Here is a 60,948-nt window from a genome sequence, read left to right as displayed (position 1 = left end):
CTCTGTGGAGGCCCCAACATGCTCCAATATACTTAAGAGACTGCTTCCCCATATATGTTCCATCATAATCTTTTAGAAACTACCAAAAATCCCTTTTCATCATTTCATCAATTTGGGCATCAAGGACATTCTCAGTGGTTGCTTCTCACAATTATGGAATCTCCACCCCCTCAAGTCCTACCAAGATCTTAGCCTGAGCCTCTCTTGAAAGGTTTAGGATCTTTCTCTTTGAAAGGATGGGGCTAAACATTTGAGAGTGTGAAGATCCAAGATATGGTTTATGGAGTCTGATTTTGAGTTGAACAGTTTTTGTGTTATCTGTGTAGAGCTCTAGAAATGGGTATGAATGAGGGAATGAATAAATCAAATTATTAAACCAAATCTTAATTTTATGAGGATGATAATAATCACAATCACAGCACCATCTACGTATATATAGAGCAAAGAAAGCCAGGCTCCTGTGCCAGTAAATATCTAGCCTGAAGGGATGATCTTAGGACACATGATGCAGCTACCTCGCTGAAGCTAAGCAGTTGTATGTCTGGTCAGTACCTGGATAGGAGACTTCTTTGGAATCATGTGTTCCACTGAAGAAAAAGAAATCAACAACATAAATAACTATAGCAAACGTTTCAGTTTCAGGCACTGCTTCTTTGCATCTGAGAACTTGTTGACTACCACATCAGGATAATTTGATCATGTTGGCTCTTATGTGTCTTTCCTTGGCACTAAGGCAACCATATGCAAAAGAGGACAGGGCTCCTGCACCTTTAATAGTTGTGTAAAAGAGGGGCTCTTGGCAGGTGTACTTTCCATGAAAAGCTACACCTGCTGAAATGCTCTTTTGTACACAACCATTAACAATGTAGGAGCCCTGTTCTCTTTCACATCTGGCTATTCTACTTGGGACCAATGTGGGAACCATTATGACCTCAAATAATATCTGAGGGTTTAATAATTTAATTGTAACTTTTTTGCTCCAGCCTATGTCCCCAATGTTTTGTGCAAAGCTATTGCATTAATCACTGTAGCTTGATCCCCCTTGTGTGCAATAAATAAATGATACAATGTTTCAAATGTTGTTTTTTTGTTTTTGTTTTTTGGGTAAAGCTATCTTTAAGACACAAGTGTGCAGGCTACCTGCACAATTAGTTTTCTACAGATTCTGCAACTTTGATCTAGTTCTTTGATTTAGCCCTGCAATTAAGAAGATTTGGTTCAAAGCAAAAGCCCATTGGTTGATGTTTTACACTGATGTGATAATGTTTACACAGATGTGCTTTGAAAGCTCGATTATGGAGGATTTTTTGGGTCCAGCCACATGACAGGCTGCTGTTATTTGAAAGGTAAACTTATATAACATCTATCTGCAACAGGTTTTCCAACAAGTCTGCCAGCTCTCTACCTTCTTGGAAGTGATTTATCTGATCATTGTATTTAGCATTATTTTCGTTTTGAGGTTTTAAATCCTTCCACAATAAATCACTTGCTTTCAACAATCTTCTCTCTCTCTCTTTTTATCACTCAGGTGCACACAGGGCAGTACTTAGGACTACAGTGATGAAAAGGTGTTGCGTTACCTGCTTTAAGCCACCTGCCAATTAATTAGCCCCAGACCTCTCTCCAGCAAATATAGCAAAGCAGCCACATCCATTTGATCTCCCAGATTTACATGGTGACTGAAAAGACACATGGAAAGAGACTTTTCAGGAAAAAAAAACACTAAAGAAAAAAGGCAACCTATTCTTTCCTACTGCTTTACACCTTTTTTTTGTTTTGGTTAAACAAAATTATAAATCCACTAAGAAATTTCCTGCTCCCACAGCCTTTTCAAGATTTGTGTCTTAAAGGTCCTTGATATGGAAATAACATTATAGAATCACGGAGTTGGAAGGGGCCTATAAGGCCATCAAGTCCAACCCCCTGCTCAATTCAGGAATCCAAATTAAAGCATACCCAACAGGTGGCTTCTTGGATGCCTCCAGTGTTGCAGTGCCTACCATCACCCTAGGGCATTGGTTCCATTGTCGCACTGCTCTATCAGTTAGGAAGTTTTTCTTGATGTTTAGCTGAAATTTGGCTTCCTGCAACTTGAGCTCATTACTCCATGTCCTGCACTCTGGGATAATTGAGAAAAGATCCTGTCCCTCCTCTGTGTGACAACCTTTCAAGTACTTGAAGAGTGCTATCATATCTCCTCTTCTCAAGTCTAAACATGCCCAGTTATTTCAGCCTCTCCTCATAGGGCTTTGTTTCCAGTCCCTTGATCAACCATGTTGCCCTCTGAATTTGTTCCAGTTTGTCTGCATCCTTCTTAAAATGTAGTGTCCAGAACTGGACACAGTAATCAAGATGAGGACTAACCAGTACCGAATAGAGGGGAACCAATACTTCATGCGTTGGAAACTATACTTCTGATAATGCAGTTTAAGATAGTGTTTGCCATTTTTGCAGCCACATCATACTGTTTGCTCATATGTTTGCTTGTGATCAACAAGCTTGCTTGCTTGTGATCCTGCTGGGAGGAAGGGTGGGATATAAATCAAATAATAAATAAATATAATATAAAATAAAATAAAATAAACAACAATCCCAAGATTCTTTTTGGATGTAGTACTGCTGAACCAAGTATCCTCCATTTTATAACTGTGCATTTGGTTTCTTTTTCCTAGGTGTAGAACTTTGCACTTATCCCTGTTAAATTTCATTCTGTTGTGTTCAGCTCAATGCTCCAGCCTATCAAGATGCCTTTGAATTTTGTTTCTGTCTTCGAGGGTATTAGCTGTCCCTCTAGATGAGAATATACAGTTTATTAAGGTTGGTGATAAGACACTTTGCAATATTGGGATTATATTAATGTCCTCAATCACATGTGAGCCAATATATTTCAATGCACAGTGCTGGACTAATCCGTAGCAGGACTGGCTTCAGGTTCTGTGGATTTGTGCAATAGTTTAGGCAAGTTACTTTCTCCAACTGTAAAATGGGAAAACAGCATGCTCTGTCTCCTAGCATGGTAAGGAAAAAAGTATTGTAAATCATTGTGCATATGAAAGTGTGATTAACAATACATACTTTTTATGGCCCCCAAATTGTGGAATGATCTTTTTGACGAGGTGCGCCTGGTGCCAACACTGTTATCTTTTCAGCGCCAGGTCAAGAATGTGTTTTTAAATTTGTATATTTGTTTTTAATGTTTTTAATTGTTGTAAACCGCCCAGAGAGCTTCGGCTATGGGGCAGTATATAAATGTAATAAATAAATAAATATAAATGAATAAATAAATATTAATATCCTGCCATTCCTCCAAATGACCTCAGGGTTGATACTGTTAAGTTCTATGCTGAATGAACTCATTGAAAGTAATGGCCTTAATTAGTCATTTTCCTTAATTTCATTGCATCTACTCTGAGTATGACTAATGTCAGATACAACCCTCAAGAGTGGCCTCCATGGTTCCCGCACTTTTATCGTCACTAGAATGCTGTGGGTAGGGATGGGGAGAAATGTGATTGTTTGCATTTAAAGCTGAATCTATCAAATTTCCAAAATAATATGAGCACCAAAACACAGCCATCCTTTGAAATTCACACTTATTTGAATTTTACAATGCAGTTCTCCAACCAACCAGTGTTTACAAAAATGCATATATTAGGAGAAAATGTGTGTAAGAATGAATGCATTAGTGAAAATAATATACAAAAATGCATAATAGGAGATTGCTTGCAAAAATTGTGTACGTTAGTCAAAACCGCATAAAATATGTTTTATAGGAGAAATTTGCACTAAAATGCTGAAGAATTTTCATGAGGATTTTTTTAAAATTGCAAATTGCTGCAGAAATGTGCAGAAGTGAATTTAAGATCGAGAAACTGAGAGAACTAAAATTGATAGGTCCTTCTATCCCAGCCTGTGAGGTAAGTTAGGCTGAGAGATCACGTTGGCCAAGGATATGCAGAAAGCTTTGCAGATCAGCAGTAGAGTGGCCGGATGCAAAGAGAAAACGGGGCTCCTTTAATGGATATGTAGAAGGGGGAATTTCAGCAGGTGCGGCTGAAGTTCCTTGTTGAAAGGGCAGAAACCTTGCCCTTTTGCATCTGGCCTCTCTAATGAACAGAGATTTGCACCTGCCTGCCCAGTCCAACACTCTAACCACTACACCACACTTGACAAACACATAATTTAGAATATTTTTATTTTTATTATATTTATTTTAAAAATAATATTATTTCGAATGTATTGTTCATTTAGATTAATCTCATCTGAAATTATATTTTAAAAAGCGGTTTTGAAATAACCTGAAGCTGGTGCTGAGTTCCATCTGCCATGGGAACTGAGCACTACTGGAAGAGGGAATAGTTCATGCTCTTGGGCCTCTGGAACTAGATCATCCATTGTTGAACTCTATTAAAAGTTAGTTTTTGATACTAGATTTTGCATATCTATATGTAAAAAGCTTGAGTCTCACTAACTAATTGACTCACTAAAGGAGGGGCAAGTGAAAAAGGGATTCTTCACATTTAAAAATTGGGAAGAGGGAATTTCAGGAGGTAGTTGTCATGCAAGCTAGATCTGTTGAAAAAATGCTGTCTTCTACACAAATATTAAAGGTGCAGGAGCCTTCTCTTTCGCCCCTGATATTCTACTCACTAATCTACTGGTGGTGGTATAACATTGTTATAATACTTCCACAACAAACAGGGAATTGAAATACAGGAATGTATGAAGTCCAACACATTCTGCTTATCTGAAACTGGGTTTATTTATTTATTTGTGGCATTTATATACGGCTTTTCAAGCAGCCCTCACAAACCATTTTACATTTATTTCTTTATAGAAATATTTATATACAGTTATTCATTTAAAAGAACAAGAAGCTTGCAACATATATAACAGAATAAAACCATATAAAAATTTAAAATCAGAAATCAATTTACTAACCGCTGTAAAATGAAATCGCCTCAATGGTCTGCAAAAGCCTGACAACATAGAGAAGTTTTCAGCAGGCATTTAAAAATCAGAACAGAAGGCACCTGTCTCCTATTTACTCCTATCTCTCAAAACTTAGATCATGAAATCTGCCTCTGAACCATAACCATAAGCTTCGGTCCTATACACACTTACCTGGGAGTAAGTCTAACTGAACTCAGTGGGGTTTCCTTTTGAGTAGACATGCAAAGGATCAACCCAAAGTACTGATGGGACAAGATGTTGGGCTGTGAGAAGTTCCCTGTTTCCCATTTTATCTAACCTTATATTGAGGAAAGGAGGGGTTTATCGTGGCAGTCAGGAATGTATGTCTAAACTTTGAACAACAAGCCACACATGTCTGGGACTTTCCCTTTCACAAGCCTGAACAACCCTTACAGAGGTAACTGGGAAGTTTCCAGTGCCAGCCAGGAATACATCTACGCTTGCATGCAGAAGCACCCTAGTACACGAAACTTTGCCGGAAAGACTAGAAAACTGCAAATGTATCCTTTTCCAGCTGTCATAGTAGAGTTCAACCATAAAGTATTTTGATCACTTTGGTCTCTTTAACATCCCATATACAGATGGATTATGCAAGGATCCTGAAAGATTAGCTGGAGAACCTCATGGCAGACGTAAACGTGAAACTATTGAGTACTTCCCTAATACTTTCATGTTGGGAGGAAGGGCAGGATACAAATTAATTAATTAAATAAATAATAATAATAATAATAATAATAATAAATAAAACATGGACTTTTCAATAGCTCTGTATAAATCCAAGTGCGTCTTTAAAATATTTATTTATCTCTGTGTTTTCATCAGAAACATCATAGGTCTGACTGCCATGTGTTGGGAATAATGTATGAATATTTGCATCTTGACATTTTGCTAAGGACCCAATGGGATTGCCGAGGCCATCAGAGAGAGGCAGAGACAGTTAGACACTCTTCAGTCATGCCTGGGTACAGTTCTAGCTGACAGCCTCTGACGTGTATATATAGCTAAATTATCATGTATAATACACATCTACATATGAAATTAATTATATTTTTAAGCTGCCTTGGGAGGGCTTTGCCCGGAAGGGCAGCATATGAGAATAAATAAATAAGGAATACTAAGCAAGATAAGATCGTTGCATGACCCAATATGACAATTCTTATAGTATTTGCGATCATGCCTGTCTGTCTGTCATCTCTTGAAGAAGATAGGGAAAGCAGCCGTCACGTAAAGGAAGGGATTATTGGGAGCATTTTCCTGTCTGCTTGGCCAGGATATCTACCATGCAACAGGAACATGTTTCTCCTAAGCCAGTGGTGAGGAACCTTTTGCCCTCTGAGTGTTGTTCAACAATGCCTCTCATCATCCCTGACCATTGGTCATGCTGGCTGGAATGTATGAGATTTGGACTCCAAATTTGTCTGACGGGCCACGGGCCACGGGCCATGGGCCATGGGCCACAGGTCTCTCTCTCCCTCTCCCCCTCCCTCCCTCCCCTCTCCCTTCCTCCAGCTACTGGACTGCCCTGACCTAGCAACACCCCTGGACAGGGTTTCTCTCAGGGTTGGATCCAATGCTAGTCCTAATGAACATGAATTAACTTAGGTTCACTAATTTCAGTGGGTCTCCTCTGAGTAAGACTCAATTGGAGATAACCCTCACTCTCTCAACTACATGTTGTGCCCAGCTGATGTGGATGCAGAACTTCTGAGCAATGCAACAAAGAACTCTTCTGCAGTGGAACCTACCTTGTTTGGAAGGCAAAAAACATGGTGACACAATTTCCCAATTTTTTAAACAGGCACAAGTAACCTTCCTCCCCCCCCCACACATGTTGTTGGACTCCAGCTGCCATTAACTTCACCCACCAGGGTCAATGGTCAGGCCACAGAATAGCCTTCCCTGTTCGTAGTGACCAATGTGTCACTTCTAGAAAACAGAGGAAAAGCTAGAATGTGGGTTATGTTTAAAGCCATTCCCACCTGTGGAGAACAGATACGGCAAATGGACTTACTGCCATCATCCCCAACGTTTGGCCATGCTGGCTGGGGCAGATGGGACCTGGACCTGAACGACATCTGGATGGCCACAGGTTAGGCACCCGTGGCATGGAACTCTATGGGGGGAAATGCTGGGAGGAGTACTAAAAATGTGCTTTGGGTTCAACACTTGTATTCAGGGTGACCCCCCAAACTGCAGGAGGGTTCAAATGAGATTGCAAATCCACCTTCCCACATGACCATCAATCATTGAAAAATACATGATATGAGCAGACTGAAAATGATGCTTCCAACTTTCACATATCCTTGTGCACTAAACAGGAGAGAGCTCTACTTGTCCACCTGAGACGGAGTCAGTCCCATTGAACTCAGTGGGGCTTACTTTTGAGTAGACGTGCCTAGGTTTGCACTGTTAGGCTGCAACCATCCTAAACATATCTTCTGGGGAGTAAGCCCTATTGAGCTCAATGAGACTTCTAAGTAAACATGTTTCAGACTGCAAATCACTTTAAGTGGCACATGTGCAATCAGCCCTAGCCTCCTGAGACCTGATGGAAAAAGCAGAAAACACTGCTGGGTTCTGCCTTCCCCTTTCCTACAGGGTACCCACTGTGGGGAGAGGTACAAGTAGCTCTAGGATTGGGTGAACCATAGAAAGGGGTGAGTGGGAGAAGACTAGTTTTTTCAGATCACATGCAGTCAGGCTTCTGGAGTGCTTCTGTCCTGCACTGTAATGCTATGCACAGAGTTGCTGAACACTGTCCTCTCACCAATCTATAAAGGCAGCCCTGCCAAGAATGGGTGGTGGCAATCTGGTTGGTGTAATAGGGTTCCATAATGTGAGACCCAACACGTTTCTCTAAAGCAAGAGGTGTTTAACCTTTGGCCCTCCAGATGTTGGACTCTAACTCCCATCAGCCCCAGCCAACATGGCCAATGGACAGAAGTGATGGGTGATATAGTCCAGCAACATCTGGCATGCCCCCATTAGCCACTTCTGCTCTAAAGCCATGTGCACATGTGTGTGCCAGTAAATGTCAGAAACTTGGTGACTGCTGAATTGATTGGTAAGATGCTGCAAGACCCAGCTGGAACAGTCAGAAACTTTTGTGTCATGATCCTGCTTGTTGACATTTACACCTGTGGCATGGCAACTCTCTTCTACCTGTATGTCAGCTTTCTCTAACTTAGTGACCTCAAAATGCTTTGAACTACAACTCCCATCTGTCTCATTCGCATGGCCAATGGTCAGGGATTATGGGAGTTGTAGTCCAAAAATATGGGGACACCAGGTTGAGGAAGGCTGCTTTAAATGATGGAAATGTGGGTGACATTTGGGCATTTACGGAAGGCATTCAGTTGGCTTCAGCATTAAATGTTGTAAATGTCAGCAGTTTCTGACATTTCCTTCTGGCCTCCTTCAGCTCTTAAGACTCACCAGTAAATGTCGACATTCACCGACAGTCTACCAGTTACCAAACCCACATCTGTTCTGTTTTATTCCTATAGGCAATATATATTATTGTTAAATGCTATATTAAGGCACATCGAAACAATAGCCTTGTGCCACATAGTCCGTGATAAATGAAATAGCAAAGACTTTAAAGAAGGGGGAAAACCCAGCTGACGATGCCAAGTCATTTGGAAAAATCCCACACACCCCTTTTTGGGAAACCTACTGTGATAAAAGGAACGGGTAATAAATGTAACACTTTTATGAGTGCTCTGAAAATCTCGGGGTGGAACTGTTAGATCTTTTGCTTTCTCTCTCTCTCCCCCTCCACTCTTTCATGTGTGTCTGGGCAGGTATAACTCTCAGGTAACGCCCTTTCTGTCCTTCTCTCTTACCTTTCCTTGCACCTGTCCACGTAATGCACTGCAAGCTCCCCAGGTCCAACCCTCCTCCTCCTCCTCCTCCTCCTGCCAAACGGTGGGCTTTTCGCGCCTTTTCGATTTATCACTGGCGAGAAGGTTGAACATCAAAAGGCGGCAGGGAAGCCACGGCATCCTTCTTTGCTTCTACAACAGCCGTGTGTGCTTGTGTGGCGCGGAGGGAGGGAGGGACTGGTGGTGATCGCGGTGGATGGGAGGGGTGTTTCCAAGGCTGCTAACTTAGAAGGGGCGTGTGTGTGTGAAAGCGAGCGAGCATGGCTGGGGCACCTTAGGAACTCCCCTCCGTCATTTCAGATCGAGGCGGAGGGAAAAGGTGTGAGGTGGGGACGGAGAAGCTGGGTTTAGGATTTCAAACGCCTCATCTCGACGGCGATCATCGGCTTCAGGATTAGCATATGTCAGGGGGGAAAACCAGCCCGACGTGTATATATAGAGGAGCGAGAGAGATTCCCCCACGCACGGGGTGGTTGCGCTCTTGAGAGCGCCTCGCTCGGATCCCGGCACTTTCCCCCGAAGGCACCACGAGCCAGCAGCAGCAGCAGCACCGACTGTGGATGTTTATGCAAAGCCCAGCACAGTCCCGCCACCCTCATGCCCAGGGAGAAAGGAGATACTCCCAAGACAGGCAGCTGCTATCTTGATGCGGAGTCCGGCCTCCGGGAGAGTCTCCGGCACCAGCTTTGAGCACTGAGATCGGACTCTGGAGAGTCTCTCTCGCTCTCCCCCCGGCCCCATATATCTTTCCACCACCATCCTCATCCTCAGTTCCTTCGTCGCTCTCCCCTTCCTCCTCCCTCCCGTCAGCCCGGTCGGACTCCTTCATGGCTCCTTTAGCCGAAGTTGGGGGCTTCCTAGGCGGCCTGGAGGGCTTGGGCCAGCAGGTGGGCTCCCATTTCCTCCTGCCTCCGTCTGGGGAGAGGCCGCCTCTGCTTGGCGATCGTCTGGCCCAGGCCGAGAGGGGGGCCCGAGGGGGCGCCGCGGCCGGGGCCACGGATTTAGCCCACTTGCAGGGCATCCTACGCCGGAGACAGCTCTACTGCAGGACCGGCTTCCACCTTCAGATCCTCCCCGACGGCAGTGTGCAAGGCACTAGGCAAGACCACAGCCTCTTCGGTAAGGCGTTTCCTTCCTTTCCTCCTTCTCTCCCCTCACCCCCCCCCGCCAAACAGGCTCGCTCTCTGCTGCTGCTGCTTCGTTTCCCACCTCCTTCCCTTGCGACGGAAGCATCCTATAGCAACAGATGGTATAGCAACGGATCTCAGCCTGGGAAACTAATAAATAAGTATAAAGAGCACCACTTTAAATTCGGGCACGGACCGCTGCAGAGAGAGCAGGACCAGCACGGAGCAAAGTGTTTGTGGACAGCAGTCTCTGCCCTGTGCCCAGCGGGCAAGCGATGCTTGATGCTGGACAGGCTAGCGGAAGAAAATGGCATGTTTGCAAGGCTTCATTTAAAGCAGTGCTCACCGCGGGAGGGAGGGGCATATTATGAAGTGAGGAGAGTTTGCCTTTGAACATGAGCAGAGTGCCTTTCCTGAACCACTCGGAGCCCCATTCTATCCTATGGGTTGTATTCAGCTAAGTTCCTACCCAGGTTAGGCCCCTTGAAATGACTGAACCTATTGGTCCAGTCTATTAACTTCAGTGGGTCTACTCTGGGTAGGGCTAGCATTGAATGCCACCCTATGTATTACAGGAAGATGAGGATGACCTCTGTGCAAAAAGAAGAAGAAAAGCATTACACTTGAAAACTGTGATGGACCACAGTTTTGATGTCACCTGTTATTCAGATGGGGTTATTCTCACAGCCGTTGTGTGATGTTTCTGACATGGAATGCTATCTTGTAGGAAATATGTGATCATGTGGTGCGGGTGAGAAGAGAGGGCTTCCAGGTCAGGGGGTGCTGCCCTGCTGAGCCCCAGTACCTCTCATTTTAGAAAGGAAGCACGGCATGTATTTGCTTAAAACAGTTGCACTGCTAAGCACAGTTATATGTAGGCTGCATGTGCAGAAATATATATACATATTACAGCTGCATACCTGGACACGCTGCTCTGGCTGAAGGAGGAAGAGGGTGTGTCAATTTTAGCCTTTCATGCTTATCTTTCCCAGTGCTTTGATTTTATTTTTAAGTGAATGTAGGTTTTGCCATCCTTAATTGTTTGTGATACAGCCCTGCCCTCTGCTGCTTGTGTATAAGTCCTATGTGTTCCAGTGGGAGTTATGTGCATGTAAATGTGTGCAGGATTGCACTTTAACAAGACACATCTTCTGTGCAAAGTGAAAGCGAACTGAACTGATCAGGCATAAACAACAACAGCTACTGCTGTTTGACTTCTATTGCATTCCAGTGTGCCAGGCACTCTATGAAACTTAACAGCTCCTCCTGCCTAAAAAACAGGGATGTGAAGAGCGTGAGTCTAGTGTTGTATTTGTCTTTCTGCCCAACATATTTGTCAGTTTCCAAGCAGCAGGCTGGGCTTGATAGTTCAGTCCTCCTCACAACAGCCCTATTAGGTTTTGACCATGCCCATTCTGCAGATTGGGAAAGGAAGCTGAGAGTGACTTGAGCAAGGCTGACCAGTGAGTCCATGGCAGAGCGGGTGTTAAGAGAAGCGAGGTCTCCTAGGTCCATGTCTGACCCTCTAGCCACCAGACCAAGAACTTGCTAAATCTCTGACCTGCATTAGATTGCTCTGCTTAGAATTCCTGTTGTGCCCTAATAAAGAAAAGAGACTTAACCCAAGAATGGGAAAGGTTTCTTAATTAAACAAAAAAAGGGGGGGGATTAAAGGAAGCAGAGTCTTGTCTGAAGAAAATTGCTATTGTTGACAACCATTGAGGGGTTTGTGTATGAAGAGCCACAAAAGGTGATTGGAGAAGTTTTCTATCATGTTTCCCATAGTCAAAACAACTCACTGCAAAAGGCTCTTAACTCTATTTGCAGTGCAATGCAGTCGCCAAAGTCTTCAGAATGAAGGGAACTTAAGTTCAGCAGAAAGTTCTGCACAGAAGGGAAATTTCTTACAGCATATAAACTCAGAATAATTACCTCCAAAAAAAGAAAAAAGTTTGAGATTGAGATCAAACATTCTCGGTGCTGCTTTATTCTATCGCTGTTCTCAGTAGGTTTGTCTGATGTGGTGTCTTTGTGGACTAAATCACCTGCTTATTATGAATTGGGGGGAAGGGGTGCTTGTCTTTGAAAATGATATCAGAAAGGCAGAATACCTCCCATGTCTTTCAATGGAACTTTGAATATTGGGAACTCGGAAATCTCTGATGATTTATTTGCAGTGGGAAGATTTAATATCTGATCTTTGTAAAGGTTTGTCTGGGCTGCCACTCAGCATTACACACATCAAGACCCCGGCAACTTTCAATTAAAACTCCAAAGAGTATAAATGATAGAACATTCATTATGTCGCTTTGGGAGTTTGGAAGATAAAACATTGATAAATACAGAAGAGAGATTTAAAGCTATGCCTAAAATCAGATGGCACTATTTCAAAGAAAAAAAACATGGTTTTTAAAAGCAGTTATCAAAAGCTTCCTTTCTAACAATCCAAATATTTGATTACTGTTATTATTTAACAGAGAATGGGACAACCTAGCCAAAGTTGCACTTGTAAGCGTCATTGATTTCAGCTGGAGAGACTTATGAACATGCTTAAGTCTCTCACTGAATTCAGTGGGGTGCCAAAGGACTTCAGTTTGGCTGGATTATGCCCAATGAACCATTATTACTCAGGACTACACATTTTGAGGGTGTTATATGCTGTGTTGAGTATTACAGTTAGACTGTACATAGCAAATGCTTTATTTGCCTCTAGCAATATTTTATAAACATGTCTTGACTGCAACATGTATAGAAATTTAAAATAAACCTTTGTGATTTTTTTTCTCAATGCAGGTATCCTTGAATTCATCAGTGTGGCAGTGGGATTAGTCAGTATTCGAGGGGTGGACAGTGGCCTTTACCTTGGAATGAATGAGAAAGGAGAACTTTATGGCTCTGTAAGTATTACCAACATATCACCCAGCTCACACTATAGGCTCAGAATGGTTGTGGTCTTGATCTGTTACAGTCCCTGGGAATTTTGCTATGATGTAAGTGAAAGCAGGATCACAGCCATTTATTATTTACTTAAAATGGGGGGGAAACTAGACCAGTCAGCAAAATAACACAAAATACCAGCTGAAATACTCTGAAATGATTTGTGCTACTGGCACCACATGCTGATATTCTGATAACTTTTTAAGACAAGGGGTTTCAAGTTGTGTTTGAAGCTATGTTCTTCAATGAGAAGACCAGTAATAGACATATGCCTCATACTGTTGACCCATCTCACTCTGTATTGTCTGAGGTCTACTTGGGAAGGTCTATAGCTCCATGGTGGAGCAACTGCCTTGCATGCAGAAGGTCCCAGGTTCAATTCTCTGCATCTCCAGGAAGTGCTGGGAAAGACCCCTGGCTGAAACCACGGAGAACCACTGCCAGCCAGTGTAGACAATACTGCAGTAGATGGACCCAATGGTCTGACTTAGTATAAGACAGCTTCCTATGTTCCTTCCCAACTGGAAACAACTCTTTGGGTTTCTGGGAGAGGTTTTTGCCATCACTTGCTACCTGAACATTTAAGTGGAGATGCCAGGGATTGAATATAGGACCTTCTGTGTGCAATGATGCACTCTACGTCTTAGCTAGATCCCTTCCCCAAATGGTAGGCCAGCTTCTCTAATTGCTACCAGGGGAGTGTTATATGTGTTCTTGGGGGCACTCTTTGTTTACATGGAATGGCAATGAGATTCTAGCTTGTCTGGCCTGTGTGCTGTGTGAGTGGATTTTAGTTCTGAGGGAAGAAATGGGTCCAAATTACAAGAAGTGAGGGGAGAAGGAAGCTGTAGTGTTGTTAGTCTAGAAGAGCTATTGCCAGCCTGGTGCCTTCCAAAGGTTTATGATGAAAACTCCCACCAGTTCCAGCTAGGGCTGATGGGAGTTGTAGTTCATCACCTCTGGAGGGCATCAGCTTGGCGAAGGCCGGTCTAGAAGTCCAGAAAAGTTTGTATTTAGTAGCTAATGTTTTCCTTCAGGTATCAAACTTAAAAAAAAGTCATGCTCCAAGTTAATTTTCTGTTTACCAAAATGGGGGGAGGGAGAGAGGGGTGGGGAAGAAGTTGCACAAATAAATACAGGAGCATAGACTTTTGGCAATGAGGTTTGCTGCTCCATTGTGATTCAGCAGGTGGAGCTCTGGGGTATCTCCTTTCTTTCCTTGAAGATAAAATAATCCTCTGCAAAAGGGGATCTAAAGCAATGGAGTTATCACAGCTGTTCTGGAAGCACAGGGGATATAATCTGGAGGGCAGGGTCATTGGTAGATCCTTAAAATGGCATAGGGCCATGACACAGATATGCATAAAATGTGCATATGCTAATTTATATGTATAGGTGTAAATCTAGGGTGACTTTTAGGAGAAAAGATTTGGAGCCCAGTGCAAAAGAGTGAGGGGTCAGGCCCCTTGGTCATGCCCTAAGAATGCACCTGTCTGGAGGATTCAGGCTGTATATACACTACACTTAAAGCACATTCAGAGCATCCCCCCCCCCAAGAATCCTGGAAACTGTGGTTTATCCACATAGAGCTATAATTTCCAGCACTCTTAACAAACTATAGTTCCCAGGATTCTTTGGGAGACAAAAATGTGCTTTAAAAGTATGCATACGCAGACTCAGTTAGCTCTTATATGGACAATGGAAAGGAAAGCTACTTTTTAGCTAAAATACTAACATTAGACTTTTGCAGAGAAAATGCCACCTTTAACGCATTGATTTAATTAAATTTTTCACCTCTTTTTTTATTTTTCACAGGAGAAGCTCACTCCTGAATGTGTCTTCAGAGAACAGTTTGAAGAGAACTGGTATAACACTTACTCCTCCAATGTGTACAAGCATGGAGACTCTGGCCGACGGTACTTTGTGGCGCTAAACAAAGATGGCAGCCCTCGAGATGGGGCAAGGTCCAAAAGACATCAGAAGTTCACCCATTTCTTGCCCAGGCCAGTGGATCCAGAAAGAGTGCCTGAGCTCTACAAGGATGTGTTAGTATTCACCTGAAGTCGAACACGGGAGGGGAATGGAATCTTAGCCTCAACGGTACCGAAAGCATGAAGAACCTCTGAATGCTTGGGAGTTGCTGAGATCTAGGAAGCTGGGTGTCAGAGAAGTTGTTTAGTGGTAGACAAGCCCTTCATTGCCTAAAGTCTGGATTTAGGAAAGTGGGCCTTGAAGCCAAGAGGGCCAAATCTCTTTTAGGTTTGCTCGCCCTTGTGCTTGGTCAAGTAGACATGGAGAAGTTGGAACTGGACTTAAACCAGACTGCTCTGGATTACTTCCTGCCTTAGAGTGCGGATAGCTATCTAAGGCATGTGGAGGTAGATTGTTGGAAGCTAGAAGAAATGACAAAAAAGAGAAGAATGAGTGACAAACCAAGTGGGGAAAGCACACCCATGTGGATTGTGAACATGACGTTATGGTGACAACGCTAATCTGGCAAGTGAAATCCGGATTTATTTTTCCCTTCAGGATGGACCTAATTTATAGACTTTCAGAGTGCAAATATTTATTTTAAATATTTATTTATTACAGAGTTTATTTTTTACTGGGCTATGAAGACAGTACTACCCTTTACCCATTTATGGTGCCAATATTTACTCCAACGTAGTATCAAAAAAAGGGATGTTGCATCCCTAAACAGTGCAAATGGAGTAACATCTCTGGAATATCATTGTTAGAAGATAATAAACTTGGGTTATATTTTTATGCACACACCATTGCCTTACACAGGAACAGATGTTGGTTGCCTTGTGACCTATGGGACTGCCCCCTATATTTGTACTGAATTTTAAAAAATGCACATTTAAAAGGGAATTAAAGATAAACTTCCATCTATTTGTTTCAATGTTGTTCTTTAAGTAAATCATCTGCCAGTGGTACTTTCTGGAGACCACACATGGTTGTTGTACAGAGGCATCTATGTTTTCACCTCTCTGATTCTGCGTGATTGTTATTGTTAAAAACCAGGGATGGGGAACCTGGTGACTTCCAGATGTTGCTGGACTCCAACTCCCATCAGGCCCAGCCAGCATGGCCAATGGTCAGGGTTGATGGGAGCTGGAAACCAGGAACACCTGGAGGGGTGATAGGTTCCCACCCCTATTATGAACAATTATTTGGTCTGTGTTGACGTGCATGAGAAATGCACAACTCCCTATGCTAAACAGAGAAAGAAAATAAAAGGTGGCTGGCCTCTGTTAACATTGCTATAGTTACTGTTTACTATGAGAAATTAGAAAGAAAATAATCACAACAGATGCTGTTGAAATATATTCTTCTTTTGCAGTCTTGCACATATCCAAGAGTGGGTATTTGAGCCCCAGGGCTCATTTACACAGTGGTTCACATCTTTTAATTTGGATGGTTCACATGATTTTACTGGCAAACAGAAGCTATCACACAGTTTCCCCCTGTAAATCCATATTAACCCAATCCGCTGATAATATGAAAAGGGAAGGAAAAAAGTCTTCACTCCCTTTTTCTAGTGCTTGCAGACACTTTGCTCCAATGCTTTTAGGTGAGTGTGTCAGTCATGACCCTCTTCATGCCCATTCCCTCCTCCTCCCTTCATTCATTTTATTTCTTGTAGGCTGACAAGCAACTTCTGGCTGCTCTTCTCCATTCTGCAAGCCTTTTTTATGTCACTGCGAATTGTGCCCTTATTTCTTTCCCCCCTAACTTGTGCACAAAAGCATAACAGTGCTCAAACAAAGATTTGTATTTCAGCTGTATCCTGCCAGAAAAAAACACAGATATTCACACTTCTGGTTTTTTTAAAAGGAACCCACTGCAGCATGCTCAGTTGCCAAGCAACCAGAGAGAGTGGAAATGTTACTTTAAAGGGCATGGTCATTAGGAAACTGCATGATTGATCCTTCCCCTCAGTGCAAATAGAAAACATCATGTTTGCAGTTGGCATCGAGCCCTTACTGTGGACAGTGCAAATCGAAAACGGAGGTAAAAACAGCGTCTTTAGTACCAAGTAATGCTCCAATGTGGATAAGCCCCCAGTATGAATCTTACTTTCCTATCACCTCGATCTCTTTGCCTCTACTACTGAAATCTGAAATAGTGTTCCTGTAATCTGCTAGTTCATCGAGGCCGTCAAGCCAAAACACATTGACTAGGAATTGAACACTATTGAATGCAGTGAAACATGCTTGGGGGCAACATTCTTAGAATCAAACTTAGATTTGCAAAATTACAGCCTTAAAAACATACTGTTCAATAAATCATTTATATTGCTAGATCTTCATTAGGATTCTGATCTCTGGGGAAGGACTGCTTCTCAGTGATAGAGAACATGTTTTTCATGCAAAAGGTCCTGAATTCAATTCTTGATTTCTCCAGGCAGGGCTGAGGAAGAATGAGACCATGGAGTGTTACTGGTTGTCACTGCAGACCAAGGATGAGGAACCTAGAGCCCTCCAGATGTTGTTGAACTCCAACTCCCATCAGCCCCAGCCAGCATGGCCAATAGTTGGGGAGTTGTAGTCCAGCAACATCTGGAAGGCCACAGCTTCTCCATCTCTACTGTAGGCAATGTTGAACTAGATCAGCCTTTCCTAACTAGTGGGCCACCAGATGCTGTTGGACCACAATTTCCATCTTTCCTGACCATTGGCAATGCTGGCTGAGGCTGATGGGAGTTGTGGTCCAACAACATCTGGTGGCCCACTAGTTGGGAAAGGCTGAACTAGATGAACCAATGGCTTAACTCTATAGAATACAGCTTCCTTGTTCCTGTCTCTTAAAGATACTGTGAATGTAGACGCTTTGTTTAATGTGAGCAGTGGACTAAAAGGGTCAGAGCGTGCAAACTGCTTACTTCAGAATAGGAATAAAAGATCTGTCAGCTTTGGTTCTGTCTTATTTTTCAGTTTTCTCTCTTAAATTCATTTTTCCGCATTTCTGCAGCTATTTGAGATTTTAAAAAATCCTCATGAAAATTCTTCAGCATTTTAGTGTGCATTTTTCCTAATAAACATATTTTTGTAGACAATTTTATCTAGGGTTGCCAGGTTCAGGGCCTGAGACTGATCCTGTATCTTTAGGAGAAGAGAAAGTCAGCCAAGTGCAGGTGTTCTTGCCCAGCCTCCAAGAGGTCTTCTGTATCATTAAAAGTTGTGCAGGGGGAAGGGAGAATCCCACCTTGTGGTTTTTCCCATTACAGGGTTGCAAGAACACCTGCACTTGGCTGACTTTCTCTTCTCCTAAAGATACAGGATCAGTCTCAGGCCCTGAACCTGGCAACCCTAGTTTTATGTAATGTACACATTTTTGCAAGTTGTTTCTCTTCATATAATGCATTTTTGTGTTAAATTCACATATATTGATTTTGATGCATATTTCCCCCTCATATATGCATTTTTGTAAATATTGTTTGGTTGGTGAACTGCACTGCAAAATTCGAATAAGTGCAAATTTTGAAGGATGGCTGTGTTTTGGTTCTCATATTGTTTTGAAAAGTTCACGTTTGGCAGATTCAGCTTGACATGTGAACTGAATCTAATTTCTTGCCCATCCCTACTGCAGAGTAATTGCATTAAAATAATTTGACTATTCTAGCACCTGTAGTCTGAGGATTGTGGTTGGGAGTGTGGATTTGCTGTTTTTTGAATGAAGTACTAGTCTTTATGCCTGCAAATGGTTACTGTCTTCTTAAATAGTATCTCAAGAAGCCTAGCAGCTTTGAAGAGCTCTTGTGGTACAATTCAACCAATCCTGTTCTACAGCAATGTTTTTCTTGGGCTCTTAAGCACCTTAGATGTTCATCTATGAGAGTACTAGTAATGTTGGACAAGCTTCCCAAAGGATAGCTTAGCAACCATCCCCCTACAAAACACAGCAAAGTAGAGCATTCTGTCTGTCCTTGAGTGCCCTCTCAGTTGATACAGAGAAATGATAATAGGAATTGTAGCCTAATCATCCAGAGAGTCACAGGCTAGCCTCCCCTGGTGTAAGTCTATGCATTTCTACACAGAAGTAAGCCTCAGTGTGTCCAGTGGGGCTTAGGGCTAAGAAAGCATGCCTTCTTAAGAATAAGCCCCATTGTCCACAGTGGGGTTTACATCTGAGTAAACACGTACAGAATTGTGCCATTAATTGTAGAAATCACATTTATCTCAGTGGTTAATAAACACTGCAGCCAGTGCTTTTTGCGATGGTACTCAGTGGTACGGAGTACTGGTACCTCCGTTATGCTGCCTATGGCAACCATTTTGTGCCGGCACCCATGGCACTTTTATGAAGATATTACTGGCACCTCATATTTTTTCCAAAAAAAGCACTGACCGCATTAAAATATATTAGCACAATATGCACTAAATCTGTCACTCATTCACTCACTCACCCATATAAACAAATAAAATAAAGATCTCTCAACCTGTACAAAGTTATTTTTCCTTTTTATTGATTTGAAGCATATCCATTCCCTGCAGTGCAGTAAATAACAGAAAGCTTTCAAGGTATGAAGCTTTGTCTTTTGGGAACTTTGGCTGCCAGCATCAATCAGTTTTGAAATCATCATCATCATCATCATCATCATCATCATCTTCAAGGCATCTAAAATTGGCAGGGCATTGTACAAATATAAAAATCCCCCAAATGATTGCACATGCCTATCCCATATTATGTGCAGGATTCTCTTGAAATCACTTTGCGTATAATCTAGAGAGATGTAAGTATGTATCACCGAAATCCCATTGAAATCAGTGGGATGAAGGACCAAAGCTTTTTGTATATCAATGGGATTTAGGGATGTCTGAGCATAGGCTCACATTCACACAATGCCTTTTTATGTGTTTTCAAGCAGTCCCAACTTCCTCCAGCATTCTGCTCATGTGGAGAAATGTGACCTATGAACTGGCAGATAAGAAATATAGTCAGCATCAATTGCCATGATTGTGGCATTTTCCTTGGTTCATAGGAACTGCTGATGACTACTGTCTGAGATCCACAACTGACACATTACATTCCTGCACTGGAGCATATAACTTGGGAAGGTTGAGACAATCATCATCGTAAGTATTGTGTGAAAAGGCTGCTTTCTCTGGGTTGTGCACTGTATGACATGGAAGAAACTGACTGAGATTTTTTCTGATTATTCATTCACAAGATAGAAAAGCCAGAAGATGAAGTTGTGCTCAGTGGTGCAGTTAGGAAATCTGGACTTATGGGGACGCCCTTCTTTAGATGGTAATGTGTCTTATATTACTTCAGTTTCTTCAAAATGTAGCCAGCCAGCCCTATTGCATTTGGAGTCCCTGCTGCTCATCCTTCTGAGTGGGGTCCTGGGCTTCTGCCCCAAAGTTCTGCCCTGCTGGTGCTGCTGGTTGTACTTACATCTATGCACAATGGACTTCTAAGGAGCTCAGCCTTGCTTTGACATAATTGTCAAGCTTTTGAGATAAATCTTGATGCCATGTGTTACATACAGCATCATAGATAAAGTGAGCACGCTCGACACTACCCTTCTCTATATTGGAGCCAGACAGTGTCATATGCTTGTCTGACAAAGATCGGGTGCTGGATGTAGGCCAGCTGGCTTCATCCCAGTATGAACGAGTTAGAGGTGATACTGAATAGATGGGGGGGCGGATCAGTCTGGAGAGTCTGCCAAGCCTCAGACACCATGCCAAGTTGGCAACAGCATGTCCGTAAGTCAGCACCATCAGAGATAGGAATATCAGCCAAAATCTCTTTTCTTCATTTAGTCAAAAGTTGTTAGATGCGCAGCCTGCTACTGTGTATGTGCTTATGCAAAACTAAGAGCTGTTCTAAACATTATGCCAAATGAGGATGGGAGATAAATTTAAGCAACAGAATTCTGATTGTACTAAATCATTTCCCCATAACATCCTAGTTTGCTACTTGCAGGTTTGTTTGTTTTTTTAAAAAACACCACAGCATTAAAAAATAGGAGGCCTTGCCTCCAGCCCTCCAGTCCAGAATTCCACCAGATATTTTGGGGAAATATGTAGAATGGCTCTTGGTCTCTAAGGTGTGATCAGTTGGCCTTTTGTTCTGTTTGATAGAGGAACGGAGTGCCTCAGAAGGTGGTGGATTCTCCTTGGTTAGCGGTTTTCAAGTAGAGCAGGTATGGGAAACCTTTAGCCCTCCAGATGTTGCTGAACTACAACTCTCATCATCCCTGGCCATTGGCCACGCTTGCTGGAGCTGATGGGAGCTGTAGCTCAGCAACATCCAGAGAGCCAAAGGTTCCCGATACCTGAAGCAGAGGCTAGATGAACACCTATCAGGGACACTGTAGCAGTGGATTTCTTGCATTGGCAAGGGGCTGGGCACAATCACCTTTGAGATCTCTTCCAACTCTGTATTCTATGAATCTGCACAAGATTGCATGTAAACATGCTTTATGTGGAGTCAGACTATTGGTCCATCTAGATCGGAGCTATCAATTCCTGCTAGTGGAATCTTTCCTAGCTCTGCTATCAGAGGTTCTTAGGGCTGAGGATGCCATGGATTGCACCAGGGACCTCTGCATGCAAAGTGCGCGCTATGCCACTGAGCCAGAGGAAGGGTGCCTTCCTCTGTAGCATTAGACTATTGTTTTGACATCCAGGACTTCTAGAAATATGCATTGCAAGTGAGTAGATTGTTATTCCATAGCAGAAGCACTGAACAACAACAAAGGATCCACTGCAAATGAACAACATGGAAGCTACTTTTGATAATGATGATTTTCATTTGTTAGTCGCCTAATACCAAACAGCCTCTAGGTGACTTATGGATAAACTGATAGAAACCTTGGAGGGATTTTTATTCACTCACGAATTTAACAGCAAGTGATAAATATATTATAAAAGCTTGATAATATATAATTCAAATTGCCATCTTATAAGTGTAAAAAAAGAGGTGAATATGATATGGTGTGTCATCTAAATCTCAATAAGATGTAATGGTATATGTTTCTGATCAAGCATATAATAATACTTAATATTTAATAATCGGAATGGCTGCGGTCATACTACTAAGTGTAACTCTAATATTTATTTGGAACATGTGCTCTCATTTTAGAAACAGCAGATTTCTAGCCCTCTTGATTGCAGTGAAATCCTGCTTTCTGCTAGAAACTCCAGAGCTTTCATTAGGGGAAACCCCATGACTTCTCTGCTCCCAGCCCTTTCTCAGGGGCAGCTGTGGGAGCACCTGGAAGCTGGTCACATGATGCCGCATGGGGCTCAGATGCCCTGGGCAAATGTCCCTCTCTACTAGTTATGAAGTCAAAATAGTAACAAATGAGAATCCATGTGAAAAAGACACTATTGTTTCAAACAGCAAATCCCTTTTATCTCATGGAACTGCCTCAACAGTTCTCTGAAAGATTTGGTTGCTCAAACATTACCGAGTGTATGCAGATGCTTAAACAGGATTCTTTTATGATGTTGGCCAGCAGTGATGAAATTAGCATGTTTTGATCCATACACAAGTTGTTCATAAAGAACTTGAAAGGAGTCATCAGGAAAATCCGAATGCTGAAACGTTTTAAGATATGCTTTCTGCTCTGAGTTTTGTGTGATTGTCAGCCAGGGACTATCATGATCAAGGTAGCTTGCCAATTCCCTGCCACAGACACAATATTTATTAGTGTAATGGGGATTTCCTATCAGAGATCTGAAGACACATAGGCTTAAACATTATTTTATTCTAGGTAACCTATAAAAGTCAGAAGAAAAGATTTGCTGGTAAAGAAAACAGTCAAAGGGAAATGTACAAGGAAGATATTAATTTAATGCAGTTCACTGATTTACATTTATTTAGATTTGCATGTTTTATATTTTTTAAAGAAATAAGGATATATAAAGGTACCACTATTTAAAATTATTAGCATATTTATGTAGTGCTTTAGAAGATTTGAATATTAGTCTGTTGTAATTCTTACAACAACCTTGTCAGTATTATCTCCATTTTGCAGATGGGAAGGCTGAGGCTGAGAGAGCATGACTTGTCTCATGCTATGAGTTCATGGCAGAGCTGAGATTCAAAATGGGGACTCCCTGAACTGGTACTGTGATGAACTGGGACCTTCCCTTCAGGCCAGCTCTAGGGAAAACAACGAGTGAAGCATTGGATTTATGTTCTTAAATCCCAGGGGACACAAAACTTAAAATTTTATGAAATATCCTAAGAACACAAGGGATAGTTTTAACAGCCATAGGGTGGTATTCAGTGCTAGTCCTACTTAGAGTAGTAGACCCATTGAAGTTAATAAGCATGATTAACTTGGGTTCATTAATTTCAATTGGTCTACTGTCAGTAGAACTTTGCTGAATATAACCCATACAGTATGAAGAAGCACACTGGCAGTAGGACTCTGAAACTACGCAAGTAGATGGACAGCCTAGAATGTGTCAGGAAGTTCATCCTGTCTGGTGCCAGCCAATCTTAATTCTTTTTTGTGGGAATTATTATACAAAAAGGGGGTCTGACAGTTGAGCTTTTCTCCCCACTCAGATTCATCACAGTATCAGATCAAGGGGTCCCCTGGTTTGAATCTCACCTTTTCCACACATCATTAGGCTAGACAAGCCATGCTCTCTTAACCTCAGCCTTTCCATCTGCAAAATGGAGACAATACTAATGAGCCTATCTACTTTACAAGGTTATTTTAAGAATTACAACAGGGTAATATTCTTTTTAAAACCAATAGAACCAACAATTCAAGTTTGAATATCGGTGTATTGGTGAGAAAAGAAAAAAAGAGAAAAAGGAAAGCACCAAATCACACACAGACACTTGATCTGCAATTTAAAAAAATATTTTAATTTTGTTACAGTTTACAAAGACTTGGGTTTCAAAGCATGTGCAGAGTTCCTTGCAGAAAAGAGGTTCTGAGAGAGAGAGCATCATTGGTCAGTTGGCTGGCTGGTTTCAAGAGGACAAAGCTTCACATATTTTTTGGAATATAAGACCAGTAAAAGCTTTTTTTTTAATGGAGACAGACTGCTTTATTGATTGATTGATTGATTGTTACATTTCTCCCAATCCCGATTTTATCCTCACAATAACCCTGTGAGGTAGGTCACACTGAGACACAATGACTGACAATGACTGGCCCCAGGTCACCCAGTGAGCTTCATGGCCGAGTGGGGATTTGAACCCTGGTCTCCCAGGTTCTGGTCCAGCACTCTAAATTCTACACCACACTGGCTCTCCAATGTTTTGTTCATTGGTGAGATGCATTCTATCTCTGATGTCAGAGGCCTATGAGACCAATCAGAAATTTATTTGGAGGCTAGTTCCACCTCCCTAATGACTTGACGCTTACATTATAAAAAAGCTAGCTGGTTCTGACTAGACGGCCTTTGTGAAAAAAAGGATTAAGCTAGGAGTGTGGAAGGAAGACAAAGATCTAGGATATTGCTTTGTCAGTGTGGTGTGAACTAAACATTCTTGGTGGCGCTGTCGAACTGCTCCAGAAAATAGGGGTTTGTCACTGTAACTCAGTCTCTTACCTGCTATGCAACACCACCTCTATCAGCTTTTTATAAAGCTGAATCTGTTTTGCTCCTGCTGTTATTGTTACAAGGATGAATCTAATTTTGTAACATCAGTTAGAAAAGAGATATTTTTATTGTAACTACACTGGAAATATAAGCTGTTATTTATATTGTAATTGGTGGCACAGTGAGATTGTGTGAATACCTACAGACAATAACGATCCAAAGATTTTTGCAGTGATCTTAACTGGTCATAGCTAATTGATACGATTCTACATTATTCCCTCATGTCTTGTACAACATAAAAGATAATATTGTTATAAGATTGGGGGGTTGGTCTGGATCATGTCTTTGGATCCTCTTCCAGTCTGTGATTTTGGAGCTGTAGAAATGGATGTAGCAGAGCAACCTGCTGTGCTGGTCATGCCAGTTTCTTTGTTAATGGATCTGTCAAGTACCCAATCTACATATCTAAACACTTGGTCAAGAGAAGATGTGTTGCCATAGGAACAACTTGGTAAGCCTCCCCCCCATTCCAGGGACAGGAGATACCTGTGGGTGTTTGAGTCTGATTTGGAGCTGGGGGCTGGAAAGATACAGAGAAGCTTGCCTCACTCTGTATGCTGAATCCAAAGCTATGGCTTTGGGAAGCCTCTCCTAGAAGCCTAATAGGGAAGCAAGATCTGTTGGAGTGTTAATGCTGTGAGTTCCATTTTATCCTCAAGATGTATATATGCGTAAATAAACCATATATCATAAAGACACCACAGTCTCCAGTCCAGTCATCTTCATTCCAAGGAAATTGAACCCTGGGTAGCACTGCAACTCCTGGCAGTCTCTCACAACTCGGAGATTGGGATGTGCACAACACTATATTAACTACCATGTTTATCTTGCTGCACCACTCTCTCCTAATCAACTGCTTTGCCCAGTGGCTCTGATACTGCTGTTATAGCTGGGCACACAGGGATGATGATGTCATTTCCTGTGCACTGCTCCAAGGTTTCAACAAGTATATTAAAGCTCAAACAGACAGACTATTTGATCAGTGAGTCTCATGGGCTTGGGGGAAGTTGAGTTAAGAGAAAGGAAAGATCCACAGGGGCTCATAACAAGTGAACATTAGATTTCCAGAGAAAGAGAGAGACCTCTGGGAAAAGAGCGAGAGCGAGAGAGAGAGAGCTTCAGGAAGCAAACCGTTAACAGAGTTGGTTTCTGCTGAAACAACACAACACACAACACAAGTGTTGCCAGCTAGGCAGCATTTTATTAGTCTGACCAGTTGCCAGAGATGGTCCAAGTCTGGAGCAAATCTGGAACCAGGAACCAGGAGTCAGGGCTGAAGAGCAACCAGGAACAGAGGACAAGCCAGTTGCCAAGGCTGAGAAGCAAGATTAGAAACACAAGGTGTGCCAGAGCTCAGGTAGCCCATGTTGCCAGTCTACTCTCAATTCCTCTTTCATTTTGACTCCCAGTTCAAGGCTCCTGATCCACTCAATACTGATGCCATGGCCCATCTCTGGAACATATGTCCTAATATGTAGATCAATTCATTAAATCATAAGAACATAAGGCCAGTGGCCCATCTAGTCCAGCATCCTGTTCTCACAGTGGCCAACCAGGTGCCTGGGGGAAGCCCGCAAGCAGGACCCGAGTGCAAGAACACTCTCCCCTCCTGAGGCTTCCGGCAACTGGTTTTCAGAAACATACTGCCTCTGACTAGGGTGACAGAGCACAGCCATCACAGCTAGTAGTCATTGATAGCCCTGTCCTCCATGAATTTGTCTAATCTTCTTTTAAAGCCATCCAAGCTGGTGGCCATTACTGCATCTTGTGGGAGCAAATTCCATAGTTTAACTATGCGCTGAGTAAAGAAGTACTTCCTTTTGTCTGTCCTGAATCTTCCAACATTCAGCTTCTTTGAATGTCCATGAGTTCTAGTATTATGAGAGAGGGAGAAGAACTTTTCTCTATCCACTTTCTCAATGCCATGCATAATTTTATACACTTCTATCATGTCTCCTCTGACCCGCCTTTTCTCTAAACTAAAAAGCCCCAAATGCTGCAACCTTTCCTCATAAGGGAGTTGCTCCATCCCTTTGATCATTCTGGTTGCCCTCTTCTGAACCTTTTCCAACTCTATAATATCCTTTTTGAGATGAGGCGACCAGAACTGTACACAGTATTCCAAATGCGGCCGCACCATAGATTTATACAACGTCATTATGATATCAGCTGTTTTATTTTCAATACCTTTCCTAATTATCGCTAGCATGGAATTTGCCTTTTTCACAGCTGCCGCACACTGGGTCGACATTTTCATCGTGCTGTCCACTACAACCCCGAGGTCTCTCTCCTGGTGGGTCACTGCCAGTTCAGACCCCATGAGCGTATATGTGAAATTCAGATTTTTTGCTCCAATATGCATAATTTTACACTTGTTTATATTGAATTGCATTTGCCATTTTCCCGCCCATTCACTCAGTTTGGAGAGGTTTTTTTGGAGCTCTTTGCAATCCTTTTTTGTTTTAACAACTCTGAACAATTTACTATTGTCAGCAAACTTGGCCACTTCACTGCTCACTCCTAATTCTAGGTCATTAATGAACAAGTTGAAAAGTACAGGTCCCAATACCGATCCTTGAGGGACTCCACTTTCTACAGCCCTCCATTGGGAGAACTGTCCGTTGATTCCTACTCTCTGCTTTCTGCTTCTTAACCAATTCCTTATCCACAAGAGGACCTCTCCTCTTATTCCATGACTGCTAAGCTTCCTCAGAAGCCTTTGGTGAGGTACCTTGTCAAACGCTTTTTGAAAGTCTAAGTACACTATGTCCACTGGATCACCTCTATCTATATGCTTGTTGACACTCTCAAAGAATTCTAATAGGTTACTGAGACAGGACTTTCCCTTGCAGAAGCCATGCTGGCTCTGCTTCAGCAAGGCTTGTTCTTCTATGTGCTTAGTTAATCTAGCTTTAATAATACTTTCTACCATTTTTCCAGGGACAGAAGTTAAGCTAACTGGCCTGTAATTTCCAGGATCTCCCCTGGATCCCTTTTTGAATATTGGTGTTACATTTGCCACTTTCCAGCCCTCAGGCACGGAGCAGGACCCGAGGGACAAGTTACATATTTTAGTTAGCAGATCAGCAATTTCACATTTGAGTTCTTTGAGAACTCTCGGGTGGATGTATTGGGGTTTGGGAAGCCAGTATAATCTAGTTTCCCCAAAGCTCTACCCACAATGCACCAGTTTATGACCTGTCTCTAATTTGGCTCGAGAAGTGGCTCATCATGTAGGCAGAGCTGCTATGCTATCTTCCTGGCAGGTGAGTAGTTACTTATCTGGAGGAAGAGGGGTGATGTGGGGAGATTGGCATGCAAGAATGGCTCAGTTGGTCCTTTTGCAATGTCCCCACCACTTGGCCCCTCCATACCCAGTAAGCAAGAGTGACCCACTTGCTGGGAAGCTGGTGTAACAGCTCCATCCCATCTGAGGAACTGCTTCTGCAGGGGAGCCAATCATATTGAAACTATATTTCAGCAACCCTAGCAGTTGCCAATGCTATTCACAGAGAAGGGTAGCACGGGACTTCCCTTTCCAAACTGACAAGAAGGAGTGAGGTGGGAGGAAAACCCCAATTTCTCATGCATCTTTCAGGTAGGTCCATCTGACCTTTGCTTTGAATTTTTTACCCAAAATTTCGGATGTCCATCCTGAAACAAACAACTGGAAAGGATGAAAGAAAGTCCAGCTGACTTATGGTTGTTGATGAAGAGGATAATAATTCTTCAAAATTAGCAAATACTTAACATCTGCATGGTTAGTTCATGCTATACCTTGTATTTCTGTGGACATGTGTGTTGCTGAACAGCAGCATTCAGATCCTTACAGGTGATATTTCAGCATGAAGGCATGAATCAGCATGTTGCAGAAGGCCATTTACTGATGCCTCCGGCACTTTTGGGATACAAGCAACTGAAGACATATATTAATGGTCTCATAAAACATTGCATAAAGACTCTTACTGCAATTGCACTATTGTCTCTAACCAATGTGCAACTTCACATGGAATGAGAACCACAAATAGGTAAATAAACAATAGTTTTAGATTGAAAGCTTTTTGAGGGAAGGAACCTGCCTAATTTTATTTTATTTCATTTGCTTATGAAATTCTGATATGAACTAGCTCAGTCCACATTTTAAAGTGAACTTTAATTTGCTGGTCCATGATTTATATGAGGATTAGAACACAGTTAAGAAATGGATTGTGCACTTCCAAATATTGCAAAGCAGTTTCAAAAATGCATACAAAATATGCATTTTATGGAAAAATTTATATTAAATGCGTATTTTCGGGGGAAATGCATATAAAATAGGCATAACATGCATTCAGTTTAAATGCCAAATTTTCATTTTGTTTTTAATTTTTGCAAAAATCAGGATGGAACAGACCTGTGATTGAGCACATGCAAAACCATCATGGAATTGACAAAGACTGATCCATTTTTCCATACGCTGAACTTTGATAGCACTGTGCAAAATAATAAACAAATAGCTATCAATAGTTAAAAATGAATTACCTGATGGAATATTGTATTTAGTGATGGAATGAATATGAAAATGTGGAAAGAAGTCAAATAGTGAGAAGAATGCTCAGATGTCAAAAGACAGTCCCTGTTTGTTTCATGACTGCATAGACCTCTGTTTCCCACTTTGTAACGTAATAAAAAAAAATCTTTAGAATCTTCAGTAGGAAGAGAAGCATGAATGTATATGGCCAATACCCTATATTCATACCGAGATGCACATAAGTACTACCACAGGTTTCCTTGGGAAATGGGAACATTCAGAGGAAACCATCCTTTCCAACTGAAATGAGGAGTAGCTAGCAAACTGAGCCACCAGAATCAGCAACTGGTGAATCAAATTGTGTGACATTGTCCCAGCTACATGCCTCTGGCAAAAGCCATGATTCATGAACACAGCTGGGGAAACAATGTTAGGCTGTTGTGGTGTCAGTTAAGAGTGGAAAATCCAACTGCCCCTGCATTTAGAGTACTGTTGTTCCATTCCTATAAGGGTGATTTCCAGATTACAGATTTTGTTCTCTGTGACAGTGTCTATTCAATGGGGTCCCATTGTAACCTTTATTTTTTAGCCTATGATTTCTATACATGAAGCATTTGCCACCACACTTGGCATGGGGGGGAGGCTTTGTGATTAAGGGTGCAACCCTGTATCCACTTACCTGGCAGTAAGCCCCACTGAACTCTGTGAGATTTAGTTCTAAGTAGGTATAGAATTGGGCTATAAGGCAGCAAACCTCTGCACACTTACCTGGGAGTAAGTCCTATTTCATTTAGGGGTACTTAACTTTTGAAATGCATGGGATTGTGATGCTACTGTTACTCCCTACTAGGGATGGGATTCGTGGCCGGTGCCGCTTTGAAAGCATCCCATCAACCTAAGAGGGTAGTATCAGTTTGAGTTTGTTCTTTGCCCACTGTTTGCTGCTTTTACCAATCCATTTTCCTCCTCCCCCAAAATATTGATATTGATAGCAATATTTTGAAAGGCAATAACAATAAAGGAAAGGAAATATTGGTAAAAGTATTGTATTTAATATTGATATTTCAGAGGTGGATTTTTAAAAAAAATCTGCTTCTGAAAACAGCCACAAAGAATCGTTACGTAAAAATCAGATTTGCAAGAATAGAGAACAAGCGCATTAATGGAAAATTTGGTATCAAATCTGAATTGGGTGGAATTCTAGCACATTAGTCCCTACATCAAGGTGGGCAACTCAGGCCTGGCACTTTGAATGCAATCCTCCAGGCATCTCTCTCTGGTCCTTAGGACTCTCTCCAGGCCACACCCCCTCCTCAGCCACTCCTCTTTTCTCAGGCCATGCACCTCACCAGCCCTGCTTTGCACCCTCCGTGAGTGTTTCTGGCCGGCAGGAATGTCTTCCTGGTAATGCCTCTTGCTAGCCTGGATGGAGGGTAGAGAGGAGTGTGTGCATGCATGTAGAAGCCAGCCTACAGCACAAAGGGAAAATGTACATGTGTTGCTCTGCCCATTTTGTCTCTGGCTCTGCTTACCACTGCCATAGAGCCCCCCAGAAAGTTGCCGAGAAGGAAATGTAGCCCTTGAGTTGAAAAAGGTTCCCCACCTCTGCCACATGTAGGAGAGGTACCATGACAGCAAGCATGCTAATATATGTATATTTTTTAATTTTGTTTTTGTTGGATCTACTTCACTCAAACATTTGGGTCAAAATTAACTGTGCATCTCCAGGTTACTGGGGAAATACCCTTTAAAATATGGGTAGTTAGTGTCTAACTCCCCCCCCCCCGGAGAGGGCCCCTACCATCAGTTCAGTTGGAGTTTCTCAACAGAAACCCCCTACCTAAAGGTAGTGCATTCAAATACATGTTAACTCTGAAGTAAGCCCTATAGAGTTAAGTTGGACTTACTCCCAGGCAAGTATGCTTAGGATTGTAGCCTAAAGCTGTACCCAGTTCTGCATGTCAGCTCCAGGGATTCATTTACACATCTAAGTTAATCGCTTGATGTTTTGATGACACCCAGCTGAATGTGTAAATTGTTTCCCACTGGAAAGTTTGAGTTGATATCATGCCATATGAAAGTTCTGTGGTGATTAATCTGTGACAGCAGAGAGACTAGCTACATAGGATAATTGTCATGTAAAAAGCAGCCATATGTAAACAACCTAAGGTGAGATAACTGGAGATCTCTTTCTGAAGAATCTCCTAGAGACAAACAGAGAAAGATGACAGGGAATCATATGCAAACATACAAGGAAACAGGAGCTGCTGACCATTTTTCTTCAGTGGTTTACCTTTCTGTCTCTCCTTGTAATTTTCCCAGCTCCCCCCTCCTAACTCCTAGGGAAAATTAGCTACTAAGCAAAGAGATAAGTTGTCACTATGTAAACAGAAAGGTGCTCAGCAGCTTCAGCTTCTCTTGTATTTGCTGCCCTGGGCTCCTTTGGAGGAAGGTGTGGGATATAAATCTAAAAAACAACAGCATGATCCCCTCCCACCCTCTCCCTTAATATATCCAGGGAAGCCTTTGGAATTCTCAATATGCAGTATTTGACTTCAGATAGCTACTTTTTACATAGCAAAGGTAACATCTATCCAGGCAGGCTCCGATTCACATCTGCAGGTTATTGCAGTGCAGCGGTCAACAAATGATGAACATCTTTAAATGAACTGGCCTAATTCCTTGCAATCGCTGTAATCTGTCAAGAACAACCGTCAGGTGATCTTTTGGAAATGACGCATGAAACAGCCTAGATATGACATTAAATGCATTGTTGTGTTTAATGTGCATGTTTTTAAACATCGAAATACCAGTTGCAGGGAAGGCTGGTAATTATCAGGATCACAGCAGCTGCTGGGAGGGAGAATTTAACCCTATGCTGTCCTGCTGAGGTCCTGTCAAAAATTGCTTCTTTGAAGCTAATGCTTGCCTTGGGAGTAAAGGTCTCATTCAGAGAAGCACTTTTTGTCAGGACAGCAGCAGAGGAGGAAATGATTAAATCCCCCCTCTGCTTGCTGTAGTTCTGACAATTGCCAGTGCTCCAAGCAATTGCCAGTTGTGTGTGTGTATATAAACCCATGCTCTCTAAATGCAAAGACATAGTCAACATCTAGTTTGGCCCTTAGAAAGGAGTTGTTGCAGCATCTTTGCTTTGTCTGCGTTTCTCCTACCATAATTATGGGCACTCAACATTGCTGGCCTGGCAGATGCAAGTAAACTCCCTTAACAGGCTAAACAAATCTGACTTAGGATTCGATTTTTAGATTCCACATGCCAGTAATGTGTTCATTTGCCATGAGATAATATACCAGCAAATTAGTATATTGGATAGGACACTCTGAATGTGTTTTAATGGGACCAAAAGTACCCTAACAGGGTTCAGAATTGCAACTAAGGAATCTGGTACACCAATGTCACATCACACTTGTGGCATTGAGCCAGGAATGACTACTGATCTAGGACTGGTTGTGCTGGTTCAGCTGCAGGTAGCATCAGTCCTGTGCCAGGTTAAATATCTGCAGGTGCCATATTTGACTTCCTTGCTTTCCTTTGCCCAGCTATTTGAGTTCTATTCTCAATTACATTTGGATTCAGCCCTCCCAGATGTGACCTGCTTTGCCCCAGATGTGTTATTGGCTAAGTCCACAGCCTGGCCTTGGATTAATTTCTGGATTGCTTCTTGGCTGTTGCTTGAGTACCTGACAGTAGTGCTTGACCTTGGCTGCATCTTGTGATGTTGTCCACATTCCCCATTACTGACATGCAATGTTTAGCTGCATTTTTTTAAAAAAAAAGTTCATATAGCGGGCTAAATGTACATAAAATAAAAATCAGTTCTTCAGGTAAGCTAATTTATTAAACCTTTCTTACGTAGCCTATATGTACAGCAATAGAGATTTAAGCTGATTGATCCATTAACTAACAAATCAATACAAAAGTATGGTACATCCTATGCCAAGGGCAATATTTACCCTAAGGCTGAGCCAAATGTTGGGCAGAGCAATCTTATATAACAATTAAATTATGCTGGAGAGAGGGATATGCTGCTGCTGTGCTGGCGAAATGGTTGCTGTATCCGATATGGGCTCAGCCCAGGAAGGGAGGGGGAAAAGTTATAATAAGAATACACAAAAATGGTATGGCAGACATATCTCTGGAAACAACACTGGAAACAACACGAGGGCAAGGCTATGTAAGCCTTGTTCCTACCTCCCACTCCTCTCATGTATGGGGTCCTCGTTGCTCATCTGCTGTGCCCACTGGCCTCTGTGTGTTGTTGTTTAATGCCAGATCAGTACACAATAAGACCACTCTCATCCATGATTTGATTGTGGATGAAGGTGCCGATTTGGTGTGCATTACCGAGACCTGGGTGGGTGAGCTGGGAGGAGTTGATCTGACCCAACTTTGCCCACCAGGTTACTCGGTGCAACACCAGGACAGGCTGCAGAGACAGGGGGAAGGAGTTGCTATGCTCTACAGAACTTCCATCTCTGTCACCAAGAAACCACTCTGTCTTGGAGCTGGCTGTGAGGGCCTGCACCTGGTGTTGGGCCGAGGAGACAGTAAACTAGGGTTGCTGCTGGTGTATCATCCACCCTGCTGCCCAGCAGCTTCTCTGACACACAAACACACAGACGTTCCTTTCCCAAGGAACAGGCATAGTGAAACTGCTTTGCAAAACACCAGAAGGAAAAAGGGAGCTTGAACTTAAAGACTGTCTATATGTTCTAGATTTTAAAGATAATTTAATAAGTGTTACTCGGATAATGAAGCTAGGAAGGCAACAATATATGAGTGGAGATTTTTGCCATGTTCTGGATGAAGGAGAAAAATGTTGTACTGCAAAATTGAAAAATGGACTTTTGCATTTAGAATACCTTGAAGCATGCAAATATGGTCAAGGAAACCTGTAATTCTGAATGTTTGCATATTTGGCATAGAAAAATGGGACATGCTAGCTTAGCCAGAGTAACTGCTCTAAATAAAGAGAATTTGGCAAGAGGCATTAAAATGGCACAGTACAAATTTACAGAGAAATGTGAGTGCTGTATAAAGACAAAGAGTGTGAAACCAAACTTTTCTAAGAAAAGTGAGAGGAAAACCAAAAAGCCTCTAGAATTAATTCACACTGATCTTTGTAGGCCAATGAAAGTGCCATCCCAGGGTGGAAATTTGTACATGCTGACTTTTATAGATCACTACTTCAGGTATACTACAATGTACCTGCTAAAAGAGAAAAGTCAATTACTTCAAAAATTGAAGGACTATGTCAGGATTGTGTCCAACAAATTTGGCAGAAAGCCACAGATCATAAGATCTGACAGTGGAGGAGAATATGTGTCTAGGGATATGCAAGACTTTCTCTGTGAGGAAGGCATAGAGCACCAGACTACAGTTGTTTACAGTCCAGAACAGAACGGGCCACAGAACAAATGAACAACACCCTTGGACAAATGATTTGTTCCTTGTTGGAAGATGTACAGTTACCAAAGAAGTACTGGGGGGAAGTAGCGGTTACTGCCACTTACCTGCAGAACTGACTTCCTGTCACAGAGTGGCAAAACTGGGAATGGAGAGACTGAGTGAGCCTTTAGGTGTTTGAATCTTTACTAAAGATTACACCTTCCCTGCAAATTAGTCAGACAGAGGCTTTAAGCATTAAAATAAGAAATAAGTTCTACATCTAGCTAACTGGCTAAGTTGGAGATGCAAACACTAAGCCTAGTGTTTGCCCTCATGCTTGGAGGAGAGGGAGAGATAAAGAGAATATGTCTGCTCTCCCTCTCAAGAGAAAGAAAGAAAAAGAAAGGAGGAAGGAGATGTGGTCAACATCCTATGCATATCAGTCTAGCAGGAAGGGAGAGACAGCAGGAGATCAAAGGATAGGTATTAGCTTAGCAATCAGGAGGTCTCCTCTCTAGCTACCCATTTTAACCCCATGCAGCCTCAACCCACCAGTTCGAGCTGAACCACATATTCCAACACTTCCTGCATCTGCAACCAACAAAACACCATTTGAACTATGGCATGATAGGACACCAAGAGTGCCTCACCTTCTTGTGTTTGGGTGCAAGGCCTTTGTGCAGATCCCGGAACAAAAGAGGTCAAAACTTGACAACACTGCCAGGGAAGTAATGTTCATGGGATATTCTTCAATGCAGAAGAGATACAGAGTAATAGATCCCCAAACTGGCGAAGTTGGAGTATACAGAGCTGTCTACTTTGATGAAGGAAAGCACACACACCGACCAGAAGGGGCGCCACACCAAACAGATGACAGTGAAAAGGAAGAAGAAGCTGAGTTGTTCTTCCACCACAGAAGGTATAACAATAATATACCTGCAGAGGAAGGTGAGGAGTCTGAGCCAGAAGAGGCAACAGAGCCAGAAGAGGCAACAGAGTCAGAAGGGGCAGCCGAAGTGCCAGCACCCAGACGCTCTGAACGCACCAACAGAGGTGCACCACCAGAGAGAATTGCTTACCTCGTGAGAGATGAACTTCCAGAACCAGAGACCTGGAAAGAGACTGAAGCCTTACCCAAAGCTGAAGCTGAGAGGTGGAGGCAGGCAACCAAGCAAGAGCTGGAAGCTCTACACAAAAGTAAAACTTGGACACTGACCAAGCTTCCTCAAGAAAGGAAAGCTGTAGGCTACAAGAGGAAATTCAAGAAAAAGCCAAATGCTAAAGGAAATGTTGAGAGATACAAGACAAGCCATCAGAAAACGTCTGTATATCAATACTGTTACCAGGCCAGATGTGGTGGTAGAGATGAGATACTTGTGCTGAAAAACCAGCCTGCCAACCAAGAAGGACTGGGAAGCACTCAAGGATGCATCAGACTTGTGGAGTCAGAAGGGGTGAGTTCACAAACCAAGCACATAGACGTGAAGCATCATTTCATTAGAGGTACCTACTGCAGAGGACTACTCAAGTTGGAGTATTGTCCAACAGAAGACATGACTGCAGATGCTCTCAAGAAGACGTTGGGCAAAATCAGACATTGCAAGCTGCGAGACAAGATGAACCTCGTGGGCTGAACCAAACACTCGTTGAGAAGGGGTGTTGGAAGTGGGGCAAGAGCAACTCCTGTTTTGTTCTTTTGTTTATGTTCCAGAAGGGAGATAGAGTTAGGGTCCTCCAGATGGCTAGGCTTGATTACCTTCACCTGTGATGCTCTGATTGACTTCCTTCCATCGTTAGACTGATGCATCTTAGGGAAGCTTATCTGCCCCTCCTCCTTCCGCCCTTTCCTCTCTCCTCTTCTTCGACTGTCCGAGAGAGAGGAGACACCTTTGTCTCTGCTCTCTCTCTCATGAGCCATGAGGGCAACTCCTAAGCCTGGGCGTTGTGCCGCCAACTTAGTTAGCTAGTTAGAACTAGGTATGCTTTTCTATCTACTATGTATTTCTATATTTTCTTATTTTACTAAGTCTTAAGTCTCAGTGATCTCAATGCAGGGTAAAAGCCTGCTACTTAGGTAAATGCACACATTGGCACACACGCATTTCAGACTGCTGAGTTACTCTGCTAACAAATATACACATTTACACAACAACATTCAACACTTTTTTAATGACTTGGATAAAGATGTGCAGGGAACACTTATCAAATGTGCAGATGATACAAAATTGGGAGGAATAGCTAATATCCTGGAGGACAGAAACAAACTTCAAAGTGTTCTTGACAGGCTGGAGCGTTGGACTGAAAACAACAGAATGAAATTTAACAGGGATAAGTGCAAAGTTTTACATCTAGGAAAAAGAAATCAAGTGCACAGTAATGCTACATGTGAGAAGGATCTTGGAAATGTTGTTGATCCCAAGCTGAAAATGAGCCAGCAGTGCGATGTGGCTGCAGAAAAGGCAAATGCTCTTTTAGGCTGCATTAAGTATAATTTTCAAATTGCATGAAGTACTAGTTCCCCTCTATTTGGCACTAGCTAGCCCTCATCTTTATTACTGCGTCCAGTTCTGGACACTGCACTTTAAGAAGGATACAGCCAAACTGGAACAGGTTCAGAGGAAGGCAACATGGTTGATCAGCGACTGGAAACAGAGTCCTGTGAGGAGAGAGACTGAAAGAACTGGGCATGTTTAGCCTTGAATAGAGAAGTCTGATATGATAGCACTCTTCAAGTATTTGAAAGGTTGTCACACAGAGGAGGGCCAGGATCACTTCTCGATCATCCCAGAGTGCAGGACATGGAATAATGGGCTTGTTACACGAAGCCAAATTTTGACTGAACATCAGGGAAAACTTCCTAACTGTTAGAGTGTATGACAATTGCCTAGGGATGTGGTGGGCTCTGCAACACTAGAGGCATTCAAGAGGCAACTAGATAGCCATCTGTTGTTGTATTCCAGCATTGAGCAGGTGGTTGAACTCGATGATCTTCCAACTCTACTCTTCCATGATTCTATGATTCTAGGGAGGAAAAGTCTTTTGCCAAGCAGCCAAGGAAGGACAGATAACAAGTAGAGCAACTGACACACACTGACAGCAGCAATCTCCATTGGCTCACTGGCTACATATGGCAAGGGACTGGGAAGGAAAAGAGAGGAATTTGCACTCCACCAAGAGAATGGGGGGAAACAGCCCCATTCACTTTTTGCATGCCTGCTTAAGAACAACAACATAGTCCTGCCTGGGGCAAAACAAAGGTACGTCAGGCAGCGGTGTGCTGTGGCTGGATGCTGACACTCTATACTATGCTCTGTCGTGGCATCTCTGGCAGGGAGGTTGTCAATGCAAGGGTGGGTATTTTAATAAAATCACCCTCCAATTGACGTCAAAGGGGTGTAAAGATGTGTCATTGATGGGCATGGCCGTGGTGTGGTGGATATAATATACAGCATATGTGCCATCCACCTCCCAGCCATTTCTCTGCCCCATTGTAGTCGTTCTATCAGCATATCTTCACTGGAAGAACAGGTCTGCCAGAAGAGTGTGCTGCTGGTATATCTGGGTACTCTGCCTTCATATCTGTTGCAGTGGAGTGGATCATATTCTGCATTTCCCCCAGTGTAGTTTGGCATCTACCAAATCATATAGTTCCTCAGCCAGTGGAACTTGAGTCCAGGATTGCTCCGTTCATGTTTTACTTTATTTGCAGCTCAGGTTTTACTGTACAAGTAGCAACTTGCAAGGGGGGGGGAGGAGAAAAACTTTTATTCTGTTGCAGGTGTTTGAAACTGGAACCATCATTTTTCTGCAATGCTGCTGCTTTGGTATCATTCAACCATACTTTTCATTGTGGGGTTCCAACCAATCAGCAATGAGGTAGTAGTCATAAGTATTTGGCTATGTACTGATGTCACTAAAGGCAAACAAAGCATATTCAGAGTGAGGGCAATGCTTTCTGTTGTGGTAGCATGATGAACTTAGCCAGTCAGGGAACACTTTAAGTATTGAGCACATTAATGGCTACCTCCAATCACCCCAAAGAGCCCCTGTTTGATGTTGATATTCATGAAAAGTTTTCAGTTTAGTTCTAACTTTGCCATATGCGAGAAAAATTGCTTTCTTCAAAGATACCAGTCTATATAAGAAAGGAAGATGAAGAATGGCAACAACTGGCACAACCTGTACATCTTTTGTTAAAATATTAGACACAATTCACTGTTCATGGACTTTTGCCTTGAACTTGCACTGCCATCTAATGATGTAACAATAAATTACATGAATTGCACAAAAACATTTTCCCTCTTATATTCTCACTCTGCTTAAGGCTGTTGTCAGAGTACAGCTCCGAAATGTAAACATTTACCAGTGCATTTACCAGACCCAGTGCAGTGCAGTGGCTAGAGTATTGAGTTTGGATGGGGGAAATTCAAATTTATTTGTCTTTTTCGCAGTCTATGGTATGCACAAAGCTCTCCTCCAACACCACATTTCAAACGAGTTTATTTTTCTCTTATCCGCTTTTTTCACTGTCCAACTTTCACATCCATCCATAGAGATCGGGAATACCATGGTCTGAATGATCCTGACTTTAGTGTTCAATGCATTTGAGGACCTTTTCTAGTTCTCTCATTCTTGTATTATCAGCATCTTATTAGTAAAATGGGAGTCTTGTATAAGGGCCTGCATTTGTTGTTCTATGGTGGGCAGATGACAGGGCTCCTGCACCTTTAGCAATTGTGTAGAAGAAGAAATTTCAGCAGATGCAGCTTTTATTTACATCAGCTGAAATCCCCCTTTTTGTAGATTGTTGTTGTTATGTGCCTTCAAGTCGATTATGACTTATGGCAACCCTATGAATCAGCAACCTCCAAGAGCATCTGTCATGAACCACCCTGCTCAGATCTTGTAAGTTCAGGTCTGTGGCTTCCTTTATGGAATCAATCCATCTCTTGTTTGGTCTTCCTCTTTTTCTACTCCCTGCTGTTTTTCCCAGCATTATTGTCTTTTCTAGTGAATCATGTCTTCTCATGATGTGTCCAAAGTATGATAACCTCTGTTTCATCATTTTAGCTTCTAGTGACAGTTCTGGTTTAATTTGTTCTAACACCCAATTATTTGTCTTTTTCGCAGTCCATGGTATGCGCAAAGCTCTCCTCCAGCACCACATTTCAAATGAGTTGATTTTTCACCTTTTGATTTTATCCGCCTTTTTCACTGTCCAACTTTCACATCCATACATAGAGATCGGGAATAGCATGGTCTGAATGATCCTGACTTTGGTGTTCAGTGATACATCTTTGCATTTGAGGACCTTTTCTAGTTCTCTCACAGCTGCCCTCCCCAGTCCTAGCCTTCTTCTGATTTCTTGACTATTGTCTCCATTTTGGTTAATGACTGTGCCGAGGTATTGATAATCCTTGACAAGTTCAATGTCCTCACTGTCAACTGTAAAGTTACATAAATCTTCTGTTGTCATTATTTTAGTCTTCTTGACGTTCAGCTGTAGTCCTGCTTTTGTGCTTTCCTCTTTAACTTTCATCAGCATTCATTTCAAATCATTACTGGTTTCTGCTAACAGTATGGTATCGTCTGAGTATCTTAAATTATTGATGTATCTCCCTCCAATTTTCACACCTCCTTCATCTTGGTCCAATCCTGCTTTCCGTAGGATATGTTCTGCGTACAGATTAAACAAATAGGGTGATAAAATACAACCCTGTCTCACACCCTTTACGATGGGGAACCAATCGGTTTCTCCATATTCTGTCCTTACAGTAGCCTCTTGTGCAGAGTATAGGTTGCGCATCAGGACAATCAGATGCTGTGGCACCCCCATTTCTTTTAAAGCATTCCATAGTTTTTCATGATCTACACAGTCAAAGGCTTTGCTGTAATCTATAAAGCACAGGGTGATTTTCTTCTGAAATTCCTTGCTCCATTCCATTATCCAACGTATGTTTTCTGATGAGAACACCAAGACATGCAAGAAAAGCTTGGGTTTTTATGAAAGACCCTGGCTTCCCACAAAATCTCAGAAACAAACTGGGTACAAATATTGTTCAATGAGTGCTGCCTTCATGGTGCCTTGAAGAGATCTTGGCAAATAGAAAGGGACAAATCTGTCAATTTTGTTTTTTTGTTTGTTTTCACTAACAAACGCAATTGTATGCACACTTTCCCCTAATATTCACATTGTTAACACACTTTTTTGGTTAGGAAACTGCATTGCAATATTCAGAGGTGTGAATGTCAAAGGAAAGCAGTGTTTCTGTTCATGCATTGCACCAGGAAGTGCAAATTAGCTTAAAACATGAACTGAACCAAATTTCTTTTCCATCTCTATGACAGCAGGTTTGAGCTCTCATCTGCAGGAATTGGGAGTAAGGATGCCATTCAGTGCACATTTACCTGGGAGCAAGTCCCTTTGAACTCAAGGGGGCTTGCTTCTGAGTAGACAATGCATAGGATTGCAGTGTAAGATACATCTGCGAAAAAGCAATGCTTTGAAAACAGATATATGTACTTGAAGGAACATTTAGGTGTGCATCCGATTCATGCTCACTGTTTTGATCCAACTAAGGTGACTGACATTTGAAAGCCTCCAGTATGGAAATCTTCTTAGCTGGATTTGCTTGAATCAGCATGGATGGGGGATGAAGGAGAGTAAAAGAAGGAAAATTCTCTTATCCTGGATTTTGTTTGGGAGGTCCACACTTACACATGGAAGAGGAATATTTAAGAATGCTAAGTGCAACTTTATTTGGATTTTAAATACTGTGTTTAAAGTTTCAAGAGTGGATTGTTTTATAGTAAAAAAAGGGAGTGTTGTAGTATTTTTATTTATTTAATTTAGTTTCTGTTTCTAAAGACTTACAATAGAAAATCCGTGAGTGATTTACATATATGATAATTACAAAAACAAAGGAGAGATGGAAGAAAAAATGAAAAAATAAAGCAAAAAATGTGGCATCACTTGCATGCAGATATTACTCTGGGCTGATTTAAAGCAAAATTTAGGACATCGAATTAAGCAGACTTAAGAATAACCTAATATAGTATCTTGCAATTATGATTTTGTTCAATAATACAGAATATAGTTATACACCAGTATTGCTGGCATTGGACTCATGGACTTAACATAGGCAAAGTTAGCATTTCTTGTCCACCATTGCTAATGTTAATAGTCTTGTCAATCAAGACAACAGTTTAGATTGGTTTTTCTCAACAGATGAGAACATGCTGTTGACTTTTTGGTGCATCAGAATCTTCACTGAAGAGGTGATCAAAGGGATGCATTATGTTGCTGTACATAACTTTATGGGACAGATGGAATCTACCCTAAAAGACCCATGACACTTAGGGCCAGATTCTCAAAAGTATCAGACACTAAAACCTATTAACATGTTCAAACCTTTATCCTCACACTTGTCAGCACTTTTTAGCTCTTTTTATAGGAGCCAATTGAATTTTTAACTACTTCAAAGTTCAAGTCAAGGTTAGTTGAGTGGCTAAGAGAGTTCAACAGTTCTAACCAACTTTGCGAGCCTTTTCTTCTGAGCTGAAGATCCCAAACCACACTTATTTTTTAGCAAGTTTCATGGAAAATCAACAGGAGTTACTTTCAGTTAAAGCTGTGTTAGTATGAAGCGTTTCCAGGTAATACACTGAACTGCATGCTAGCAATTATTTGCATAGGAAGAAAGATAAGAGAAACAAGCTTACAAACAGTTGAAATGGTTTGGTTTTGAAACTGAAGGCCAAGCCTTGCAAGGCAGAGCTGGTTCTTAAGTTAAAGGAATGGTGAACCTTATGCTTCTTCTGTGTGGTTGCAATCCACATTTTTCTAGTAATGTGATCATGTAAGACCAAGGAGGAATTATGTGGTTACATCTGATATCAGAAAGACTCTGGTGTGGGAAGGTGCAATGGCATCCACCCCTCCCACATGATCTTCCTGCTGAAACATTGCTGGAGCAGTCTGGAACATAATCTGATGTGAATGGCAACAGATCTGCTCCAGTACTTAGCCTCATATTTGTATGTTGAAGACTGGAGAATTTCAGCTAGTGCTACTTTTCTCATTCCTGTATGACAAGCTGCATCTGCTAACATTCTACACAAATAATAGATGCGCAGGCACAGCACTTGCTCTGCAAATGAAAGATCTTGGAAAGACTTCTATCTGAAACCCTGGAGAGCCACTGCTGGGGATGGCAGTGATGCACCAGCCACAAGATTTTATGTATCTGTAGCTTTAGGAAGCAGCATGATTTGTTTCAGAGCTGCTCTGTGCCTTTCTAATTTTACTCATTATTTGGGACCAAATTAGATCTGTTAAAAACGAAGCTCTATTTTCTCCCTATTCACCATAATGGGGAATCTATTTTTTTCTTTTTACAGAACTGGAATCATTCCTCCGGTTTTGGCACCCCTTCTGAAGGTATGAGCCTGTCAAATTTCAGAATGATAGCTACAGTGGTTCTCCTGCAAGGCTTTACCAGTTTGGGGCAGGCACAATAGGATTGGAATCACAGGGGGCAGAGTGTGCGTAGAACAAGGAGCATACATACTCAGGCAAGACTTGGCAGAGGAAATGTCACTCTGTTCAGCAAGGGCCCAGTTACTTCAAGGTTGTTGTTGGGGTCAGGTCTCTGCCCCCCATGGATTTTGGGGCATGCAGTTCCTCTATCTGGAAGAGTGTGATCTCCTCATTAACTTGTGTAGGGCAAAACATAGATCCATGTGAAAAAAACCCACAGTTTTTAATCCCTTCCTCAAATCGCTATGTTTGCTTGGAATGTCCTGGGAAAATTATTCCTCTGATTAAAAGCTAGACTTGTAAATCAAAATGAGTGATCCCCCATTCCTCCATCTCTCTCCACTCATGTTCATGGCATTGCCCTAGTCAGCTTGGGTTTGCTTTTTTTTATATATATAAATGCAGCCATCACTTTAAAAATAGATTTTTGGGCACCCAAGTCCACAGAGTGACTCAGGACTTGAGGGAGTCCCTGATCCAAATTAAGATGCCTTTTTAATGGCTCAGTCCAGGCATGTGAAAACCTTACCCATCTCACTGCTATTTCCCCATTAATTTGGGCAGTACACAGAGCCAATGCACAACCCCGGCCACAGCCAATCAGCACAGATAAACATTGAGCTAGATGGACCCACGGTCTGACTTGGTGTAAGGCATATGCTATGACTAGTAGTAGCCGAAGAAAGTATAGTGCATTAGAGTTGCATTATATTAGGAGGCAACCCCCCCCAAAATCTATTCAAACGGACCCCCCCCCTCCCCATCAGCCTACCTTTTGTAGAACGCAGCATTTTCTTTTTGGTGCTCTTTAATTTGAGTGTTTAGAACATAGTTTCCCCTTTAAAACAGAGAAATTAATTCAGAGAGGAAGAGAATGGGTTAATGTGTGCTCTGTCAAGCAGGTGTGTTGTTTAGCAAACTTTCTGGCTGATTTTTTGGCCACTTGTTCACTGCAGGTGTTGATCACCAGCATTTCCATCCTGTTTGATATTTGGGCTTTTGTGTCTGTCAGCTGGGAAACTTTCTTCCCCACTCAGTGTGTAGCAAAGCTTCCCCCACCCCTTTGGGCTTTGTTGTTTAGGTTGAACTGGATAAAACAGAACTGATTTCTGATCAGCTGAAAAGTTGAAAAGACTTGGGCAGCTTGAGCTCAGCAAATATGTCTTGTTTTGACTTGGCCTTATGTACAGTTCCTTTCTTGTTAAGGGATACTGAACTAAGATAAAAGAATTAAAGCTGTGGCCTTAAACACACTTACTAGGGAATATGTCCTATTGAACACAATGGGACCTACTTCTATATAAATACAATACATACATCAGATTGTACTTTAACAGTACTCTAGTACAGCCCTGTAGCCAGCATTCTGTGTTAGGTGGGACAGCCACATTTCTAGGTGTAGTGTCAGGGGGGGGGAGAGGTGTATAGCGCCAGTCAGTCCCCCCTCCCCACTGGTGGAGATAGGGTTGCCAGACTCAGGGCCTGAAAATGATTCTGTATCTTTAAGAGAAGAGAAAATTCAGCCAAGTGCAGGTTTTCTTGCAACACTGTAATGGGTAAAACCACAAGGTGAAATTCTCCCTTTTCCCTGCACAACTTTTAAAGATACACAAGACCTCTTGGTTGCCAGGCCCAGCCTCCAAGAGATCTTCTGTATCTTTAAAAGTTGTGCAGGGGGAAGGGAGAATTCCACCTTGTGGTTTTTCCCATTACAGTGTTGCAAGAAAACCTGCACCTGGCTGAATTTTCTCTTCTCTTAAAGATACAGAATCATTCTGGCAACCCTAGGTGGAGAGGACAAGAGGGCCAAGCAAGGGGAAGGGAAAGGCAGTGACCTTTCTCCACACTCCTCCATCCAGAGAGTGTGTTAACTTACATGAATGAAGTATAATCTGTTGAATTGACTCACCCTTTTTTCAGAAAGCCCCCAGTATACCAGACTCAAAAGCTTGACTTTGCCAATAGCTACAATCCTCTTTCACCTGTGGTCTGTCCCTGTATTGTGATTCTTCATAAACTGAACTACTTTGGTAAAGTCAGTGAGCTCCTGAGCTTGGCTTTAATGCTGCATTACGTATCTCAGCTTTAAATTCCACCTGAAAAAACACGCTTATCCATATTACAAGTTTAGGGAAGGGCAGAGAGAAAATAAATACTTTAGGATGTGCTAGCTCTTCCTTGAGAGTCCCTCCTTCTAGTCTTGTTCCTGACCTTTAGATTTTCCTTTCTGTGGACAATCAAAGGAAAACTTTCTAATTGGTTGCTATATAAAGGACTAACAAAGCAACTGGAAGTTAATTGTGAAAAGTGATTGGATTTTGGTTTAACTGGTTGATGGGTTGATTTTTCTGAACAGAAACCCTGAAAAGTCTCATGCTGAGCTGCACATATTGGGAAAAATCAGAAATTAGGCCTGAGTTACAGTCTTGGTGGCCAGCCAGTTATAAGTGTACACACAAGTGTATTTCTATTCCTCTAGTGCCGTCTATTCCTCTTGCCTCAAGTACTCATGAAAAAGAAGGAAAAATAGCCACTATGACAGCGAGTATAGTGGGGGCTTTAAATGAGTAAAGGATAAAGTAGGGTAGCCATTTTTTGAGATCATTTCAAATTACCTCTTTATTTCACCCTTTAGCAATAAGCACCCAATCCTGCTCTACTCATCATAATAACTGCAGAATAAACAAAACCTCCTTCTTACTGCAGGCAAACAAACCTGCTTCTTTATTGCTGGCTGAGTAGAGAGCACAACTGAAAAGCAGAGCAAAGGAAAGGCTAAGGAGTGGAGTCTAACTCTAGCCCATAATACAAAGTTCTAATTTAACTCTTCAAGGATCATGTTACTATACAGGCTGTTTTTTTCCAGCATCACTTCAGTAATTATAGGGTGAATGTTATCATGAAAAATCCATCCTCAGGGAAAGTCTTGAGTGAGAAGATTTTGGAAGCTCTTCCAGATGAGACTTTTGTTGTGCATTCACCCTGCCTCACTGAGTTTTTCAGAGGGTCCTATTCTTACATTGTTCTTGTTCTTAAAACAAGCTATCATAAGGGAGGTTGTCATTGTCATGTTACAAATTAAAAAGAAGACAATTTCCAAAAAAAAAGTGGGGCGGGAGCACAGCTGTTGAGGTGGTGGTGTCCCCATTCCCTCCCCCTCCCAGCTACAGGGCAGCTCTGCTGGTATTCAGTTCATATTATATATTTACAAGTGGCACTTGCTACAAAATGGTGCAATGTAGATTCAGAACACACCATTCCATTCCTCCTGCTACTTGGCTTTCTGTTTTTTTTTCTCCCCTCAACAGTCATTGAGACCTGAGATTGCTCTTAGTGTATAGGACCTAAGATCAGCGAGTCTGAGAAAACTGATGCATGTATTTTCAAGACATATAAAAATAATATATTTGTGGTGCAGTCCATGTGGTTAGCTTACCTATAGGAGCATGAAGTGACTCAGGCAGCTGGCCAGGGCTGGCCCACTCATGCAACACAACTTCCCCTTCCTCTCCTCTCATGGTGCCACCCAAATCTGCTCTAGAGGGTTCTCCAACTCTCTGGAATAGATTTTGAAGGTACACAGGGGCTGCAGGGGAGAGGAGGTGAGGGGGAAGTCCCACTGCACAAGCAAAAATATGCTGTGTGAGTGCAACAACAGTGTTGGATGCAGCCCTAAGACATTTTCCTGCCTGAGGGAAATTACAAAATTGTGCCCACCTCCCCAGTGGTGTCTGGTGCCCACTGGGATTGGTGGGGCAGAAGGAAAGGAGCTCAATAGTAGGTGGAGCCAGAGCCAATGACAGGCAGTGTCAACTCATTCTAGTTTTGTCGCTATTTTTCTCTCTGCTGAGTTCTACAAGAGCAACACAGAGGAGGAGAAGGGGGGAAGCTGACAAGCAGAACCACCCTCTGGACTGTTTGTAAAACAAGAAGGTTAGCAGGTGGGGGTTAGCTGAGGGCATACTGAGTTTGGTGGGACAATGCCCCATTTGTCCTGATAGGCTAGCCACCACTGCACCTCCTCATTCCACATACAAAAGTCAACTGGACTGAAAGTTGAATCTTACCTTCAACACTAGTGATGGGACAGCATCCTTTATTGTACCTAAGGCAGCAGACTAGTTTTTTTGGGGTGCAGGCCAGGCATACATAGAGCATACATAGCCTGTCTTCCAACAGAGTGGAATGACCAATGGGTTAGGGGCAACAGCCAGGGGGCTGCCTCTGCTGCCCTCCAGCATCTATTGCCTGAGGCAGTTCCCTGACTATGGTAAGCTGGCCCTGTCACTGATTTATAGGATCCCTGCATGACCTATTCATATATTTAGCAAGGCAACAGAAGCATCATATGGATATACTTTGGATGTGATTAAGTAGGCAGTGGATATAACAATAGTTCTCCTATATCAGACCAAAGACCTATCTGATGTAGCATTTTGTTCCCACAGTGGCCAGGCGCCCACAAGCAGGACATCAGCACAACTGCACTTTCCTGCTTGAATTCCCCAGCAATTGGTATTTAGAGGCATATTATCTCTGATATTGGAGGTAATATTGCCATCATGACTAGTAACCAGTTATCCTTCGTGAATTTGTCTAATGCCCATTGAAAGCTGTCCACGTTGGCAGCCATCGCTACATGTTGTGGTAGCAAATTCCATAGTTCAACTATGTGCTATATGAAGAAGTGCTTCATTTTGTCTGTCCAGTGGTAAAGGATAGATTGATGAGAGTGCATAAGCCTGTCCATTATCATCCCTGCTTTATGTGGGGGCACATTTGCCTCCACCCCCTTTCTTTTCAAAGAAGACTTGGGTGGTTTATTCCTGAGGAGAGAGGTGAAGTGACATGGGGCCTGCTGGCCAATCTGGAGGGGGTTGAGGGAGAAGACTTAAAAGCCAGCCCACCCTCAACTCTACCTCTTGGCTTGTTTGCTGTGCCCACCCTTCCACCTTTTCAGTATGAGTTTGTCTAGTTGCCATTTAGTAGGAATTTTGTTTGGGGATCCATGTTGATCCCTCTTGTTTTGCCTATCCATACTGTGGGGTTTAATGCAATTAGCTGCAAGGAGGGTGTGGTTGCTTCCCTGTTGGCTTCGAGTCCGGGCAGGTGATGAGGTTGGGTTTTTTTTTAATAATTTAGGTGTACTGAGGCATTTTGGGTTTGGGGGCACCCTCTGGGAATCATCTGGAGCTTGATGCCCAGGTTGGACCTGGGGTGTGCCTCTTGTGGCCTGGCTTGTGCATTGGAGTGAATGCTGGTCCAGTGGGGCACAGATGCATGGTTTGGGTGCACACCCAAGGCTTGCCTAGCAAGGAGGGAGGTTTTCCTCACTCTTGGCTGGGGAGCCTCAATCTGCAGCTGGTTTCATGCCGAGGAGGCTGAGGGGGAGCCTCCCCCAAATTTAATCAAATACCTCACCTGCCCAGACTGTTTGAATTTAGTTAATTTGGTTGTTTTGGCCTGCAGAGTCTCCAAAATTTGTTATATTTAAATAAATATAACATTATTCCAATGTCTGTGTCCTGAGTCTTCTTTCTGGGTGTGGGGACAATAAACTGAATGTGACTGAGTTGGGGATGGACAAGAAATTTGATTCAGTTCACATTTTAGCCAAATCTGGCAAACTTGCACTTTCCTAAACAATATGAGAACCAAAACAGAGCTGTCATTAGAAATTCATGCTTATTTGAATTTTGCAATGCAGTTTGCCAACCAAACAATGTTTACAAAAATGCATACGTTATGGGAAAGTGTGCATAAAAATGAATATATGAGTGAAAATAACATACAAAAATGCATTATATGATGAGAAATTGCTTGCAAAAATGTGTACAATTAGTCAAAACTGTCTACAAAAATGTGTTTATTAGGAGAAATTTGCACTAAAATGATAGAGAATTTTCATGAGGATTTTAAAAAAATATTACAAATTGCTGCAGAAATGTGGAGAACTGAATTTACGATTTGAAAAATGACAAATGGAGAGAACCAAAATTGACAGAACTTTCCATCCCTAGACTGAGTTAGTAAATTGACTGATACCTACCCTGATTATAGCTCTGTTTCTATAATCTCACAATGGATCTGGCTGTATGTATGATAGGATAGCTGCTGTAACATAATCAAGAGTGTAACCCCCAAACTGTCCTCTAAAAGGCAAAATTGGGGCTGTGATTTTTACCAGGGACAGCCACCAGACACTAGGGATTATCTTCTGTAGACAGATATAGTTGGCTCATATGACAATGTGATAACTTCCATTCTGAGACTCCTTGCAGCACAGTTGCCATGCAAGGAAGCAAGACTTCTCAAAAAAGAGATTTTCTCTGCAAGCGCCATAAGATATTAAAAGAAAATGGTTTGTGCATTGTACCAGTCGAACATTTTTTGATGCATAGTGAAGGTGGGTTAGATTAATGATCTCCATATAGATATGTCAAAGAGGCAGGGAAGGTGTTCCATAGATCATATAATTACTCAGACAACCTGATCCTATCTATCCTTATACAGAAATGGCCTACTGGTTTGAATGTAATGTACTCCCCCAAGTAAAAGTGGGTAGGATTGTTGTCTTCCAGTGCAATCTGGTACATGTATACTCAAATGTAAGTCTCATTGAATTCAGTGGGGCTTACTCCCAAGTATGGATTGCAGTCTTGGTGTAGCTTTTTCAACTGAAATAGAGAGAACCAAGAATTAAATTAAATTAAATATCATTAGTGGGATCCAGCTGTTCACAGAGAGGCTCTAGGAATAAGTGAAAATGGTAGGCGGCAGGTCAGGGCATTCCAAAAGGGGAATTGATTAAATCAGTTTGTGTCAAATAATTTTGTGTGAGACTGAAAAATTGATTCATAGTTTCTTTTGAACACCAAGATTGCAAATGCATTCATCATTCTAATTTTGTATTGCAGACTCTTTCACCTAAGGACATAAAACATCTGCTCATCCTGTTGCTAGCTAAATGCACTGCTGCAAAAGGGAAACTCAAGATCAAGGATAGGGTAATCTCTCTGAAGCCATTCACATGTAGGGTGTATACACAATGATCAACTTTCCTTTCTGCTTGTTTTTCTGCTACCTAGGATGGCACATACTGAATAAGAAAGTATTATTTAAAAAGGTAATTTTAAATTTGTGAGTTCATCATACCAGTCCTACCCTGAAGACTGCACAATCCCATTTCCCCTGTTATGCTGATGATCGTTGCTGATGATATGGGTTGACAGAATATGAAGAAGACCAGGGCAGAATTGAGTCTGATGCACATCTTCAACACTGCTGGGTGAGATCTACCTTTAATGAGTCAGGGATTGATTTAGGACTGCATCTGATGTTTCCTTTAAGACGAGGAACCTATGGCTCTCCAAATGTTGTTGGACTACAACTTCTATCATCCCTGCTGATTGGGGCTGATGGGAGTTGGGGACCATCATTTCAAGGGTTCTCTGTGTCCCTGCTCTAGGGTATGGGAAGTGTTAGAACATTTGCTCTTTGTGAAGTGGCATGAAAAATCTGGGATACGTGAAAGGAACTCATGGTCCAGGTTCTCTCCACTCCAGCGTTGCTGTTTCTAGGAGAGGTGATGCTGGTGAGCCAAGGTGTGGCTTACTTCCACAGGGCTTGGAACTTTTGATGTTACCAGGTACAGATGGCACAGGAGATTCCCATGCTGCAACAGCTGCAGCACTCTAAGCATAATGTTTAAAAGGAGCTTTTAGAAGTACCCTCTGCCTGTAATTTTGCTCCCTCATATTGTTTGAGAGAATCATTCAGGCAGAGGAGTACAGAAAATCTTATGGTACCGCAAAACTCAGTGCTAAACAAATGTATGAACAGGTGAATCTGATCTGGCCATTACCCGCTGTCTTCTTCCAGATAATGAGTAAAGTGAGTAGAAATATTTAAAGTCTTTAACCTTTGGATGGCCTTAAAAGCATCTTGCATTCCCTCCACACCTAAGAATGCTGTGGGGCTGTGCACTGGCCTGGGGAGTCCCTTCTGAGCTCCAGGATGAAATCCTTTTACGTGTAAGCTTTATTGGATTTCTAGAAATGACAAAGAAAACCACATAAATGCTCCATGTAGATTAGCAGGTCATCCTTTGGCCTCTTTGCTCTCAAAGATGAAACCTCCTTGATCCTACATCATAAAAGGACTTCTGAATTCCACTGAGCTTTTCTTTGATTTCTGCCCCCAAACTTTTCATTTTCTCACAGTACCAAAGTTCTGTGTTTCATTAAGGGTATATTATCTCTCTCACACACTTTTTCTCTGTCTCTCCCTCCCTCCCTCTTTAGCATCACTCTTTGTTCTGAAGGTTCCCTTCCCAATTCTTATATGAATTTTTGGTTGTGCCTAAAAGATGAGGCACTACAATTATGAACATTTGTTTTATAAATATTACATGTATGATATTTTCCTCCTTTCAAGACAATATAATGTAACTCTACCTGTCATAATGCATGTTTTAAATGTTATATCGACCTGTTTAGTAGCCAGCTTCTGTCACACCCTGTCATCGCATTCTACCAGAGGGTTAGCCAACACGGCGCCCTCCAGATGATGGACTCCAACTCCCATCAGCTCCAGAAAGCATGGCCAATGGTTGAAGTTGTAGTCCAACAACATCTGGAGGGCACCATGTTGGTTACTCCTATTCTACCATAACTAAGAAGCTGAATCCAGGATGGCACTCTGCAGATAGGGACTGGCCCACTTCTCAGATGCTCCTATTGAGTTCTGTGGGACAAAGGAAAATGTATTGCAGTCCACGACAACATTGAGAGGGGATAAAATCTACTCCTCATCTCTGATGTGCCCACCAAACACAGGTTTCTGAGTACACTGCTGTTCAAGTGCTGCACTTGTGAATAACATTGCAATTAAGTGATGTGAAAGCCTGGCTACCACCATTGACATCACATGCTACCTCTTCCGCCAACAGGGAACCCATGGAAGGATGCAAAATGTCTTTGTGTCATGGCTGGTCCATAGGCACAGTCTCAGGTCAGTCAGGACTGAAGGGCAATCAGGATCTGATGGACAATCAGGAGAACAAGCTAGGAGTCAGGACCATACAGCAATAGTATCAGTGAGCAAATCAGAGAACCAGACCAAAATACAACTCAGGATGCAAGGCACACTGGACCTCATGTAGACCTTGATGTTCAAGCAAGGCTGAGCTGGAAAAGGAAGCCTTCCTTATATACGACTTCCTTTTCAGAAGCAGCCAATGGGTGAGTAAAGCCAGGCTGAGTTCTGAAAGCTTATTTTTCTGAGAGGCTGCAGTCATGTAGTTCACCACATGGCCACTAGTCAGCAGTTTGTGACACTCTGTGAACAGAGAGTGCCCAGCAATGTATTACAACATCCTGTCTGTCAGAATATTGTTTTGAATGTTTTGCTAATACTCTATGATCAATTTGTATGTTCTTCTTAGGACTCTTATAGATTCTGCACCCACATACTGTGCTGTGTTTTATGTTGAGGGGAGGAGGAATGTGCAAAACAAAATTTGTTTTGCTTTGTTTTGGCAACAAAAATATTCCCTTGCTGTAAGACAGCTGGGCCTAATCAAAAGCCCATATGTTATGGCCAGCATTTTAAAGCCCTTCTCTGTATGCCCCTTGCCAACTGAAATTTGGTGGGTGGCCACACAGGTAGGGTTTTGTCAGTTCCAGCACTGGTGTTATGGCATGCCTTTCCAAAAAGCCCTGCCTGTCATATCACTGTTGTCCTTCAGTCTCATGGTTAAAATGACTGTTCTGCCCAGTCAGTGTGATGATGGACAGCTGCTCCAATGATGATGATTCCATTGCTCTTGGTGGATCCTCTGGTTTTTAAATAATTTTCTGATCTTGTTTTTAAATTTCAAGAAGGGTAGCCAAGGAAAGTGAGGGGCACACAGTGAAGGCTGGTCTATTCGGGCAAATAGAGCATTGGCCAGCCAACCTCAATCTGCCCTGAACCAGCCCCAATATACTTGCCTTCCTAGTTACAATCAGTCCAGGGGGTAGCTCTGCCATTCAGCTTCCTCCTTCTCTCTAGTCTCCAGGACCAGCACCAGACTGCAATGAGCCCCTGCTCCCCCCTGAGTGAGCGCACGCTTAAATACACTTGGTTGTGCCACCTCTTGCTTTGCTGTTTCAGCACGCATACTTGCCATCACCCAAGATGGCAGTGGGGGGTTGTTGATGGTCCCATCGCCATCTTGGGCGATGATAGGCAAGCACATACAGTGCGGTGATGCAAGATGTGGCATGATTGGGTGTATTAAAGCACATGCCAGCTGTGCACATGTGCGGGGGTGGTATTGCCTGGAAGAGTGGAGCTCCACTCCATGATCTGTGCCACTGTCCGGTCACGATTTGTGATCATGTCCTGCAACCCAATGCTGGTGGGAATCATGGAGGGGGAGCTCCACCCTCCCAGCCCCAGCCCCAGCCCCAGCCCCAGGCCTGCTAATCTCAGTGCTGCCCTTGTAGAACTCAACTGGAGAGAGAATGGTGACAAAAACAGAATGAGTTGGCTTTGCCTATCATTGGCTCTAGCTGCACCTACTGTTTTGGTTGCTTTCCTTCTGCCCTACTAATCACAACGGGCACCAGACACCACTGGGGGCACACTACAGCAGGAATCATTTGAATTTATTTTATAAGAATTCAGGAAATTCATTTTATAAGAATTCAGTAAATTACCCTATTTCTGTGCCATTTGGCTTTAGAGTAGAAGTAGCTGAAAGCAAAATGTGTGCAACTTTTCCTCTTGTTTCTAGAATCTTGTTCTGTAACAGGATACTTAGCAGTAGGGTTGCTTGAGGCAGTAGAATTCCAGTAGAAACTTACTTGATCCATGCTACTTGGATTAAGGTGCATATTGGAATTTAGCTAACTATCCACCAGATTTTGTGCTTTCCAAATAGTCGCCAGAATTTTTATTTTCCAAATATACTGGCACAGTTCTTGACTCAATCAGGTATCGAAATACATTTTAAACTTTAGAAATGTGTATTTAAATGCAAATTGTCATGCAAATTAAAAAAAACCTATTTAGAGTAATTTGGACATGGGACAGAATGGACTTATGGGTACAAATATGCAAAAGTGATGCAGACCAAAAAAGATTGATTTTCTCATTCCTAGTAAGGGTTACTGATTTCGACAGAGCCTTTACACTCTTGGTCTGAAGCATGGAACATAAAAATTAAATCATACAGTTCTTCAGGGAGAAGGTGGATCTTTATATGGATATCAGTAATGCAAACATTAAATTGACACCTGGTTAACATTACCACAGTAAATAATGGAGTACCAGTGACAACTGGATGGCAGCCAACGAGGACTTATAGTAATGAAGATAATTTCCCTTCTTTCAGTGTCTCTGGCTGGATAGTAAAATATGTCTTAATTTAACTTGTCAGGTAGCATTAGTAGAACAGAAACACAATTATGGTATGCACCAATGGGATTTAAGCCGACAACCGTTTCATGTAACAATGACAAGTCTTTACAAGTAGCCGAGTCATCCATAAGCTTTGTTTTTCTTATGTGGCTTCTTTCCCCAAAAAAACTTTAAACCATTTCCCAGAGTTTTGCTATTGATTGCACAGGCATTCTTTCTCTCTTTCCTTGGGCATTCTCTCCTTGGGGCAATGTGAAAGAGTTTGAGATTGTCCAGTATATAATCTTATGTTGTGAACCTTCTTTTGTAACAAGCTGTCATTTTTAGAACCACCAAGTGGTTTGTTGTGTATATCATAAACCTTTTAGCAGACATTCTTTTAAACACTGTATAATGATGCATTCATAGCAAAGTTCATATGGTGCAATCCAATTCAGCGGGTTGTATCCAATGGAAGCTTTGCTTTAGCAGAAAGCACTTCCAGTTGTGCTGGTTGAAGCACCTGCTTTTTTACTGAACTCCCTCCCCCTACTTAAACCTCCCTCTCCAACCCTGAAAAGTTGCTTCTGAGGGTTAGGGGTCTGGAACACAATGCATCAGAGGGCTGCAGTAGGTTAGTAGGTAGGGCTGTTGAAAATCTGGTATCTTAACTTGCATGAACAGTGCATACTTTTCACTAAGGCAAAGTCACCATTGGATATATTCTAATGAATACAGAAATCTAGGAGAAGAGTTTGGCTTTTCCAAATATTGGGCAATCCTGTTCCCCCTCAATGATGGATATTGTTATTTTTCAGTGGGTTTCAATTCATGCAACTTACATGTTTTTCTTTTCATGTCTATCTCAGATGATGATAATGATAATAATTTGTTAGATTTATTAGTTGCTTGCTACCCAAAGGTCTCAAAGTGACTTATAACACTGTTAAAAACACAAATAAATATATTCTGCCACAAAACAAAAACAACCACCCCCAGAACAGCCACAGGAGGCTTTAGCAGCCCACTAATAACAAACAATATCATCTTAGTTTGTCGTCTGGGAAAAAAGATAAGCCTTTACCTGCCGCCGAAAATATGACAATGAAGGCACCAAGTGGACCTTGCTGGGGAGTGCATTCCACAGATAGGGAATAGGGATGGGTGAGAATTCTGCTGAATCCGGATTTAGCACTGGATTTTTCAATGATCCACATATTCTCCATCTTTGAGGAGCAATCCTGTTTGCTCCAAACTTCAGTAGCTTTCACATGAAACCATTTCCTCCCCTTGAATATTCCCTCAAATATATTGTTCTTTTATTGATTTTACTCACAGCACAGCATAGCACAGCAGTACAGCTCTCCCCCCTCTCTTTGCCACCCCCCTCCAATAATCCAAACTCCAAGCAGTAGGAAGCAAGTCTCACCCACAGTGACTCTAGGTTTGCTGAGGTGTTGGTAGAGGGGACACTGAAAACTGCTTTCCTCTTTTCCTTTCCAAAAGGAAAACAACTGGTCTCTGCTTGCTACTGTGAAAATGGACCAGCCTCAGTCACAGCAGAGGAAGTGGTGGCAGCGGCAAAACTGCTTCCTTTATCAATATTTTCTTTCAAAATATCAATATTTTCTTTCATTTATCAATATATCAATATTTTGAAAGAAAATATAACAATAACTTTGGAAAGGGGAAACATTGGACTAGTAAAAGCAGTGGACAGCAGATAAAAAGGTATTGGGATCCTGAGCAATAAATACCTTTAAAGATAAAGAACCAGCACTTTGAATTGGGCTCGGAAGCATAAAGGCAGCCAGTGTAGTTGGAACAGAATTGGTGTTATATGATTTGTCCACTTTGAACCTATCAACACTTGGGCAGATGCATTTTACACTAATTGAAGTTTCTGAACCATTTTAAAAGGCAGTATCATATAAAGTGCATTGCAGTAATCAAACTCTGAGGTTACCAGAGCATAGTATATTGTAGCCAGGTTATCTCTGTCTAGATAGGGTTGTTACACCAGAATTAAGGTTCGTTCCCGCTGGTTGAGGTCCAATATCAAACAACGGAGACTCAGAATTGCCAACCAAGGCCTTTTATTAACTATATGTTTGCAAAGCGGAGAGCTCACAGTAGACTTGTGTCAGTCTGTGAGGTATGAAGCATTCATGTTTCTTACAGGCAGTTTATACACTCTGAGTTTCAAGCAGTTGGCAATACATGGACATTCCAAAGGTGGGAGGGAGTTCTACTCAGTTCCACTGTGCTTCACAGTAAAGATAAGGAACACTCCCTGAATTATACTGTGTTCTTCTTACTATTTTGTGCTTACTTATACAAGGTCATTTCTAAACAATGAACAACACTGAGAACTGCGCGTCTCTTCTTAAAGCAGACAGGAAACTAAAATCCATTCTTTCTATCAATCAATAATCTATATTTTTATAACAATTCGTCCCTCAAAAGCATGAAGAAAATTAATTTTAGGCATATTCATTTGCTTATGGATTATACTTTGCAGACCTGCGACTTTCTTTGGAATTTATCCTCCTTGTAATCATGGTAAGTCTGATTAGTTTATTACAACAATATATCCAAGCAACTATAAAACTATCTGTATTTCTAGAACATTAGGAACTCTAACAGAAAGTTTCTGTTTGAGTCCAACACATTTAGATAAAGCTTTGTTCTGTATAACAAGTGCATTTAGAATTATTAATGTGTGTATCATTAAATGAATACTGGTTACATTGAATTTCATCAAGCCAAATGGAAAAACAAACCATTTTGAGTGTTTATGCAGGATAAATATCTTACTCATGTTTGTTTGGTTCAACTGCTAATTCTGGAGCTGTGACTGGGAGGGGGTAATAAGGAATTTCATCTCCTTTCACCTATAATGTGACACATATTCAGCAGTTTATCAAATTGAATGTTTTGAACTTGTATTAAAATACTGTTTTCATGTGTTTGAAGGCATAGGGAAAGCAATATGATACAAGTACCCTACAAATGTGCTTGTATAATAAAATCACTACTGCCTACAATTACTGTTCAGCAAAAATGCTGCTTCTATCGTGTGAAACTTAATAGAGTTCTAAGTTCTACTTCTGAAATAAAAAGTCACTGAGTGCGGTGTAGTCTTATCTTTAAGCCTAAACCGGGCACTGTTTCTGATAGCCATTTTGCTTCAGGGGTCTTGTCACTCCCCTCACCAGGTGGGAGGTCCTTCGCTACCTCCTTGGGTTCCATCGGCTCCTTTGACTCCACTGGTTGGGCAGAAGACTTTACACGATCTGTATGAATCCACTTTGGGTTGCCACTGACTTTGATTGCGGTGTGGGGAATTAAAAGAACCTGCTGTGGTGGTCCCCAGTTGTCACCTAAGGGATCTTTCTGCCAACTTTTCACGTGAACCCAGTCACCAGGCTGAAATTGATGGATTGGTCCTTCCAGGGGTAGTCTTTGGAACTCTCTGACGTACCTATGGAGATCACAGAGAACAGACTGCAGGGCAATTACATATTCTTGCACTTGTGCTTCTCCTACCACAAAATGTCTGTCCTGTCTTTTACCTAACCCCAACTCCGGTGGTCTGCCATACAGAACCTCATAAGGTGTCAATTTAGTCTCCCCCCTTGGAGTAGACTGAAGTCTGGGTAGTGCCAAAGGTACAGCTTGTGGCCATTTTAACTTGGTTTCTTTACAGATTTTCACTATGGTGGTCTTAAGTGACCTGTTAAGTCTCTCGATCTGACCAGAAGATTGGGGTCTCCATGGAGTGTGGAGCTTCCACTGTATTCCCAAAAAGTCTGCCACATGTACCACTTTAGAAACAAAATGAGGGCCTTGATCTGAATCAATAGTCTCTGGCAACATAAAACGTGGAATAATTTCCTTTAGTAAAATCTTTGCCACTGTCTGTGCAGTGTTGTTTCAACATGGGTATGCTTCAGGCCAACCTGTAAGTTGATCAACAATCACTAGCAAATATCTATAGCCATTTGTTCTTGGTAACACTGCAAAGTCAATCTGAAGTCGTTGGAAGGGGTAAAAAGCCCATGCTTTGCCTCCCATTGGGTGTGGAGGTTTTGGTCCTGCTGGATTTAATGCTGCACAAACTGGGCATTGGGAAGCTGCTCTCTGGGTTTCAACATATAATCCAGGGGCAATTATCTGTCGAACCAAAAGATCTCCCAAAGCGCTTCCCCCTAGGTGCGTGGCTTTATGAGCTGCAATTACTAGATGTCTCAGTAAAGGCCGAGGAATTATGATTTGTCCTCCTGGTGTTTGCCACCACCCATCAGGTCTTTTTAATGCATTTGCCTCTATGGCTCTTTCTTCTTCCTTTGGGAAATAGACTGGTTTTAATTGTTCTAGTGATAAATTTGGTATTAAAGCTCCCTGTACATAACACAGCAGTGGATCTGTTTCTCCTGACAACGCTGCTTCCTTGGAAGCTTTATCAGCCAAATTATTTCCTTGCTTCAAAAATGGATCTTTGCAACGTCCATGAGCTGACACATGTATTATGGAAACTTCTTGTGGCAATAACAAAGACATAAGGAAACTTTGAATCTGTTCCCCATTCTGTATAGGCCTGCCATCACTTCCCATAAAGCCTCGCTCTTTCCACAGAATGCCAAATGCATGAGCTGTTCCATACACATATTTGGAGTCTGTGTACAGATTTATTCTCCTCCCTCTCCATAATTGCAGTGCTTTTATAGCTGCATATAGTTCTGCTTGCTGGGCTGACCAATGTCCAGCTAACCTGCCTGTCCAGATTACTGAATCCTTTTTAACAACTGCTGCTCCTGTGTGACGTTTGCCTTCATAGATGCGGCTTGAGCCATCCACAAAAACATGTTCTGCCTCTGGGAGGGGGACATCTGACAATCCTGGACGTATGGATTTATCTCTTTCTAATACTTCCAAACAGTCGTGCAAAAGTTCCCCCTGTTCTGGCGTGAGGGTGGCTGGATTTAAGGTGTTACAAACTGTTAGAGTCAAATTCTGTGTTCCTGTTAAAGCTTGCTCATACTCTGTATGGCAGGAGGGATTGAGGATTTTATCTGCTTTTGAGCCCAAGATGTTAGCAACATCATGGGGGCCTTGTATATCCAGAGGGGCTCCCATCACAATTTTCTCAGCCTTTTTCAACAATAAGGCCACTGCTGCCACTGCGCGCATACATGATGGCCACCCTTTGGCCACGGGGTCCAGAATTTTAGAGTAGAAACCTATGGGTCTCCATGTTTCACCCCATTTCTGAGTCAGTACTCCTGAAGCTACGCCACCCTTTTCAGTAATATACAGTCTATAGGGTTTCTGATCATTGGGCAAGGCGAGCACTGGAGGCTGGCTTAGGGCCAATTTTAATTTTCTGAATGCTTTTTCCATATCGCCATTCCACTTCCAATCTTTTAAGCCTGTCTTTGTCAGGGATTGAGAAAGTGCTTTGGCTTTCACTCCATATTCAGGGATCCATTGTCGGCAAAAGCCTGTCAGCCCCAAGAAGGCTCTTAGCTCCTTAGGATTCTTTGGCTGGGGCACTCTCATGATTGCCTCTCTTCTCTCATTACTAAGGGCACGAGATCCATACTTGATCTGATACCCCAAGAAAGTTACTTCAGGAAGGCACCATTGCACCTTTTCCTTGGAAACTTTATATCCCTTTTCTCCCAGCTCTTTCAGCAAAGACACTGAACTTGCTTCACACTGTTCATGTGTATCACTGCATATCAGAATATCATCCACGTAAACCAGTAGGGGGCAGTGTTGAGGCCGAGCTCTCCAACTTTCCAAGTCTTTTAAAAGGGCCTTAGTAAATTCGGATGGGGATCCGAGGAATCCTTGGGGCAAAACGGTCCAACTCATTTGGCATACCCTGCCTGTTTGGGGGTTCTCCCATTGAAATGCAAACAGATTTTGACTGTCTGGATGGAGAGGAATAGAGAAGAAGGCATCTTTTAAGTCCAAAACAGTGAAGTACTTGGACGTTGGGGGTATTTGAGTCAAAATGGTATGGGGGTTGGGCACCACAGGGTGATCTCCTTCAACTATGCAGTTTACAAGTCTCAAGTCTTGCACTAGGCGATACTGCCCTGGTCGATTGGCTTTAGGTACTCCCATTATTGGCGTGTTATAGGGAGATGTAGTTTCTTTCAGCCACCCATCTCGCAGAAACTGCTGTATTAAAGGCTGTAATCCTTGCCTAACTTCCTTCCTCAGTGGATACTGTCGAGTAGCCTGAGGTAAGCTTCCATACTTTAACCTTACTTTCACTGGCTCAGCATATTTAGCTCGAGCAGGATTCCCTTGAGCTGCCCATACATGGGAAGGGATCTCCTTTGGCAATGCTACCTGACCTCCATTACTTCCAGTTGGGCTGCTAAGTAGCATCTGATACGTGGAAGTATAACACTTGGGAATGCGTACTTTCATTTTGTCCTTTTCAAAGCTTATTTCAGCTTGCAGCTTGGTGAGAATGTCTCGCCCCAATAATGCTACTGGGCATTGAGGAGACACAAGAAACTGGTGTTCAATGACATCCTCTCCCACTTGGGTTAATTGTGGCCAGGTAAAATGTAGCTTT

The 60,948-nt window shown here is 42.2% G+C and overlaps 1 protein-coding gene and 1 long non-coding RNA gene across 2 annotated transcripts; one reads left to right on the top strand and one right to left on the bottom strand.

Moving 5' to 3' along the window:
• Positions 1 to 420: 420 nt before the first annotated feature.
• On the bottom strand, positions 421 to 9,368 carry LOC133364273 (uncharacterized). Its single transcript, XR_009757900.1, has 3 exons — positions 8,820 to 9,368; positions 1,581 to 1,679; positions 421 to 587 (listed from the first exon to the last, which is right to left on the bottom strand). It is a non-coding gene; the product is annotated as an uncharacterized LOC133364273 (long non-coding RNA).
• FGF20 (fibroblast growth factor 20) lies at positions 9,044 to 15,817 on the top strand. Its single transcript, XM_061584615.1, has 3 exons — positions 9,044 to 9,977; positions 12,779 to 12,882; positions 14,738 to 15,817. The coding sequence occupies exons 1-3, from the start codon at positions 9,686 to 9,688 to the stop codon at positions 14,981 to 14,983; spliced, it is 642 nt and encodes a 213-aa protein (XP_061440599.1). The 5' UTR covers positions 9,044 to 9,685; the 3' UTR covers positions 14,984 to 15,817.
• The last annotated feature ends 45,131 nt before the right edge of the window (positions 15,818 to 60,948 follow it).

Source organism: Rhineura floridana, chromosome 9 (genome assembly GCF_030035675.1).
Source record: "Rhineura floridana isolate rRhiFlo1 chromosome 9, rRhiFlo1.hap2, whole genome shotgun sequence".
Classification (NCBI taxonomy): domain Eukaryota; kingdom Metazoa; phylum Chordata; class Lepidosauria; order Squamata; family Rhineuridae; genus Rhineura; species Rhineura floridana.
The sequence above is the reverse complement of the archived record's forward strand: the minus strand, read 5'-3'. Positions and strand labels throughout refer to the sequence as shown.

Excerpts from the sequence above, each read along its gene's own strand:
- FGF20 (XM_061584615.1), top strand. The coding sequence starts at position 9,686 with ATGGCTCCTTTAGCCGAAGTTGGGGGCTTCCTAGGCGGCCTGGAGGGC. Across the intron at positions 9,978-12,778 it reads GCAAGACCACAGCCTCTTCG|GTATCCTTGAATTCATCAGT; the intron begins GTAAGGCGTTTC and ends TTCTCAATGCAG. Across the intron at positions 12,883-14,737 it reads AAGGAGAACTTTATGGCTCT|GAGAAGCTCACTCCTGAATG; the intron begins GTAAGTATTACC and ends TATTTTTCACAG.